This window comes from Apostichopus japonicus, chromosome 17 (assembly GCF_037975245.1).
Source record: "Apostichopus japonicus isolate 1M-3 chromosome 17, ASM3797524v1, whole genome shotgun sequence".
NCBI classification, from domain to species: Eukaryota; Metazoa; Echinodermata; class Holothuroidea; order Aspidochirotida; family Stichopodidae; genus Apostichopus; species Apostichopus japonicus.
Window position 1 is genome coordinate 25288929 of NC_092577.1, and position 71820 is coordinate 25360748.

Sequence of the window (71820 nt, forward strand, 5' to 3'; positions counted from 1 at the left end):
TGCCTAACACCACACTAAGTCAATGGGGGTAATGTACCCTAGCCATCTGTTTATTAGCTGAAATTGTGACGCAATTATAAGATATCCATGGAAAGCTTTCGTTATTGCTGATATCTTCGACCACATGGTAGCTTAACAACACAGTAAGTCAATGGCAAATCTGCCTAACCATCGGTTTGCATTTTTTTATTTAAAAGCAATCACACTTTGCGTAGGACTCGAGGACTGCAAGGGTAATAAATTAGGAACCGGGAAGTATCGCGTCGGGCCGACGGTACCTTCGTTATTGCTGTTATCTTCGACCACATTGTAGCCTAACACCACACTAAGTCAATGGGAAATCTGCCTAACCGTCGGTTTGCCATTTTTTTTTTAAATAACACTTTGCGTATGATTCAGGTAATAAATTAGGAACCGGGTCGTATCGCGTCGGGCGGGTACCCGGATAACCCGTGCAAACACTACTATATAGTATATCTTTGCGTTATTAAGATATGTATAAGATTAGCCTAAAACCTCGGCTAATCCCTAATTTCTACTCTTAAGTACACTACCCACTACTACTAGATCTAGCCTTGTAGGTTAAACTGGTGCAGGGGCTTGTTTCATCAGTTCATGATTGAAAGGGTCTTATCTGCCCGAGGGCTGAGCTGTGCCCTGCCCCAAGACCCGAAATGCCGACTGAAAAATATATTAATAATACTAATAGACTACTGATAGATCTTGATCGAGCCTAGCGCTAGCCTAGACCTAGTAGGAGTAATACCACTATGCCTAGTAAAGTAGTAATAGCACTACTTGTAGCCCTAGTAGGAGCGCTTGTTCAGAATCATATTCCTACTTTGACCCCCGTCTTATGACTTATAACTCCCGTGTATAGAGAGCTAGGCCTACTAAAAGTAAAACAGTAAAACATACCAAAAGTCAACTAAATATTCATCAATTGTTAAAATGAACTGAAAGTCTAATTTACAACTTGAGAAAATGTAGAGATACCAACTTTGAAGATAAACTATGATTAATTTAGAACAAAACACAATGGAGATCTATACTATTAACTATAGTCTATAGCCTAGCCAACGTACCTATATCCTCTGTAGCTCAAAACTCTCCCACCTCGCCTGTCGGCATTCGTGACAAACGGGATGTTGTTGTTCAGTGCCCGGACGAGATTCGAATCCATCATGATGTCATGAAACGCTCAAAGACAAAGTACTAGACTATATGCCTAAAATAAAAGTTAGGTTTGCACAGGTGGTTTTGCTTCTAAAAGTAAAATGCTAGAAAGAACAGAGCTTCTCCTATCACACTATCACTTTCAGTACGTTTCACACCACGTGCATGAGCCATGCGCGTATAGTACGCAGGGCCTGGGGGGGGGGTTAAAAGCCCCTCAATGTTTCTGTCCCCTTCTAAAAAAAAACCAAGTATGAAGGGAAATGAGAGGGCATAAATAACATTGATTGATTGATTTTTATTCGCCAAGCTTCCAACATACAACAAAAAGAAATATAAAAGAATAACACTTCAAAATTAAGTCTGCTTGAACAGGTCTGGATAAGCCACGAACAGGGGCGGCTATCCCGGGGGGATGGGGGGATCGTCCCCGGCCCCCCGGAAAATTTGAAAACGTGTAACAACAAAAATGTGTAGCAATTAATACTGACTAAATTAAGACTGCAACACCCTTTTAGGCTCCTGGAGGGTTAAGAGCTAGTGCAGCGTTTAGACTAATATATCTTCTCGGTCGCTATAACCTCCCTCGCAGCGCGGATCCAGGGGGGAGGCAGAGCGGGCCTTGCCCCCCCCCCCGCCAAAAGAGAGAGAGAGCGAAAAGGAAAAGAAGGGAAGGAGGAAAGGGAAAGAAGAGGATGAAGAAAGAAGAGGATGAAGAAAAGAAAAGGGGAAAAAGCAGGAGATCCGGGGGACAAAAGGGCCTTGCCTCCTAAGCTGTTGCCCCCCCCCCCTCTCATCAAAAAGTAAGAGAGAAGGAAAAGAAGGGAAAGAAAAAAGGAAAAGAGGAGACGAAGAGGAGTAAAAAAACAAGAAGAAGAAAAGGGGGAAAAGGAGATGGGGGGCAAAAGGGCCTTGCCTCTCCCCCCGCCCCCGCCAAAGAAAAAAAAGAGAGGGAAAGGGAAAGAAGAGAGCTAAAAGGGAACACAAAAGAGGAAGAACAAAAGAAAAGGGTGAAAAGAAGGGGAGATCAGTTGCGATTAATCCGGCCAACAGCGTGTGGATCGGGGGGCGAAAGGCCCTTCCCTCCCCCACCCCAGCAAAGGGAAAGAGGAGAGAAAGGGACCCCCCAAAAAAGAAAGAAAGGTAGAAGATATCAGTTGCTTTTTTCCCGCCAAGAAGCGTGTAGATCGGGGGCACTGGCGTACTGATGGAGGGGTGGCTTTTGGGCAGTTGCCCCCCCCCAAATCAAACGTGGTTTATTTCTAACTCGATACCCGGTGATTTACAAAATGTTGCTGAATTGACATAATTATCCGACATTTTTCATAACTTTTGAGTAAATTCGACTTTGTTATGCGTATGTTGGAAAATGACAATTTCATAAATTTACAGTCAGGCAAGAAATATGCTAATTTAGAGGCCTACATGTCAGGGCCAGCGGAATGGCGGGGCTCGGGGCCTCGAGCTCCCCCTACTTTTTTGGAAAAAGTATATTAAAGAAAAATATAAAAAAAAGAAAGACAGAAAGAAAGAAAGAAAGAATAGTGACCTGCCAGTGTCACAGATTAATGACATATCAAAATACGCTCATGTGACCTTGATTAAATGTGTAAAACCCCAGAACTTTCGGGGGCTCTGCCCCCTTGATCCCACCAAGGGCTATAAGGCGGGCCCCTGGATGCTCAGGTGACGGTAATTTAATGCCTAAAACCCTAACCCCCCCCCTTGTATTTTCATTTTGGTTTGGCTATTTAAAGTAATTGCTTCTTTTTATTTCGTGTGTGAACCTTTACGCATGTATACATATACTTGACTAACTATTATATGTATTTTCTGTCTTTTCTTTAACTTTTCCTGTCTCGAATTAATCAATGTTTAACCTTTTCTGAACCTGCATGCATATTTATGTTTACATTCCGTATTTTTCCTGTGTGTCTTCTGTATTTATCATTATATCATGCCTCCTTGTTGCTCCCATCCCAAAATAGCTCCCATCCCAAAATAAAGTCTCCCGGCATTTTTTGGTTTTATTTTGTTGCACTATACAAACCTTATCAGACCTCCTTACCTATCACTCACTCACTCACTCACTCACCCAACAACGAAAAGGACAAGAAATGTTTGGATTATATTCGAATTGCATTTATCTATTTGTGCGCTACGTGATGCAAAACTTTCAGGCCCCCTACCCCCAAACAAAACACAATTCTAAGGTGCCCCCCCTCTCACCCGTCTCTTGGCAGTAACTAGGCTCATGGTTTAGTCCAACCCCGCTATATAATGTGTAAGTAATATACTAACAGATACTTTCTACAAAAACATTATTGTCGTATCTAAAATAGCAAACTCAGTCCTTAAATAACTTTGATAATGGGCCTGCTTGGTTTACTTAATGTCTCAGTGGCGTAGCCTGGATAAGATCAGTCGGGGGCAGGGTGGTGGGGCAAGATTTCCAACAAGGAGGACAGATTACGATATTATGTGTGTAATGTTTTACTTCGTTTTTCCGTCACCACATGAGCGGGGGATGTCTTTCAGTAATTATCAAAGATAAAAGGTAAAATATAACTACTTTAAAAATAGACAAATATTATGGGCCATGTGTCGCCCCTCCCACAGCTATGCCATGGCCATGAGGGTGTCCTTCACGAAATATTTCCCTTTGTTATTATTACGAATAGCGACCCTAACTCTATATTATGAATAGCACCCTCTTCTCGTTTGATGTATAGCAACCCTCATTTCGTTTTATAAATAGCACTCATTCCGTATTATGAATAACGACCAACAACCTGTAAAATGAAAACCAGAAAGCCAAAAGGCTAGATGTGATTCCTTGACTAACTTGTCGTGTTTACAAGGATATTCCAACTATGTTGTGTAGTCCTGAAATGCCCCCTACATGCTGTAACTTAATCCAGAAAAACAGTCACAATCATCCAATCTATTCTGTAGGTTCAATAAATGACCTTTGACCTAGGGCTGTGCCGGATTGAAGATTAATCGTTACACAAAAGATTAATTGATTAGGAATATCAAGTTCTGATTAATCGAAACCATGAATGGAACAAGTTTCTCGTCTATTTTTCCCATCCCGACCACTGTCAAGACATCACACTGAATTGTGATAGGTGAAACTGAGGCAGTCAGCTTTATATATTACGGCAGTAAAACATGTAATGTGCATGTGAAATTAGTTATGACCAATTTGGCCGTCCATGTGATACAGTATGTACAATTGCCTAACGGAGCAAACACAAGCAAATTAGATTTAAGCGATTATTATTCGTTTTTCAAATCGATTAATGGATTCATCGCGAATGCACATCCCTACTATTGTCACCTCAAATTCCTGAACACCCCGTATGTAGCATTGGTGCCCAATGATACTGACCTACTGTACTTTCCTAGCAACCTGTTCATCACTAATGAAGGAGGTGGTAGCAGCCTGTTCATGACTAATGAAGGGGGTGGTAGCAACCTGTTCATTAGTAATGAAGGAGATGGTAGCAGCCTGTTCATTAGTAATGAAGGAGGTGGTAGCAGCCTCTCCAAAACTAATGAAGGAATGATAACAACCTGTCCATTACTAATGACCTCTTGTGACCTTAGATAACCTTTGACCTGACCCAAAAACAATTATAGAAAACTGACATACCAAGTTGGCATGATGGGTTATAAGGCCAGATTTTACATAGGTACCACCTAATGCTTACCGAAAACAATACTGCAAATCTGGACAAGTTGCTTTATCCGCAGAAAGGCGAAGGTAGTCCTCATCATTGTTCTCCATCTGAAGGTCGTACTTCAGCGTATCTATGGCAGATGATGGCGAATGTCCAGCGCTGAACAGCTCAAGTAGCTTCTCTCTAGTTGCGTCACTAACATCTCGCTTTCGGAAGGTGTCAGCACTTGTTATCTCATGGTTATGATTCCATTTCAAGTTAACAACAGTGGGATGACTTGTAATGTGCACATCTTTCGACCTACAATGAACAGGGTGAGAAAATGAGGGATTACTCCAAACAAGCCAGTGCACAAGTTATATACAGTTAATAATAATAAAGTCTTGGTCAGAGGTCACATCAGTACACATGCTGACATGCACTGCACAGACAGTGTATGGTACAGTCTTTGTAAACCATCATCTACTAGCATCGTAAAACAACTCAAATTCTTCGCCACACAGTCCACGCAACAATAAAGTAGTGAAGAATAGGATGTAATTGAACTGTATGCCAAACAGATAGCATTGTGATGTGATCACCTGAGGGGCGTGGTCTGCAAACTGCTTCGCTGTGAGAATGTGCACTTACAACCATGAACTCATTGAACTGGCTTTTTGGATGAGGTTACCTTTATCATCCTATAGGGGAAATAAATGGTCCAATCAAAGTATTCTTTGCTTTATCAAAAGTGCATACATGTGTATAGCAAGAAGTAACCATGCTAAACACAATTACCAACATCGAGTTCATTTCATGTTTCCCTGTTGAATCAATCATACAATCTGAATACTTATCAACCTCTGTTGACTTTAGGTAGGGCTTTCACTTGGTCACTCAAACAAAGTGACGTCTAACAACTTGAACCAAGTGCTATTCAAGGTGTTTCACATTTAACCAGCAAGTAGGAGAACAATCCATCATATAATTGTACAGAAATGTGGGCAATGCATTCTGTCCTGATGTAGACATGGATGCTGACATGGATGGACAGAGCTGCACAACAGTATGTTATATAGCATACTGTATATGCACAGGAACCTGTACCCACTCAGACAGCCTGCAGAGAAATGACAGCAGCTAATTCAGGGCCAGTTTTACTGGAGTTCCTCACAGGTCCCCAATTAGCACGTGGGTGGAGAGGGACATAGAGATGAAGCACCTTACCTAAGGACACAACAGAAAAGCTGATTCGTCTTTTACAGGATTCGAACTCATAAACTTCCAATCAACAGTCCACACCTCTACCTACTGAGCTAATCTGATGTTCAAAGTTCTCAAGTTCTGATTTATGACAGAAATTTGCAACTGATCACCAGCATCGGCAAAATGTGAGTGGTCCAACATGTCGGCCAGATCGTAAGACTCATCTAAATCCCACCTTTGACGGCCTCGGACATCAGCACAGGGCCTCTTCTTCACCACTATGTAAAACTTGCTAGGACACTTGGTGTTTTTGGAGCCTTTCCTCTGATCAGCTGTTAGGGATCGTGGACATGTGTTATGCTGACAATGCAGATCCACCTGTAAAATAAAATTGAAAAGAGTAAGATCAGGCTTCCGAATGAGTTCCGATATGGTGCACGCTTAATTAATTGCCTTATTAACATTGCCAATGCCAATTTCAATAGAAAGTAAAAGAAAAAAATCCTGGTCAAAGCATTGAAAAGATCATTGGACAATCTCACAAAACAAGATATGGTACACTAGAGAAGCAGTATACTGTAGATGTATTCAGGTAGGTGTCATTACAACTTTGAATTTTGTGCATACATTTTAATATAGACAAGATTCAGTTCAAATCCTTTTGAACTTTCCTACAGAGGGCTTCTGTAGAATTACCCAGCTGGCACTGATTTTCTATTTTCAGTTGTACACTGTTACTAACAAAACTATTGTAGATATATGCAACTGCTATGTTGTACAATTTATTGTAAGGGTCAAAAGGTTTACCCACAGTGTGGCCTATAGATACAGCTATTTCATTCCAAGGTGCCAGCTTTCCAATATGACACATACCCAATTTAAGAGCGCCACGGCCCGCCCAATAACCTTCTTGCAGTTATAACTAGATTCTACGAACCCGGTAGGTATTCTTCTTTCCACAGTGTGGATAGTTGTTGCTGACTCGCCATGTTGAAAATGAGGCATCCTGGAAATTTTTCAACCAGACATCAGTATCATCCTTGGTGTCTAGTGGTAATCGAATGGTGCACTCGATGCTGTGACCATGCTCTTCATAGCTACAAACCATGTACTTGTGGGCCCTCTACCAGTGCCGGGAGAATAGACTAGAATTTAGGGAGAAAGAAAACACATTTTTAAAGAAATGAGTGATTATTTTAATGTGGAGACCAGTGTTCGCGCTAACGTGCGGGATTCACGCACACATGATCAGAACCCCGTTAAGAAATAAATACACTGAACCTGTATGCGCGCGTTTCAGATGGACCGTTAATACGTGCGTATCTGTTTCTCCCGTTACGTGATCAGTGTATCTGTTGCGTTGAATGTGGAATTGCGTGTGGAATTGCTCCAGTGGGACCCGGCTTAAGGGTTTGAACTTACACTTGGCAGCATGGGGGTCTGAGGTTCTCATCTGTGTCAGGTCAAGTGAATGACTGCAAAATCAGAATAAACTCACACTATCCAGGGATTTTAGATAATTGGTTATCCAATTATATGGTCCATACCAGAAGCAATCCTTCACGAACTAATGTTTGCTTATAGGATCAGGGAGCTTTGTTGGCGTGAAAAGGGGGAGGGGTAGGCTGGGTGGGGGCACGGTGTTTTTGTGGGGCACCCACAAGAAGAAAATGCATTGCACAGTCACTGTGTCGATGTACAACAAGCATACAGAAATGCAAAGTAAAGGGTTTGTTCTACAAAGAGGATTATTAATTGCCTTTACAAATATACTTCCTTCGTAGAATACACAACTTTCTATTACACCATCCTACAAAATGCTCATGCCAAGATGTCCAACATCAATTTTTGAGTGATAGGAGTATCATAGTAGGGTAGTGTGATTGACTTTGTGGATTGTCTTAACCAACCAAATCTGGTCATCGTTAAAAATTAGTCCTAAGGGTCACAAGGTCAAATGAGGTCAAAAGGTCAAAGGCGGTCACTAGATGCAGTTCACACAGACGAACACATCAGCTTTTTATTAGGCCATCCCCCGGAGTGTTTCGTTGCCAAGATATATAAGGGTTGTCCTCTATTGACCTTGACCTGACAACAAAAGTAAAAGGGTTCATGCTCAACATATGTGCAACCCACATTCCTGGCATGTACTTTATACATGCTTGCATTCTTTAGATATCGTGCTAACAAGCTTTTGTCTTCCCATGACCTTGAACGACCTTGACCTCACGCCAAAGACAATAGGGTTAATTTTCACCTTATGTGCAACCCACCTACCTAATTTGAAACTTTATACATGCTTGCATTCTTTAGATATCGTGCAGACAAGCTTTTCGGGTTTTTGTCCTTTCTTGACCTTGACCTCACACTAAAAGCAATAGTTTGTCCTCACCATATGTGCAACCCTCTGTTTTGCCCTCTCATGACCTTGACCTCAAACCAAAAACAATAGGGTTTATTCTCAGCATATGTGCAACCAACCTAGGCCTACCTAATTTGAACTTCATACCTGCTTGCGTTCATTATATATTGTGCTGACAAGGAGTGTGACACATACGCACACCAGCGTGACTGCATGTGGGTTCTTTTTGCCTTCGGCAAGAAATCAGAAAGGGGGATATAATCAAATAATTTACTGTTTTTGTCGCATCTGGTGGAATGCACTTGGTCTTCGTAACAAACGACAGCGCGCCTCCTGCCATTGAAGTAGTACGCACTGATTGACTCTCGATCGGGCACAATAAATATTCCAGGCCAACCCTTGGTTAGATGCAATGACCTAGTCTACGGTATAACCTAGGCCTAGGCTAGTCCTTGCCCATTCCGTATTTCGGTACGTTACACCAACCATTAGGCTAAGCGTAGGGGTCACGAAATTTGGTACCACCTATATACTACAGTATTACTACTGGCCTATTACTAGTTTGTAACTTTTACGAGGGTGAGTAAGTGAGTTCATTCTTCATAGTCAAGTTTCGTTTACCTGTAGCCTTGGGAATGCATCCAGGTTTTCATATGGAAAGGTACATGTTAGTTTGCTCTCCGTCATGGCGAACTAGGACTAGGAAGTAACAAAAACTAACAAAAGTTGTGTGATGTGCGAAGCATGGTACAGTATTTGTAACAATAGCAGACGACGACAGTGCATAGGTCATACCAAACTTTCCTGAAGTAGGCCCACTGCACATGTGCACTGATTGAGACACGCCTCCTTTATGGTAATTACCCACAACCATCCTGGGAAAAAATCACGCGTCCTGGAGGCGGTGAAGTCTGACATTCGCCTTCAAATTGAAGGCGAATATCGCCGTTTATCTGGGGCTGCCTTTTTTGGACGCTTGTGTGCTGGAGAGAGGTTTTTCGTTTCGCTGCGTGCGGGTCGTCCTTTTGTAGTTTTTGGAATGTTTGAGTGGGGGGTTGTCTCTGCAGGTCGGCGGGCGTATGTTTTTTGGCTCGCTTGACCTGAGTTTCGTTTGTCAGAATGGGATGGTTCGGTAGTGCCGTTTGGCCGTGACGTTTTGTATCCCGCTTGGCGGGTCACATAAAAAGCACACAATAGGCGCTCCACGGGTCACTTACCGCTTGGTAATCCCTTCAATCGTACCCGCCGATCTTAAAAATTTTTGGTTTGCGGTCTATTTCGGTAACACAGTGATGTGAAGACGCTCTTTGGCGACTGTGTAATTGGCATTACAAAAACAGTTAAACTTATACGACGTACGGCGGTCGGTTTGTTAACCGGTTATATATTCACAAAGAACAATCCATCTTTAATATTCTTAGCTTTAGTTGTTATTTGGCCACAAGTCCTTATCGGTTCTTAAATATGCAAAACAATTTCGACAGTGTTTATCATACACTATATCGTCTTTTCCAAGGTCAAAGATGCACTCCTTTCGAAGGCGATAACTGCTCAATGGCACAACTTGTGTCAGATAATTGCGAAAAGCATATGCCATTATCAGCAAAGTACTCTGACCTTTAGACAAAGGAGCCCCTTCATACAGCAGTTCATCGTTTGGATTTGGCTCATCAGGCAGTTCAGCATCGTAAAATATTTCAACGTCATCAACATCATCCTGAAGGACAGCAAATAATATAAAAAAAAGTGAAATCAACTGATAGCCATAACAGGGAATTCTAAGGTGACATGACTGTAAAAGTAAGAGGGTTTCAAGTAACAGAAACTAGAAGGGACAAAATACAAGCACAAAATACAAAATACATACAAAGTATCACGATTAGTTGACAAAGGATGGAGAGAAGAAAGAAACCAACAGGGTGAAGAGGAGAGGTAGGAGGGAGAAAGGGAATATAAATGAAATGGGTGGGGAATAAACTGCAGAAGGACGAAGACAGTTGAAAATTATGCCTGTGCGACTAGCCATAACGCACCAACGAAGCTCATTTGCGAATAAATATTCCAGACAATGGAATGAGATACCAATACGCATGGACATTAGTGAGCAGGCATCATTTGATGAAAGAATAGCATTTCTTGACTGCGCCATCATTTCTACAACCCAAAGTTCCATAATAGGCCTATGTACTAAGTTTAATTTAAATCAAACAATGCTTAGTCATGACCTCCAAATGACCATAAAATTGTTCAACACCCGATGTTTAATATGTACCAAATTTCATATGTACGAAACAATGTTTTTTTGTATATATTTTTTTTATCATGTGCTTTTTACGTGCAAAGAAACGGACACGGACCAAAGGTCAACAAAACCAAAAACAATCCCAGTCTGTTTAACAACCACCAAAAACCCAACTGAAAACCCGCAAACAGAAATCTCTCACTAACCCACAAATGTATAAAATGTAGCGTTTAACGTGACGTGAAAAGGACACGGACCCAAAGGCTAACAGAACCAAAACAATAAAGCTCCACAAACCAGCCCCAAAAAGTCAACTCCAAACCACAAACAGAAACCCCCCCCAACCGATATTATGTAACGACCACACAAACCCCCCACCCCACACATAACAACTAACTCACTCCAAAATTCATCCGGGGTACGCCGTTCCAATAGCAGACGACAGGCTTGCGCATTACCTGCGAAGTTTTCCCAATACGGGTCTTTTCAAGCCCCTAGCAGTATTCCCCCTTTTCTTACGAGGAAGCAGAGTTCTTAACTCCCCGTCAACCTTCATCGAGTGGCCCTCCCTGTCTGGAACAGGAGGTCCACTAGCGACCATCGTGTCCAGTATAGCGGAAGCGGCTGCGGGTAGGGTGGAAGGGCCACTCGAGTCAATGAGATCAGTGGCCTGTTTCGTCTCATCGAACCAATCGGAGGACTCCTTAGCCACAACTAATAAGGCTGTAGTGCAGTCCTCCATTGAGTCAGAATCTGGGCCACTTAATGTCTCTTGGGCCGGTTGACTCGGAGCCCAACTAGTATCACCGATAGCGGGCGTAGCTACCGGTGAACCAGTACAAGCGGCATCCTGCGCCGCGTGCCACTCCGCTAGTACCATCTCCGCCGTTTTGTCCTGCTCTGCCTCAGTGGGCAGGCTGGCAGTCTCGGCAAGTTCGATCAGGGGAGAGGTCGGACACGAAAGGGGAACAGAGCCTTCACCGGGGCGCTAGTGTCGGACACTGGGGCGATGACAGGAGCATCATGTGATACGGTGTCAGAGGCTGGGACAGGGACCGCTTCAACCACGCCCGTAGCCACTCTCGCGGCGTATGAGCGGTTTGGGCATAAACGGACGAGATGGCCCGTTTTCCAACACGAGTTGCAAACGATATCCCCTTACAGTCGGCCAGGGTATGCCCCAACCTGTAAACAGCGGCTACACCGCTTGTTCGGGCACAACCTGGCCCTGTGCCCATTAGCCCACAAGGTAGAGGGGATATCGGACTTGAGTTCAACTCTAACTCGTCTAGTCCCGGTCTTGACACCCATACATTCAAGGAATTCCGGCTCCTCGTAGCCGGTCACTTTCCCAAAACGCCCCAGTGTCCGTACAACAACCTGTTCAGACATGTCCAGAGGGAGATGCAGGACTGTCACCCACACCGAAGTGTCATACGGTGTGACCTTCAGTCCCTCAACTCCCAACACATGGACGCCTCAGACGCGGGCAGCCTCCGAGGTGACTCGAACATCAAAAACATTCATACCCGGAGAGGTTTACGCTGAAGCGCGTCAACCTCTCCAGGGACCTTTAAACCAACTGAACGCAAAACTGAAAAAAAATTGTCCGGGGACGACCTTAACTCCGAAAAACTCAACAATACGATTTTGCTGTCACGGCGAGCCGCCGTGGCAGCTAGGGTTGTGGCAAACCACGCACCTACAAAAAACAAAAACCACGCAACAAAGCCAAACTACACTAAACAAACTATTGAAAGGCCAACGTAAAAAACACAAAGTGTGTGGTCACGAAAAAGTGGAGAGCAGCCGAAAACACGTCCGCACTCCACGAAAGCAAACTACCAATGTTTGCTGGTTGACCTCAAACCAACCCTGATGACCTCCAAATGACCATGAGTTTTCAGTATCTGATGTTTCATATAATGTACTAAGTTTCTAAATTTCTGCCACCAAATATTGAACACATCCCCCAGCGTCATACCTATCATGGATTTTAAAATGATGCATATGGCTCATTCCATGAAACACAAAGTGTGACATGAAGTTCAAAATTTGAAATTACTTTTAAGGAGTATTCATTGCAATGATTGGACACTGTAGAGTATCTACTTTAATAATAACTGCATGTCACTGCCGTATTGGCACCAAAAGATACGTAATGAGCATAAAGTAACGGTTTATGCTTGAAAATGCGGATGTGACAGAGACACCTTACATAAATTACATTCATCAAGATATGCATCAAGATAAATAACTTCCATTAAATCATACCTGTAATATTTACTACACCTCAAAGTACATTAAGGGAAACTAAATTAAACTTATCAAGATTATGGATAAAAATTTTATGCCAATTTTATTTTTACACTTTTGGTTAATTATCTGTTACAAATTTATGATATGTTAATATATAATGCACACTGTTAAAACAGAGACAAATACCTATATAACTGTTCCTATGCACAACTTTCCAAATGGTCTTGGTATTGTTTCAGTGATAATAGCATTGGCTACCAACTGTATTTGCTAGAAATGACGTGAAGTGAACCCTTCATTTTTAATAAAAGGACACGGTGTCCTGTTACATCTGCATTTAATAATTTAAAATGATCGTAGAAGAGGATATAATCATGCATGTAACAAACAGTTAACTATTGAGGAAGCCTACAATACATGTATATCAAATCACATTATAGGATGGTACATTTTATTTCTAACAAAATTGGCTGTTGCCAACCAGTATATTTATATAGGTAAATTACCCTGTCGTATTGCACAGTAGCAGATGTCCAGCAAGCACGAATGCTACGTCTTCTACATATGGTGAGTATATCCTGCCACAAAGGAAGCTTTATAAATGTTAGTATCTTGATATTAACATATCGCTGTAGTTACACATTTTCCTTTCCAGGTCCCCAGCCCTGATTAGCTGCCTCGAGACCAGACTACGAGCTACATATTAAACCATGACCAGACAACTCCCCAGGGACTATTCCCGGGTAAGGGTGGAAGGGGACAGGGGTTATGTAATAAAGGAATTGTCCAGGAGTAATTGTCTTTCAGGAATGAAGTATGATTAGATTTTATATGGTTACCCAAGTGAACACTCCTTAAAGCAGCATTTTGCGTTTGTCCAGAATTTTTCCCTGTCTATCGAATTTTTATCATAATACCATCACAAAAGACATAAGTCAAAAGACACAAAAGAACTAAGACTTTCTCCTACTTTTTTCCCCACATCGAACGTTAATTAGCAAGTAATTAAGGATATTATATGATTCTGAGAATTGTGTCTCCCAGACACAATCGACATTAGTATTTATCACATGCAGCTCTACAAACCGCCTATTCAAATTCAACCAATCAGTGAAGAGATGTTTATGTATGACTTGGAGCTTAAAATAGACTCAATCATTGGCATGGTAATCCCTCAGCGTCTCTACCGTGAGTAAAGTGTACACGCACGTAAGCCTACTGTACGTAGTACTTAGCAAAGTATTTAGTGTCGTATAATTCGTACATGCACACAATACTATAACCTGGTGACGAAGTGACAAAAGAATAAAACAATGGAGAAAGGCTCAAATGGGAAATATCAATTTTTGAAGAACCTAACTTCACCTGAAAAGAGAAAATGGCGGAAAGCCCAGAAGAAAAAGTGTCACGACACCGTGTCCCTTTCGGAAATCAATGGGAAAGATGGAGGGAAGTGAAGAGGAATTTACATCTCAAGAGTGATTCAGAAGTCACTCGACTTCTACTCGACAGGTAAGCAAAGGATAGAATTGTTCGTTACAATTTTTGTTTACATGATTTAACGGTACTTCTCATTATCGGTGAGAGAAACTGAGACCGAACCTCTGCCTCCACTACAGTATCTGCCTCCACTACAGTATCTAGCTTAGCCTAGGCCAGTATAGGGGCCTATACTAAGTCTATAGTACTACTAGTACAGTGTACTTAGCCTATTATTTACCAGCACAACCAAGGCCAGTTACGCTAAACGATCTTACTTTTCTTACGCCGACGCATAGATACTTTACACTAGACTTTACAAGGCATGGGCTATGATGGCAGTGATTGCATATGCAGTAGCCGAAATCACGAGGTCTACGTTCTGGCGGTTCCCGTTAGTTTCATGCCCTAAATAATGTTTCTTTCTTCCCCTAAAAACGTTTCTTACCTCTGTACCTCCTCAATCATGGGGAGGAAATTATCGTTTTTCCAGGGAGGAAGCTGATGAAAGCATATTGGCTAGGCTATGTGGAAAGAATAAATTTAGTAGGCCTAGAGCCTAAGTGGAATAACTGTACGAATTTCTTTTCATTTGTACCTTTTCTACAAATATCTCTTCCCATATAGCCTAGCCAATTTGCCTTCCTTGAAAAATGTTTCTTTGTTATTTTCTCTCCTAAATCAAAAATTACAGTTACTTCAGTAACTAACTCTTTCTAAGTAGCCTAGCCAAATGTCTTCTTGCTTGAATTCCTCCCCTGAGAAACAGTACTTTCCTCCCTGAGTGATACTTTATTTTTGTGATTCTACTTTCAGGTATTAATTATTATTATTGTTATTATTGTCCATATTTCAGAATAAATTAGCACATTAAATCGGAAGATTTTTCAGACTGAAGTAAGAACAGCAGTGAAAGAAACTGTGTTTATTGAAAGCCCTGAATGGTAAAGTTAAGGAACACATAAAAATTGAGAAAAACCATGATCATGTCTTTCACAAAAAGAAAATATAATACTAATAACATGTGTATAATCTTAGATGATAGTGAAAACAAGTCTATATTTGGCAAGGAATACAACTGATCAAGAAATAAACTCAATACAAGTGAATGATTAAGTCAAGGAAATAGAGAATATCTGACCCAAGATCACTTTGACCTATGGAAAACAATAGCAATCAATTACTCTCCAGGGGCTACATATGTAACAGTTAACCAACTTCTCTTCTTGAGATATGGCATTAGCACTAATGGCCATAAGCATAACAATGGGATTATCTACCCACCGAATGTTTTCAACATTTGCCATGAAACCAACTTTCACTTCTTGGGATATGAACTATTGTCCTCAAAATGACCTTCATGGTTAACAAAATGTTTTACCTTCTCACCAAGGGCCACCTATATAGCTAGTTTGAAGTTCAACCAACTTTCACTTGTTGATATTGTTTATAAGTTTTCAAGAGTTGAACATCTCTTGACCTAAAATGACCTTTAACCTCTATGAAAAATAATAGGGTTCATCTACTTACCAAGTGCTATCTACATAGCAAGTTGGATGTCAAACCAACTAGCACTTCTTGAGATACTGTTTTTACACAAATTTCAAATGTTGACCTCAAATGACGTTTAAACTTGATGCAAAACAATATGAATCATCTACTCTTCAAAGACTACCTATATACCAAGTTTGAATTCAAGCAACTTTTACTTCTTGAGATGTTGTGTGTACATATATCCCAAAAGAGTGCCGGATGGGTTTCAAGCAGTTGCATTACCAGTTGTCGAGGCTGTTGAACATCTACATTACCAACCATTGCCTTAAGTAATAATATCATTGCTTTTGATGATAGACAGCACTTATTGATTGTGTTGCTTTGGGTGTTTAATATACATGTGATATAAGAAGATAGACATAAAATATATTGTTTGAACACTACACCAAGTACTACGAAGTGCTGTTTTTCAAAATGTCGAGTAGAGGATCGATGTTAGTTTAATCCCGACAAAGCTGCAAAGTTTCATGTGGAAGCGTGGAATTCCAAAGATAAGAATAGAGAATATTTATAATGTTCTGTGACTTTTATTCCTTCACTACTCCAGTCCCAAACTCCTTCACTCAATCTCTCAGGTCTCTATCAGTTTGCAGTCACTTCACTCAGCCACACCCTTCATTTTCCCAACAGCCAGCACAACAACACAAGGCCAATATTCCAAGTCAAAGTCAAAGTGAACAGTGAACTCTCTTCCTCTCACACAATATCATAAGTAGTCTGTACATATAGCATACTGTAGAAACACACACACATCTCTAACCCCTCTTGACCCCCATCTCCCCTTATCTCTCCTTCATCCTGCCTGACCTACATAAGCACCAACTTTCGGACTTTCACTGGCTCATGCCCAAGAATTCCATCTCCATAGCAATAATATTTACAAAGTATAGTTAAAGAGGTATATTATAGAAATAGAAAGTTGTGATATATAGATTGTTCATGGTTATAGAAATAGATAGTTGAGATATGTAGATTGTTCATGGTTATAGATATAGTCTTTAAGTTTGTTCTCGACACAAAACTTGCTTTCAGGCAAACAGTATTTTGCTTCCAAAAAGGGTTAGCAAATATAACCCTTTGAAAATTGATGTCACTTAAAAATAACTATTTTCAGTGTGACAATCTAGCCAGCTACTTATGTTGCTAGTATTCTTTAATTGAGCAAGCCATTCTGTTATTACACTGAGTTTAACTGTTTAAAGAATTACCAGCTGATACTTTGCAGATCCCACAATTTTGCATATTGAAACGTACCCTTATATTTCCCATTCACTCCTGTTGGCGTTTTTCTACCTGCCTCCTAGCTGCAGCTGCTGTTAGCCGGGTTGTCCCGTTGTCTGGTGTTACCCAGGAGCTAACCTCTCCGTCCTCAACTTCTGCCAGCCCTCCTTGGTGTTTCATCACCAGATGGTTGCTAAGAAGGTAGCAAAAGGTTTCAAATTATAAACATGTCTTTGGATCCGCTGCTAAAATGTATTGCTCTCATTTACTGGTGACATATGACTAGATGCTATTTATCACTTTCATGGAATGGTTGTACACTTGACTATAAAATTTATAGAACAGCAGACATTGCATGTTGCCCTAGGTTTCAGTTTCCCGACCCGTTAGTTCCTCCCCTGAAAATTATAGTTTCCTCTACTAAATACGTTACATTACTCCCCTACATCAAGGTAGTAAAGTATCGCATTCAGGTTATGAAACTAATATGCTTGTTCAATGAAACTTACAAAAAAAGGTTACTTACTACACTGACACATAATCATAAAAATCGCCCAAATCATCAATTGCAATTACTACAGTTTTGCAAAGCACTACTTAAATCTCCACATGTCCTAGCCAGTATGCCTTATTGCGTTCCCTTATGAGAAACGTTACTTTCATCTCTTGAAAAACGTTATTTTCTCCCATTTTCAAGAGATCCGGAAAAAAGGCCCCCATTGCGATACACTCGTAGCTACATTGCTTTTAGTGCAAAATTCACAGCGTGTACATAACGTTATTCAGGCCTAACCAGTGTAAGTCACACACTTATAGGTCTAATTGTACTACAGTAACTAGCCTATGTAACACCGCGTAGAGTGATACAATATCGTTGTAGAGAATGTTACGTACCGATCGAGTTCTTGCTGGTTCAATGACTTTCTCTCTTATGTATCCTTGCTACATAGGTGGTTTTATTTTCGTGGAGCGACGAATTTTCTTGGGTTTTTAGGGCATCGTATGCAATGAGATATGCCGTAAGTGTCCCTTCGCGCGATACGTACATCTCCTCAGCTGATTTTTGTTTACTGTTTACCTTGCTATTCAAAGTACCTTTTCCGTTATACATATTCATAAGGTTCCTTTATGTGGGAAGAGTCTATCGAAGTCAAAGATTCAAAATACGAGAACCAGAAAACGTCATATTTTTGCACTTTTCGGGAATAGTTTGAGTTCAAACTTTACAGTATATAGTATATAGGGTAATTGAGGGGGTTTTCGGCACTTTAAGACAAAATCAGTGAAATCACAGGTAAAACTACAAACCCTTTCTTGTTGATGGGTGGTATTTGTCAGCAGAGATATATGCTACGGAATGATACTAGCTATTGTCAGTAATGTAACCGACGACGGGAGCTGGTTGGTCATGTGATCAAACCAATAATCATGTGAGGGTATTTTCAGCACTGTTGCAGGTATTTCCGGCACATGTACAGACATTTTCGGCACTCTGGCTTGAAGCATGCTACAACATGGTAATATATGAAATGTCACAAGCTTAGAAAGCTCCTCTCATTCGATTAAGTTGTCTTTTGACTTAGGCCCTAGCCTACATGCAGAATTTTCCCCCATAACATATAAAGGCTAGGCTATATGAACTTTGTGATACCTTGTCCTTGCCCTAATTTCTACATGTATTACTTAGGCATAGCCTATTTGAAAAGGCAACATACCATATTCAAAATAGCAAATCGAGTCTAAGTAAGATCATGTGGAGGTATAATATAGCCGGCAAATTTGATCCTTCAGGATATTGGTAATGTTATATTGCTAGGACCTATGCTAATTATGATTATAATTAAAAAAGTGACATCGATATTTTTCTATGATGATGTATGATACAGTTGCCTCGTTTTATAGGAAGATGTAACAGCTAATACAGATGTTAGCAATTTCATTTATTTTACTTAACAAGTTTAATTGTGTAATGAATCTATCATAACATTTCTTTCATTTAATTTAATTGGAACTGAATATTGTTGGTACAATCCATACCTGGAAGTACGTAAATTAACTCCATGACAAGCTAATCCATACCCTAAGCAATTTACCTCATACCCTAACCAAAACTTCTGGGTACGAATTCTATATAAGACCCCAAACTTCTGAATAAAGGGGTATGAAACTTTTACCAATGATAAAATGACATTATTTGCAGCAGCAGTAGCTGCGTAAACATTGCATGAGTTGATTGATTACATTAATTGCTCTAATGAATTTCATTAAAATAAATTTAATTGAAGTGAGAAATTTAATTAATTGCACTAATGAATTTAATTAAAATGAATGTAATTGAAGTGGGAAATTTGGATTATGCAATTATTGATTTACTGAAATGTCAACATTAAACAAATTATTACAAACACAACTGCTAATAAAGTTGTCAGAGTGGAAACCAAATTTTGGCCTACAGCTTATTCTTCAGTGCATTTTCTGCATTGCCAATCCAGATGCTCAATGTCATCATCAGATTTTAAGATGATGTCATCAATTCCACTACATGTCTTATGTAGCCATCTCCCACAATGTTCACAACCCATCCATAGGTTTGGATCACTTTCCTCTTCAAACTGTTCACCACATTCCAAACATTGATTTTCATTGATTTCCTCTTCGTTTTCACTATATTCATCAGACTCGGCTTGAGCTGGTACTGGTCTTGGTGTGGTTTTCTTACGTTTTTTTGCTGCCACCTGCAGTTCCCGTTCTACCTTCTTCTGTTCTCTGTCATGTTTTCGTTTCTGTTTTTCCTCCTGTACTTTTTTCAGTGTTCCTTCCTTTTCTTTTTGGGCCTCGATGTATGCCTTGCCTGATATGGCAAACCAGTTGGTGTTCAAGGTGTTTGTACTTGTAGTAGTCTGGGCATTTTTGGCATTCTTTTGAGAAATGTGTGGATATTTAATATGGGCTTTGATTACTGGGGAGACATAGGTTTGGTCAAGAACATTTTTGCTCCTTCTGTTGTTTGCTCCTTCTTTGCAGGTTGGTATTTCTGAGGCATGAACCAAAGGGCGGTGCATATGTGCTGTCGTTGTGGACTGAGGTGATATGGCCGGGAGCACTGAACTTGGGGTCGGCTGTGTTGCGACAGGAACGAATGGACGATGGATCTGTGCTGTTGTTGTTATCAAGGACCGAGCTGATGTGGACGGGAGCGATGCACTTGGGGTCAGATGTGTGGAGACAGGAATTAATGGACGATGGATCTGTGCTCTTGTTGAGGATTGGGCTGATGTGGATGGAAGCGCTAAACTTGGAGTTGGCTGGGCCTGTGCAAACACTTCAGAGGGGGCCAACTTTTCTCTGTCAAAAGCATTAGGATCCCATGGGAACAACCCACTTGCTTTGAACCCACCGATACTTGCCTTAGGTTTGGTTGCAGTTTTCCATGCATTAGAAAAAACTGCAGCAAAGGTTTTCTTTGTGACATTTTCCCCAATGTTTTGTTTTTGGAAGTCAATGATGGCATGGTTCCAGTGTTCTTTTAGTGTCCGGAACAGTCCCAAATCACATGGCTGAAGAATGTGGGATGTATGCGGTGGGAGGCAGTACAAGATTATTCCATTCTCTGCACAAAAGGTTGCAGCTGGAAGGCTCACATGGGACTTATGTCCATCAACAAAGAGGATGACAGGTTTGGTGAGACCCTTGTCCTGAATAAATGGATGGAAGTGGTTTGCTAACCATTCGTAGAACACCTCTGTATTCATCCACCCTGATTTGCTCCGTCCAATACAAAAGTCTGTTGGTGCACCTTGCAATGGATCGAACCGGAACCTTGTCCCTGGGTACACAATCAGGGGTGGGACATATGTGCCATTTGCTGCACAACATACCAATACTGTTATCTCTTTTCTGTTGGATGTTGACAGTTGATAAACATTCCTGGAACCTTTTTGTGCTAACACCTTCTCAGTTTTGGGGCACATGGCAAAACCGCTTTCATCCGCATTGAAGATTCTGCTGTCGTCTCTCAAGATACCCAAAGAAGAGTCGACTTCTTCTAAGAAGAACTCACATTGCTGAAACCATGTGTCTATCTTTTCTGCACTTACCATTGCTCTCTCCTTCCCCAGGTTTTCACTTACTCTCTCACTTAATATAGGGTGACGCTTTAAAAATCGCATATACCAATCCCTACCAGGACGGTCATCTTTGAATGGGTTCGGTCTCCCATCTTCTTTTATGATACTCTCAACTTCATCAAATAACTGTGACTTTGTCAGACCATAGCCAATCTTGGACATTTTCATGATGTACTCAACAAGAGCATTCTCTTCAGCTTGAGTTAACGTAGCGCTGGGTCCGGATTTCGCGACCACTGGTGATCGTCCTTTCACCTTATCTTGCAGCGTGGACCTAGGTATGCTGTATAGTTTGCTGGCACCCTTGAATGAGATTTCTCCCTTTTGAATTTGAGCTACAGCCCTGTTTACAGCTTCTTGGGTGTACCTTCCTATAACTCTTAACTCTAATTTGAGCCATGTCTGTGAAACACACATGCGTGCATTATTTTATTAATTTTTCATTTATCTCATTTTTTTTAAATATTATTTTAATACAATTTGTTAAAATCACTTAAAAACCTATGTAAATGTTACCAGTTTTGCAACTTTTGTTATTGTTTCAAATAGTGTTGATATTGCCTATTCTAAAGTTTATTTTTGTTCTGTAAAAATAAAACAATTTTAACATCAAGCACGTTTTTAATTACCTGTTTTAAATGGACACTTCCAATACGCCTTAATCAAATATGTTTTTAATTACCTCTTCTAAATGAACTCTTCCAATACTACCATCTTATTATTTGCTGAGAAGACGCTCTGTTCAATGGAATACTCCACAAATAGGTTTAAAAAACATAACTAGTCTTCACACTGAATATTCATAACACGCCGAATTTAGCCTAATAGGTGGTGCCGAAAATAGCAAAATTGCCGCTGTTTGTACGTCGGTTTTCGGCACCCACGCTTACATGACCATATGGCCAGTAGTAACCGAAATGGAAGAACGAACGTTACAGACAAGATCCAAGTTACCATTTACATCAAAATTAACGATTTATTCCAATGCCAACCTTTAAAAATGAGATATTTATGGGCACGCTGTGCTTATCGATTGCATAGAAAATAGAAGGTTGAACTTACCGTCATCCGAGTGGGAGATTTTGTTGGCTTTTTATCAGGTAACTGTGTAGGCTTGCAACTTGTTAGGATACTCGTATAAACAGTGTATATGTAGAGCAGATCTGCGAAAGTCAAGTTCAGTATAGTCTCGCATGTACATGCAGCGTGACCATGTCAAAGGTTAAGGTGCCGCATTCTCCCGCAGTGCCGGTTACCCCCTCAACTACCCTAGTATTGGAAAATCTCGAGAATCAACGCAAAATGCTGCTTTGTCCTTAAAATAGTAAACAAGCTTCCTATTCTCCATTACAGCTTGCGGGTTTTGAAAAAGCCAGTATTAATTAAGCTGTTGGATGGACATGAACATCTTTATCTGGCCAGTAGTGTGCTCCTGTGTTATGTCTCCGCATAAACTTCACAACAGTCTGAGATGGATCCGAACACTTATCCAAAATCTGAACATAAAATACAGGAAACAGTTACGCAAACACCACTAGCATCAACTCAACTCAACTATCCTCTTCGTGCCTTGTGGCACATAAGGCCATCACGCTTTGTTTCCACTTGTCCCTGGCTCGTGCACTTTCCCTTGCCTCATTCCAAGTCTTCCACCCGCCTTGCTTTCTTTCTCTTTCCACTGTCCTCCACGTTGTTTTTGGTCTGCCAACTTTCCGCTTCCCTTCTGGCCGCCATGTCAGGGCAATCGTACAATGGTGATTATTTGGTTTCCTTAAAACATGACCAATCCAATTCCATCTTTTTTTGACTTCTTGACTTATTCTTGCAGTTTGGGTGTATTTATTGAGCTCATCCAGAATATTTGTAATCCAGTCTATTTTCATCACTTTTGTTCATTTTCCACGTTTCGCAACCATAAAGAAGTACTGGTCTTACCAGTTTTGTATAGCTTGATTTTGGTTTTTCTTCCGTACTGTTTGGATCTCCATATCTTGTTCAATTTCGTGAATGCAACTCCTGCCGTTGTTTATTCTGCTATTCATTTCCCTCTCTCCACCTCCTTCTTTGCTTACCATTGCACCTAAGTATGCAAATTCATTCACATCATCTATGTCATCCTCTTCTATTTTAACTGCATCCCTCTTCTTGTTATTCAGTACTTTCTAAGCTGTCTACAGCCGGTCCTCGGGCACAGTCCATCACCCAATCGCCAGTGATACCTTTTCAGATTGGTCACCAAGGCACCGTTTGCAATTCTCCATGCAAGATCACGGAGCCTGCAACCATTCAGCCTTGAATGCACCGAACGCCATACTTCGACAGGATGACGTCCCTGCACAAAAATTGCATTCAAGGCCCTATCCCGCAAGGAACTGAGAACGAGGGCCGGCCGTGACAGGTCAACAGGGGGCAACTCAATAAGAGCGGAGCAAATAACACGCACCACTCTGCTTGGTGTGCTACTATGCGGTTCGCTGTTGCTAAACAGCGCCAGAACCCATCGACGCAAGTGCAACCCGCCCCAAAAACGTACAAAATATGAAGAAGGCAACCCTGGGTCAGTTACCTGGGTCAATTGCTTAAATAACAAACAAGTTAACTTACTTCCCAGATGAACCACCCCAGTCCCCCCTTTTCCACTTTTTGGTACAATACCGCCCTCTTTACCAGCTCTGTACCACCAGACCATATGAATGAAAAAATCGCCCTCTCCAACCGCACCAGGACGCGACGCGGAATTGGGTACACCGCGCCCGGGTACCACAAGATGGGCGAAACGAAGCGATTAATAACAGTGACTTTCCCCAAGATCGAAAGCCAGCGGGTGCCAAAGGTTTCGAGTCTGCTCTGAAATACCTCGGCCATCTCGTTCCAGGTGACATCACAAGGTGCATCGTAGCCGAACCATATACCATTTATTTGGATATTCCGATCCGACCACGACGCACCGAATGGTAAGTCTCTGTATCTCCAGCTACCAAGACGAAGGCCCTTTGTCTTTTCTGTATTCAACTTCGCCCCGGTAGCTTTCTCAAAAATAGATAGATCCTGCGAGAGTGCGCGAAAGGAGCCCAGACTCGAAACAACACATGTCACGTCATCTGTTATGGGGATCCAAGGGGTCCCCAGACTTTGGCAGCAAAGTAATCATGCCCAGACGTTGACTTTGGTTTAACAGTCCGTTTTGGAAGGCGTCCTCGAAGACGGCTCTGATGTCGGGTTCTATTATTGCCCAGAAGGTTCGGTAGAACTCCCTCGGAAGCCCGTCCGAACCCGGGGACCTGCCATTCTTCATCTTCGAAAGCGCCTTCCAAAGCTCAACAGTGGTTATTCCGCCCGCCAAAATATCATTGACATCGTGGGGAACGGTTTTTGAGATTCCCCTCAATAAAACATTGCCACGCGTAAAGAAACTCGAATAATACTCTTTATATACGCGGACAATGCCGTGAGGGTCACTGACCACGGTCCCGCTTCGACACGGGCCCTGAAGTCTGCAAAGCGATGACTGCCGAAGGGTCGCCAAACTCCACCTCCGCGCACAGCTTCGAGAATTTGTCTTTGACGCCGTGCGCGGGTCATGCAATACTGTATTGCGAAGCGTTTGATGCGCAACTTGACATCATCCCACCATTGGGATGTAACAGGCAAAGGCCGGCTTTAATGTTTGCCATCCTTTGTACCTGGTCTCGAAACCTTGGCGGAACTCTGCCACGCCAAGAATCCGATAGTTAAAGCTTCCATAGGCCCCGCCCGATCGGGAAAATGGAAGGCAAAACAAAACGTGCTACTACAGTGTCATGGTCAGAGAGCGGACAGCTGAGCGTCTCGCAACCCGAAAATTTGAAACTTACGGGCGCATACACTCGATCTATCCTGGAGGCATCTTCTCTGTCAGGGCTCACCCACGTATACGCCGTACTACACGGGTGCACATGCCTCCAGACATCGGCTAAAAGGTGTGCCGAAGTGAATCTGTCCAGCTCTGTGATCTCAGCGTCAGGACTAGCAGACACAGAAGCCCCGAGTCTGTCAAGACCCGAGTCTGGGACACAGTTAAAGTCTCCGACCATGACACATGGTGCACTACCAGGAACAAAGGCAGTGTGTTAAAAAATTTGTCTAGCAGAAGGCCGATTGGGAGCATACACATTGCAAAGGGAGATGTTACCCTGTGGATACTTGAATAGAATGCAAACCAATCGGCCCTCGTGATCCGTCTTCACTCTAGTGGCACAACCCGCCTGACGAGGTGACAGAAGGATGACAGTGCCACAGGATGAAGACGAACCAAACGAAGCATGCAGCCCACCACACCACTCGTAAGCCCATAGAGGGACATCTTCCAAAATATGTGTTTCTTGCAGGCAAACGCAGTCGACCTCTATTGAAATACAATATTGGAAACTGCGCTTGCGATGATCCCTCATGCCATTGACGTTGAAAGTGGCAACTGAAAATGTATGGGCCATGAGAGGGCAATGGGGCAAAACTACGCCGACGACGATTCTGTAAGCTTCAAGCGCGCTCTAGACGACATATCGTCGTCGGAGTCGTTACTTGAGGCCAACCTTTTCAGAGAGGGTTCCCCCATCTCGTCGTACCAGCTCGTCCCAGTGGCACGTTTCGGCTCGACGATCACCGAGCCTCCGGAGTCGCTGTCAGACATAGCCTCCGGAGACCCGACGACCAAAGAGTCTCCGGATCTGGCGATACCGGCGGCGGACTGGGGATGGAACTGGACGGGTTGTTGGGGGAAGCTGGTGGAGACTTTCTCGGTGCGTGAACGGGGTTGGGGTCTGCAACTACGGGGGAAGGTGAACCAGGTGCGGAATGTGAACCCTCACCCGGTTTCCCCTCCTTGCGTGGAGCTTCCTCCTTCCCAGAGAGTGAGCACACAACTTCGCTTGGGCAAGCAGAGGTATCATGCCCAAGACGAAGGCAGCGCCCACACTTTTTATTTGGGCAGCCCTTGGCTTCGTGCCCGGTCTCCCCACACCTGAAGCAGGTACGGGGCTGACCGGGGTAACGCACGTGAGCTTTATGTCCGGCAATAAAAAGGAAGGAGGGAATGTCTTGCTTGAGGTCGATCCGAACCTGTCGGTGCCCGTTCAACACCCCAGGGGCCTGTGCATGGGCCATGGGCCTGGGCCAGGGGCCTGTACATTTAAATGGCCTTGACAGCCCCAAACCGACCTAAAACAGTTGCGAAAAGTTCCTGACGCACCTCTAGTCCTACGTGGATGACAGTTACCCATATGGAACGTTCGTATGGGGTAACTGTCAAACCTTCAACCCCACTCAGCAACGTGACACCCTTCTGCCGGGTCACGTGACTGGTAAAACGTAGATCATACGTATTACGACCCTGGAGAGCTTGTAAAGCATCAACCTCTCCAGGCACAACGACACCCTTACCCTTTAAAATACTAAAGACTTCCACCGGTGGAACAGCTTGTTCACCGGTGAAGGTCCACTTAACAATTTTGGAATCACGGCGCGATGCCATGATACCGAAGGTGGCTAGGCCACAGAGGAGTAAAAAAAAAAAAAATAAGGACAGGTTTAAACTTAAAACGATACACGATAACTATATACAATATACGCACACACCCGCCTAGCGGTAAGTATAGCACAGTACAGTAAAGTGAAAAATTCGGTGTTATCAGATGTAGAGCGAGAGCGAAAAACACGTCTGCACTCCACGAAAAAACTACCAGATCTGTTCAGTTGTGCTCTTTCCTTCACGAAATCCTGCTTCTTCTGGTCTAAGTTTCTTGTCAATGCCTATTTTAATCCTGTCAATAACAATTCTTCCCAGTATCTTGCTTGCAATAGGCAGCAATGTTATCCGTCGCCAGTTCCCGCACTCAGTTAAGTCTCCTTTCTTCGGTAATTTCACGATTAGACCTTTCTTCCAGTCTTTTTTCTTGATCCCAGATATCACATATAATGCTGTGTAACTTGTTGGCTGTGTTGTATCTATGTCTGCTTTTAACAATTCAGGTGTTAACATCCAATCCTCCTGCCTTTCCATTTTTCAACTTTTTAATTGCATTCTTTACTTCTGCTTTAGTCACTGGTGTGGTGTCAATGGTTTCTAATTCTGGTATATCATCACTTATCTTTTCCACGGGGTTCGTCGGGAGATCTCTTCAGAATTTCCTCAAAATGTGCTTTCCACCTTGTCCTTTTTCCCTCCTCGTCTGTAATGATATTGCCTTGCTTATCTTTTACTCCTGTTGCATGACGCGGTTTCTCATTGCAAATAGTTTTTGTTAATTCATATAGAGTTTTCATTTCACCATTTTGAAATGCTCGTTGTGCATCACCTCCCAAACTATCCACCCACTTTCTCTTATCTGATCTCATGCTTCATTTGACTTCTTTATCTTTAGCCTTGTATTCTGCTTGGAGTTGCTGTTCAATTCTGATGGATTTCGCATTTCTTCTACTTTCTTCCATGATTCGACACCTATCCATGGCTTCTGTTTCCTCTTTCTGGTTCCTGGAACTTCTTTAGCTGACTGGTTAAATGCATTATTGAAATTGTCCGATTTTGCTTCAATGTCTACATCGTCTGATACTGCTTCAAGCACAGCAAATTTGTTCTTGAGTTCCAGTGAAAATTGTTTCTTAATTGCTGGGTTCTGCAATTTCCTCACATCGTATTTCATTCTTGGATTGGCTTTCTTGTCTTGTTTCTTGAGTTTAAGCTTTATTTGAGTTCTTACAAGCTGGTAGTCACTTGCAACATCAGCACCTCTCACTACCATTGTTTCTCTGACTGAAGGACCTGTACTTCTTGTAGATCAGAACAAGGTCAATTTGTTTGTTTGTCCTTTTATCAGGAGAACAATGTGCCAGTTATTACAAAGTTATTCAATTCGCAAAAGTCAACTAGTCTTTCTCCATTATTGTTGATGACTCCAGTCCAATGTTTCCCCATAACTGTTTCCTTGTCTTTATTGTCGGCTCCAACGCATTCATGTCTTCTACAACTGTTTGAAGTTGTTCATAAAAACTGTCCTCTGTTCTCTGTCCTCTGTTCAACTTCATCTGTTGCATCCAGAGTTGGTGCATACACATGGATTATTGTGACTTTTATGTACTTGGAATAAAATCTTGCTGTGATGATTCTGCCATTCACCGGTATCCATTCTATGAGTGCCCTTTCAGCAAGCTTTGACAACATGATTGCCAGTCCACTCCGATGTACACCATCTTCTCTATCGGAGTAAACTACTGTTTCCCCTGTACTTAATTTCATTTTACCAAATCCTGTCCACCTGCATTCACTGACACCTAGTATATCCATCCTATACTCATTCATTACGTTCGCCACTTGTGCTGTTTTTCCAATTGCGTACATGGTTCATCCAGCTCCGATCATCAAAGAATCTGATGTTACCATCCTCTGGTATCTGGCATGTCACTACATCAAGGCCTGGTTTTGTATTTTGATTTAGAGCGTTTCTGGTTTCCGTAATAAGCGATTGTTTACAGGAATGGGATATTAGCCCATTGCCTAACCCCCAACCTGGAGGACCAGAAGACTACTTTTCGTCCGGCTTCTACCTGTCGACCTTTCCGCCATGGGTGGCCCTAACAGGAGTTGTAGACTCCCGACGGCATAGCTCTTCAGGTCATAGAAGCACGCAAACACCCCCACCAGCGATAAGGTGGTAGCCTCTGCGGAGGTGACACCACTAGCATACCTGTGAATAAATATGTTTTGTGGATATTTCTTACATGGCTAGTGTATTATTTTGGTACAACACAATACATTTCAATCCACTCACCAAGGCCACATAGATTGTTGGTGTGGATTTCTTGGCTCCTACAAAGTCAACCTTGGCAGCCACATACTTTCCAACTTCTTGGACAGCAGGAACTGCCCAAAAAAATAATGTATCATACAATTTACTGTGAATATAAAACAGATAGTACAATGTAAGTTTTCATCATGTTAAATACATAGATCGGTAATAACCCAAAAATGTATTGGTGTATATTTTCTAAGCAATTTCAAGTGCCATTTGTCAATGTAGACAGCATTTTCACAATTTTCTTCTACAAGGAGGACAGTAGCAAGAGAAATTTCGTGTGGCAATTTTCCCTCTACCAACAAATTGCAACAGAAGGTTTTTCTTCAGATTTGGTATTGGATATGTGTCTAAAATGACATATTTAAAGTCTAGAAAAATTTACGCAGGCGAAAGGCAAAATTTCAAGATGGCCGCCAAAAATCCAAAATGGCCGATCACAGACTCTCATTTTAAGATATCTACCCGTCTGGTAAGTGCTCTTTGCCGGTTTTGGACAGTATTTCATTGTTTTCAACAGCGCCAAAGCCAATGGAACACATTTCGAAGCGATTGGATGGTACATTCATGTGCAAACATCCAAAATGGCCGCGAAAAATCCAAAATGGCCGAATTTGGCCAGTTTTTCTAGTGCCTTCGTATCTATACAGATGTTAAGAATGGCTGCCAACATTTGAGATGACTAATGCCGAATCTCCATTTTGTGGATATCGTTGTTTGAAATGTTGATTTTCATCAGGTTGAGATTTGGGATGACCGCCAAATGACTCATTTCCCATGACCCATTATGTCCATGGAAAATTCCATTGCCATAACTACTTGGGAACATTCGGCACATCAGCCACACTTACGGCATTTAGTTGGTATCCTAACTGTCATTGATCTTTGAATTACATATCATCCATTCGATCTGTGTTCTCCTCAGACATGCTTGTGCAGATATCACGGCACTCTCCACAGTCTGTTGAACAGTTCAGTCCAGCTTGTCGACAGGAGCATCGCATACTGTGGATCCATTTTGCAGTAACATCACACTATTCGTAGAAGTGTTTTGGATGCAATCTCCATGTTGCATTGCACAGGCAACAATTTACCTTCCACTGCTTTCCATTCGAAGATCTGAGGATCGAGAGTGACTCCTTTCCACACTTGGACTTGGCGATATACACGGAGGCTGTGGAACTTCGCAGCAGATGACGTAGGAGGCAAGTTCTCTGGTCGAACGCAAGCACTTGTAGCACACATATGATATATATGATATGCCTATACCGCAAACTTTATCTCTACACAGGGGAAAGTAACGTTGCAAGTAATTGTTATTAAACAACATACTCCGTGTTCATTGAGCACTACAGACAATTAACCAATCAAACCACAGGAATTTTGGGAAAGCGTCATTGTCTATTTTTAGCATGAAAATCTCCGTAATGGAGGTTGCTAATTAATCCTGTACCTTGCGGTTGATTGTTATGATATATTTATTTTCAAACAAATTCAATGATCTGTGTAGGAGTAGGAGAACTTTTGGTTCTTGTCAGAAGAAGTTGTGGTTTTTTGAAAAGAAATAATGAAAGATGTTCATTGAAAAATGTGTTTTGTATGTTTTCCGTTGACCTAGTTGTGAGTGTGTACTTCGGGTTTGTTTCTCAAACAAAAAGTTTGCGTCCGCCGGACGCAAGGAATTTGAAGATTTGGCGTCCCTGGCAAAAACATTGCGTCCCGCCGGCGCGCGTATTTTTTTTCCCAGGACGAACGTGGGCATCGGCCAAACAAATCCCTGGATTCCAAACATGTGACGCTTTTTCCAAAAACATGTTCTGAATCTTTTTTCCTAGTTTTGACCCCAGATTATGAACGAAAATCCTTCATTTTCGTAGAAACTTGATCCCTAACCCACTCTCTATACCCTAACTCTGATTTCAAACGAATTTGTAAATTCATGAAAAACCTGAAACCCACGTTCGTCCTGGGGAAAAAAAATGCGCCGCCGGCGCAGAATCTTGCGGTCGTAACAATGCTAATTATAGAGCCTTGCAACCAAAAGCTTGTCTGCATAATGAAAACCACAAACAAGTTATTTCTTGCCTTCTGGCAGATTGTTTTCGCCGGAGAAAAAACAATACCAGGCCTTTCAATGGTAGTTCTCCCGCAATTTCAACTAAAGTAAATTGTTTTACACAGAAAATTAGAGTGATTTATGCAGCAAAAACGAAAGGCTAATTTTTTTATTTCTTGTTTCGTGTAAACGGTTAGCAAATTACTAAACGGTTAACGTTTAACCGTTTAACAGTTACACGCTTACAATTAACTAGTTAGTCGTATATCAAGGACCCAGTGTGGGACTGTAAGCCAGTGTATTAACGTGGTCCTCAAAATCACTGAAATCGCTTAAGTTTTTCCATAAATCAATCACGTTTTCAGGAGTGCTATGTTATTGAAACCATTTTTATTTTCAGAAGTAAGCACAAAACAATGCATACACTAGTAGGAGTGGACAGCGCTGGCAGAGTCATTGTGAATGTTTAGACGGGGGCTCCCTGCAACTGTTATGACGAAGATCATATTAGGGCGGCGATGTACGTCTGGCCCTTTGAAGTGTTATGAGTGCTTTTTACGTGACCCGTCATACGGGATACAAAACGTCACGGCCAAACGGCACTACCAAACCATCCCATTCTTACAAACGAACCTCGGGTCAAGCGAGCCAAAAAAAAAATACATACGCTCACCGACCTGCAGAGACAAAACGCCCAACCCCCCCCCCCCCTGAAATATTAAAAAACTACAAAAGGACGACCAGCACGCAGCGAAACAAAACACCCTTCCCCAGCACACCACCGTCCAAAAAAGGCAGCCCTAGATAAACGGCGAAAATCGCCTTCGACCTGAAGGCGAATGTCACACTTCACCGCCTCCAGGACTGCCTGCCAACTGGCAAATTTCCCCCTAAAAACAACATCACATCTATTCCTCCAAATAAGTTTTTTTACAACAGAACAAACATAAATAATACGCTGCAACACAGCAACGGAACAAACTGGAGGATCTAATCCATACAAAACAAAACCCTGTCCTACCGACCAGGAACGGTCTCCCGTTAAACGATCGGTCAAGGACTGAAATGTTATGAGTTATGTATCCTTCTGTGTCGCTTTCTCGGAAAAGCGGAACTGTTTAAATCAAAGTATAACCATGTGTCTTGCTTTCTTTTCGTCTTTTCAAGTCCAAAGTAACCCCCGGAAATACTTAGATATATTTCACAAATACAGAATATTTTTAGCAAACAAGTTTGGCCACCAACATTGGCAGCTTTTCGATGAGACTTTTTGTGGTCGTAAGAAACTGTGAGAAAAGAGTTGATTTGTAATTGCTGCCGGTGATAAGACAATGTTTGGCAAGGCAAATGTGGATCCAAATGTTTTCGTGTCTAATTTTGTAATTTGTTTTGGTAAGAATGCCAACGCTTCTTTTGGCACAAATGGATACAGGGATGCAACCTCATCATGGGGTCAACTGATAGTATCTCTGGGACTTAAGAACAATCTTAAAAATCGCAGGTGTGCCTACTTTTCCATGAAGAAAAACTATTTTGGTGTTAAAGACACATTCGATGTGTTTTTTTACAAAGGATTATTCGAGTAAATTTCTATTTGTAATGTTTTATTCTGCAATTTCTATCTATTTGTAATAGTCCCGACTCACAAAGAGGAAACGGGGCACTTGCCTTCATGCCCCTCAAATATCCAGTAGAAATAATTTCCCTCAGAAAGAAGCCCTTCACTAAGGAAATCCTTTCACCTCTTTATTATCAGTCCCAGGCCCGCTAGCAAAAAAACAAGATGAACCATGGGGGTGGGGGTGGGGGGAATCACAAAAGTGTAATGAGCTGGACCAGTGGACGTTGTGTTAGTTTTCTGCCCTCTGTACATGGAAGTTCAACCAAACATTACTTCCATATACAGTTACGCCAGCCAATGCGAAAGTACATGCTATTACCAACTATATAAAAAGCAGCTCTTTGCGTACTTTTCATATGATTTTCTCAACCTCACTAACTCCACGATGCCATAACGACCTACATAGCTAGCTTATGTATTCAAATCATAATTCAAATATGGCAAAAAAGTCCACAAAATTACAACTTTCAACGTTGTTTTTTTCGAAGATATTTTCCGCTAGGATCGCAATAAACCCCGCCCTATGTGATTAAACTCTGAACGTGATTGACCAGTACGTAATAGAACAACATGGTATATTTGTATACATTGTCTATGACAGTGAATCATATGCATGGAACCAACGCAACTTTTTGAATCTGTTTTTAGCAACGGCTCATAACTAAACATGTTAGCTATGTACTGGTTGATTAAATTCAAATAAGTGGATTGGGGGAACTGTAGGAAGTTGTCGGCAGACACAAATGCAGGGATGAGACTGAGCCGGGGAAAAAAATCTGAAATTTATTGATCGCCGTCCTGGGGGAGGGGGTGTCCCCCTCCCCATTAGAATTTTTTTGTCAGGTAAGGAGGGCTTAAATGCAAAATGGTGGACTCTAGATGGAATCTATCACATCACGTAACTCGCCAAAAAATTGTGGAATTTCTGCTTGTATAATTTATCCATTAGCTTTTTTGAACCAAAAAAAGGCTTTTTTGCTTGCTTTGTGCTGCTTGATTCCACCACTGGTCAAATTCGGTGTTCCTTCCCTTCACAGTCCAGCATGTTCGGGGCCAAAAAAAAATAAATAAAAATAATACCAGAAAATAAAAAAATAATAAAAAACGCGAATTACGAGAAAAAACGCGAAAATGACCCAGAAAATAATCTGAAATCCGCGTTTCCGCGGAAGAGTCTCATGCCTGCAAATGCAGATAGCTGCTTTAAATATGATAAGGATTTCTTCACGTTGTGTTTAAAAAGGCAACTGGCAAGCACGTTTTATTAATTCTTTAGGGGTAACCAAGGGGTGAACCAAACTTCCTAAAAGATCATAGCAATCCATTCTAAATTCTAATTTATCAAAACGTGTGACAGTTTCTTGAAAGATGATACAATGTTTTCTGTTTCCTGAGTTATTCCCCAACCCTTTCTTTCCCCACTCCGAGAGTCACAAACCCTAAACAAATTAAAGCCACAACTGATCTTCAAAGAAGATTTCTCAAAAACTTTCTCTGAACTAGACTCCTCTAACCGTAATCTCTATCACTTGATTGGCTGATGCTCACTCTGAGTTAACCAGCAGGGGTGACGCAATCTGTCCTCGAAATGCCACTACTTCAAGAAGGCAGACTCGCTGGTCGCTAGATTTATGTGTCAAAAAGAAATTTCTGGGGAAACATTACAGCAAGAAGTTTCGATGGTCATACACTAGTTTAATCGGATGAGTAATGACTGTAAAGAAATGCATAACGTGCTTCTCAAACTTGTCAAAAAGAATTAATGCGATGATATGGATAGCCACCTGTTTGTTACTGGGCTACTCATTTAACTGTACCATTTGTGCGATACAATGAACTCATATGACACTAAACTAGATCACATAAAAGGGGGCTAAAGTAGATCATATAAAAAGAGGCTTGGTCGAGTTGACATTAAAATGTGACTGTGATATTATAACATAACAGTTTAGCCTCCCACTTTGCTTTACTTTGGCTAGGTACTTTATTTATTGCTTGCTATCAAAGGGGATAAATAATTACTCATCATTACCGATTCCCCACCTACCCACTTCATACACGCCAAGGTTTTGTGTAATTTGTTTATGGTCATTATACACTGGAAGTTACTCTTTAAATTAGTTCGTAGATAACATCTTAGCTGCTTGTGGTTTATTATGTTACTTCTTTTTTTTTATATATGCATATGATTATTTTTGTTCATATTATTTGATGATGGCAATCTGTATCTGGTTATGTGGTTGAGTCACAGCTAACGTACTCTCCCACACATTCAGAATGTAACTTTTATTTGTACATAGTAAAAATAAACAAGACTTGTTGATTTGTCAATTGAACCTTTGTCAACATGTTGATAAAAGTTCATTTAAGTTAATTTGTGTAGGTACGTTACACACTTATTTAATATTGAATTACGATAGTGATGAAATTGCATGCAAACGTTGCAAGGTTTGCTACAGTTATCCGTACAGTAAATTAGGATATAGGCCTACTGTTCTCTTAAAGCTCTCCTGAGCATGTACGGACTCCTTTGTTTTACAGACACAATGACACAAGCGGTGATTCTGAAGTAATAAGTGAAGCCCAAAATGGAAGTTTCAATTCCACTTTGAGGTACAATTTTAAATTTCAATTACAATTTAAAATTGTAAGTTATTATTTTCTTATTTAAAAAAAAAAAAGGGAAAAATCATATGAATTTTTGTATGGCTCAAACTGCTCCTATATATTTTAATCATTTTTTCCCCCTAAATGTTGTGTGCGTTGTGAGATTGTAACAAAATGTAATACCTTTGCATGCGCACACCACAGACTTTGTGTACGAGCGACGCAAAACGTCAATGCTCACGAGGTATTTAAAGGTTTATGGACAGGTAGCTACAACTTTACTCTATTCAATAGCAAATTACATCTACTTTTCACATATGCCATCAAATCCTTGAAATTCGATTTCAAAAAGTGAAAAAATCGGGAAATTGAGCTTCACAAACGTAAGAATCGATAAACACCTCATAACGTATTAATTTTTTGTGACGTAGAATCGAGATGCGCAGACCGTATGTTAAATGTAAAGTTCTGCGCACTATCTTTTAACGTTGATTTCGCTTGGTAACCTCGAAAATGGAAGCTTCAAAACAACCCCAAATTTCCAGTCCAGAGGTTTCGGACGACGAAACGGGGACAGCAAGTGAGGAAGAAGGCTCTTTGGAATACGAAATTCCGAACCAAGAGGAAATTAGGCCCTATCAATTTGAGCCAGAAGCCGATGAAAGTGACAGCACCACAGACTCGGAAGGTGAACCTGACAGCCATGAAAATCCACGGCGTCTGTTGAATACTGACTGGTGAGAATATACTTCAATTTCTATTCTTCTTTGACGTCCTCGAACTTTTTGTCTCCAAAATGAACTAAAATATACTTCCCCATACTTAAATATTTCTCTTATTAATGGTAAAAAACTTCCTGATGACGAATTTTTGGCATTGAAAATTGTATCTGAGATTAACCGCAACTTAATCGTACACTACTTGGGCCTGTTAGTGAATCCGCGAAAAATCAGTGTTTGCGTCAGTGTAGGGGCAAGGCTAAAAGGCCTATTACGAGTTGTCATACAGAAATAAGAGTTATGTTTATTTCGGTATAAGCGGATTGTAATACTTGTCAAAATACAAATCAAAACAATGTTCAACACGGGTTCAGGTGAAAAATTGCCTACCATTACCAATAGTTGGGAAACCAGAAATTTTAGCCCAACATGAAAACAACCTTGATAAGGCCAGAAAATTTGCACAGTGGGAGTAGTACTAGATTCAAGTGTCCATTCAAGTCTTATCATACTCTCTGGGGCAAGAAAGTTTGGTTCAAAAGTCAAGTTTCACTATTTTTAAGCATGCATATTTAATACGCACATCAATAATATAGTTTTTTATGTGTGTATACCCAAAAAACACAGGATGCCATTGAGAACGCCAAGGGACTTTAAAAATGATGTTCCAATTCCAGTTGTTTGCAAGTATGAAAGTCAAATTTAATAAAAAATTTCATGTAATGGTTTGAAACAACATATCCATCATTTTTCAAACTTTTTTAAGCCATTCATTCAATTATAATATTGATAATGATAGATTTAAGTTAATGCTTTTTACCCTTGCATGAGACAAATGCAGTTGTACTCATGCAGAGGTCTTATATAAGCCAATCAGAGAAGATTGACTATGAAATAGCAACAAATATCGTGCCAGTGACAGCAAAATATTCACTGACATTTGATAATCAAAATGGGCAAATAATCTCCATTCTTTATTGGTTCTATACTGAAACCTTGAATGAATTAGAAACCATACCTAGACCTATTTACTATATTATATCATTGTCTTTCTTTCAAGGTGTAAGTGTGGCAACTGCGCTGTGATGCCATCAGCAAGGGAATGTCGCTGCTGCCATGAAGCTTCAGCAGTTATGGAAAAGAATGCAGAAGGAGAAGGCAACAGTGTTTGCATTACAGAGCACCAAGGGTTTCAACCCGTCTGTTTGGATCCGTGGGTGCTGCAGACAGCCTCATACCAATACAGTCAGCATTACGGGGGAAATGCTCGGGAAGGAGGCGTAAATGAGTAAGTACATAACTAAGGCTTATTGTGTATGCAGCTTCTTCTGTGAATGGAATGCTAAATTTATTCAAATTTCCTCCAAGTTCCCCTTAAATGCATTTGTTAAGAAAGTTCCACAGTGAGGAGTTTGACCTACTTTATAAATTACAAACTAATTATTATGCAAACATGTAGTGCTTTATTGGTTCTCAGTGCCAAATAAATCATTTAAACAATTTTAAGTTTGACATTTGTACAAGTGTACACAATTAAAATTACCAGCCTCTGAATTGAATTTGTTCTTACTCTGTCATACCAAGGATTTACTGTACAGTTAGCAGTTGTTCTTACCTGCTGCTCTAACACTTCATTTAATCTAATTTGTTTGATATTATTTTTATCCATTTGTGGAAAAAAAATACAATTAAACATTTTTGTTATTTTCAACCACCTGTAAGTAGTTTCACAAGTACTGTAAAAAATAACTATTTGCTACGTTAAGTCCTTTTCCCCGATTCAGTTTTAAAAAAAAGGTTATTTTGTTTCAGCCTTTGTTTTCTGATTGAATAAGTTTAAGTATTTCCATGTATACCCCATGTGAGTTATTGTATTTGGTAAGTACTGTAATGTAGGTTTAAGTTCCTTTGCAATCCTTTGTTGCTGATAAGGTGAGGAAATAGTTGTTATAAATATTAAAAAAGTTGTCAATATCTGTTAGTTACTTATTAAAATGAATTTGTTTTTTTGTTCACAGGAAGTTCAGACACCTGGCCTATCGGCAATTTGTGCGCTGGTGCTACAAGTATCTTGGCAGAGATGTTCGGGTGGTCATCCCATCTTGCGTGGTGACCAAGATCAGAGAGACGTATCCCTCAGAAGTGTATACAGGGTTTCTACTTCCACAATTATGACATGCTCAGAAACAGACTCTTTAGTAGAATCACATTCCTTTTTTATAAAGCGACTTTTTGCTTAGAATCAGACATCTGTCAAACATTCCTTCAAACAAAATTGCCTACTGAAAATATTAAAAGACAACAATTTGAAGATTGCAAGTCTTTTTTTGTTGTTTCATATTCAATGCTGATGCATAATGATTCTGAGCATTGTAAATGGTGTATATATGTTGTCTATGCGTTTCATGAAATTTTGTTGTTTATTTAATCGTGTACAAAAAAGCTCTGATAGATTAACATGGAAGTTCAAAATCAAGTAATGTAAGGCCAGAAAAAAATGGTCTCGGGTAAGACCAAAGTACCAGAATTGACAGGCCATGTGGCGGTGCAGCAATAGAGAGTTGTTGTAGCTTCCACGGAAAATTTGAAGCAAAAAGGATTGACATGCATGATATAAATTGACGCTGGTGCTAACCAGAGACACACAAGTTTGTTTGGCCTAATTCTTATTATTTAACATTTCATCTATAAATTTGTTCCTTTTATTTGGTTCTTGATTTTATTTCAGACAAGGCATATATTTGTATTCATACAGTACAGACATTTGCTGATAATCACCAAATGCTGAGATACTTGAAAATTTAGATTTATTTTTTATATAACCTTCCATTTTCAAGTTTGCTTTGCTTAAGCCATGTATGTACCATAGAGTCCATAAATTTTTAATTATTATTTATTAGGCCAAAAAAAAATAATATTCGGACTCTGGTCAGACCACAGGTCTAAAATCGACGCAGCTTTTTTATTATTTTTTTGGATTCATGCCAAAATTTGAGGCGCTGTAGTTGTTACAACAAAACAATTAAAGATAAAAAGCATTGACACGCAAAAATGCATCGACCAAAATGGACACGAGTGCTAACCAGAGATGGACTATTTTTTTTTTTGGGGGGGGGGGGAGAGGGGGCTTTATTTGTTCTCTTTATTTTTATGTACCATCTATTTTAATATACACCTCCTTACAGAAAGTTTTAAATCTTTGTTATACTTGTTATATCTTTGTTATATCTTTAAATCTTTGTTTTTGTTAAATCTTTAAATCTTTGTTATATCTTTAAATCTTTGTTATACTTATCCTCTTTTTATGTATGAATATTTATCAGAAATACAAGTCATTATCTGACAAAGAAAACCTACTCTGCTCTCAGCATCTATCTTATATTACTTTTGCAATTACTTTTTGTAATTTCTTGGAAATGTGGAAGGTCTATGGACATGTAGCGTTTTTTTGCATTGGTGAAAGGAGTTTAAAATATAAGCAGATAGATTTTTGAAATTTGAAAATAACAATTATAGTTTAGTTTTGGAGTAAGGGCTTATAAGTTTTAATTTGTAATGTATAAATAGGACAGAATCTCAAATGTCTTTGTAATTTTTCAGGTTTTTCCCTAATATTTGCTGAAAATAATGAAGTTCTATTCCACATAGAAGGAAGACTCATTACACCCTTTGTAGATTCATAAAGAATGGTGGTACGTGTTAATTCCAAATACTATCAAATGGTTGCTTTTCAATTGGTTTTATATAATTTCTTGTTTTTTGTGTGGATTTTAATTAGATTTCAAAACAAATTAAGAGAAATTGTATCTTCTTGTCAATATACCTTTCATCTTCTCGAATTGCAGTGTTCAACAAAATTAGTTATTAGGTTTCAAGCAGGGAAAGGATAAAAATTTTCATTACTATTTCAAAAAGTTGGCAAGTTGTCAATTTTGTAATGGTTAACTAATTAAATTGGCAACTGTTAAATATAAGGGGGGGGGGGGTGATAAATCAACCTACAAAAAAAGGAAATTACTACTTTGGAACATTCAAGTTTATGGGAATACAGTGTAACAGAAAGTCCTGGGTTCAATTCTCTTGCTAATCCACTGTGTTGTGTCCTTATGTAAAGTTGCAATGCACTTAATATTGCTCGTCCTCAGCTCCACTCTGTCTGTGAAATTTAGTACTATCATTGCTGGGGATGTATTCATGTCCCGTCTAGAGGAGTGTCTTCTAGCCATATAGACCTATAATGGTTTGGATGGATTCCACTTGCAATAGTGGTCTTGTTAACTTAAATTTGTCTTAAAAATGTTCAAACCAGTGAGAAGACATAAAATGGTATTTTTGTCAGTTTCCTAAACAAACATTGTCCCTTGTGACCCAGCAACTCCCTGACCTGGTACGAAACAAAGATGCCACTAGGCTTTTCAGACCTGTGTTAGCATTTAAGGGGTATATCACAGAGGTGGTTGGTAAAAACTTCCCCTACCCCTCCACTTAGCAAAGTAGATATGTGTGGTGCACTAAAAGAACTACAGTGGTTCGAGTCTAAATATTCAAGATGAACTGGGTTCAATTCATTGCAAAAATCTTGGGGTTGCTTTCTTGAAAAAGAAATTTATTCCACTTGGTTCAGTCTACTCTGTTGCAAGTGATTATCCAGAAAATCTGGCAAATTAACCTGGGATAAATTTGTGCCCCATTCAAGGAAAGTCAGTGTGACTTGCCTGCACAAAAGAAACCAGGGTCCTGGGGACGAAAGGCAATTTTCTGAGAGTTACTTGATTACAGGACTCCAAATATGGTTTAGTGTACTAGCTCTTGGACAAATTGTTTTCTGCATGCTTCCTCAAGCCCTTGTTATGTTTTCCTAGAGGTGATACATAGGGGAGTTACATTTCATTGCAAACATCCAGACTTTTCAACGAAAATAAGATTCAATGATGGTAGGTCTCCAGCTAGAGTTTTACAACTTAATGCCAGTCTATTATGATGTTGAACTTCAAAAACTGAAAAGAAATACTTGTACATTTTAACACAATTACTTTATTGTGTGCTTAACTACTTCAACTGCAAAAAATAAAAGCTTCAGATACTTGCCATTTTGGTTTTGTGATGTATCTTTGAGTAAGGTATTAAAATATATCTCAGACTGCTACCAAAATGAAAAATATGAATGTTATCCAAGTCAACCATATATTGTACTCCCTCTTCAAAATATTATGAAATACTGTACTTATTTACATCATACAGATAGTTTAAAAGAACACCGACATAAATCATTGGCAAAGGCATAACACCCACCTTTCAACATTTGCTCAGAATTAAACTAATCAGATACTAAAAAATGTACTTCCAATTTCAATAAAATTTCTGTTACATATATATTATTATTGCTGTCTGGCTGTTTTACATTCAAGAGATAAACAACCTGGGAATACATTAAAAATTTATTACTCACATCAATTAAAAAATGTCTTACTTTTTTTGGATCTTCACAGTTAATTATTTACTGTGATATTACCATATGATACACAGAAAGAAAACGTTTTCTGAGTTTGCTCAAATCTGTTGTCCATTTGTTAATACTATGAAACTGCTGCAAAGAAATAAGCATAGTTTATTTACTGTCTTCAAAGTTACAATCCAGAAAAAAATAAATGACATATAGCTCAAAATTGTTTCTACTCCACCCATTCCATCTTATTGTGTGATTCGTTTCATGAAAGGTTATGAGTGCAATAAAATTTCCAAAAATGAAAGGGCAATACTCTGTAGAGGATTACGTTTTCGTAAATCCCTTGTGATGTGGGTTGGGGCCACATAACATCCCCCCACAGTGGTTAAGCCTCTGCACAGACGGCTTTAACCCTAAGGCATAGTACTAGCCTAACTTGGTGTGTGATCTACAGGCACTAGTGGGGTCCAGGGGCTAAGCTCTGTGTTTTTAGGTATTTTTGCCTAGGGTGCTGGCGTCCTCTAAAATCAATACAAACGCACATAAATTTTTCAACAACTTTTTCATTTCCGATGTTTTTGCTATATCTCACGGGAAGATTGGTAAAATTTCCCGACAGTATTTTCAAATTTCCCGACAAAATCGTAATTGGGACGGGGTCACCCCCCCCCCCGGTTGGTACGCCCTGCTCATTACACCCACTCTCACTCAGCTACATTGCAGTTAAAAAATATAATGTAAGGTGTACAACTTTACATCCTTCATGTTTTCTAATGGAAATTCCTTTGTTTCAAATTACATGATGTAAGACTTTGCAGAGGCACACTTTAAGAAGCAGTTTGAGTCTTCAACATACAACCACAATCAATTAATAAACTTCTGTCTTTACATCTGCAACTATGTGCATACCCTAACATTAATCCCAAGTAAACCTGTAATATCAAATGCATGTTCGATTTTACATGCGGTTACCCAGTTGCAATCAAAAATACAGTTCCAAAAGTTTCAATAAAAGTTTCCAAAAAAGGCAGAAAAGTCTGTGACATTGAAGATAGGTCTCATGGAAGATTAAACCGGCTTTTGTGCTTTTTCACAACATCAGCTTTGCTTGGCCTGGAATATGATTTGGATAATGGCGCTGGAACTTCGACATCATGACCCTGCGAAGAATCTTGACCAGACTGCCAGATATTCAGCAAAGTGACAAAAAGTTCATTGACATAGTCTAAATACAAAGAAGAGAAAAACATTTCATCAGTATATAACCCTAAAACCATTTTTAAATTCATCAACCATCACATTATATCCCTTAAAGCAATATTCCCATGGACTTTTGAAAAATTAAAAAAAAAAAAACAGATTGTTGCCGAGGATTGAAACAATAAGTTAACATAAAGAAATTGAAGGTTTTCTTGATGTGATGTCGCAAAATTTCAATAAAATCTGCATCATTTATTATAATAAGGCCAAACATTTTCAAAATGCTGTAAAGTGGTCAATCTTTAACCAATTTTGATGAAATGTTGTGCTATTTTCATTATTTATAGCACATTTTCTTTCAAGCAAGCTCAAGTTGCCGTGCTGACATTTTGGGAAAAGTTCAGAGTCATGGGTATGTACATTCTGAATATGGTTTGTCACAGATTGCCACTTCGCAAGCATCACTTCTCCATCTCCATCAGATGTTGAAGCTGCAACCCAGTAAAGATGGTTTGAGATGCTTTTTGACCATTCCCCAACAGCGGTACAAGTCTTCTTCTTTGCCAGTTGGTCAATTTTCTTGGAGAGACCTTTGTATGAAAAAAAGTAAACATATTTATTCTAACAGAATGATGCAGATAATGATCCTACTTCAGGTATAATACCAATGCATGAGACTGGGTTCAAGTTAGACCTGCAAGCATATCAGTTAACTGCTGTCCATAAATAATTTCTTATAAATTTTCAAAGCAAGTATATAAATAAACAAACAAATAGACTTACCTTTAGCAACATGCCAAACATCATAGAAATGATCAATGTCAGGCTGTTGTTCTCGCATGTATTTGGCAATGGACCGATGCCTATCTGAAATTAATGTTTCAACATTTATCCCACGCTCTTGTAAGTACTTCAGTCCTCTCTTTAGGCCCTCAAGTTCCATAGCATTGCTGCTTGTTACCTCGTTGCTCTGAAAAAAATATGTAACATCACATTTAATTTATGACAATATCATACTAGTTCACCAGTTTCTTACCACTTCATATCTGGTACCACAGATGGCCTTATAAAAGAGATTTTGAGAGGAGTACAGATTAATATTATCACTAACTTGTAGCAGATACAGTAAGTTGAATCTAAAAGAAATATATTTGCAACACACATACAATGGAGATGTTTTTTGTTTATAGATTCATCATTAAGACTAGTACACACATATCAACCTGGCTACAGCAAATGGTATATTATGCTAGGAAGAAAATTCTCAAAACTATAATTTCTTATCGAACTGTCTTCTTATTTGAGAACCATTCATTCAAAATCAGTTCCACGTATTTCAAAATTATCATTCCCTAAAAATGTCTAAAATACATTGCAGTTCAGAAATAAAATTTACAATATTAAAAAAATATGTAATGTACCTGTACTAATTCCAAATGGACAATCATGTTCCACTCAAAATCCATAAAACTGTAGGAACCATACTTGGCTGAGTGTCCTGCACTGTCATGGCGTCCATCCCCTCCTAATATCATAGGCATGCCAATCTCAACCAGCCTTTGCAACATCTCCTTCTGTGTCGTATTCCACACCTGTCTAATCGTGGGCTGTAGTAGATGCCGTTGGTGCCTCATAAATGTTCGAATACCAATGGTTGGGCAGTTCAAATTGCATAAAACTCTCAACACTTTAGTCGGTGTTGCCCCTGCAAAAAGGATTGAGGCACTCAACATTACATCACAATACACTTTCCCACCTATGAATGTTTGGCTGTCCCAATGTCCAGTTGCTCCACAATTATGACATCTGTAGGCCACCCGAAGCAAGGTGCCAACAACTTTCTCAACTGAGGCAGTAATTGGCCCTTTACATGAAAGGCACAGACGGAATAAAGTGAGCAAGCAGCTTTCCATCACTAGAAAGACCCTTTCTCTGTCCTCTCCTGCTTCTGATTGAGAAGTTCTGTAAATGTAGAAAGTAAATATAATTGAATATAAAAAACAAATAGATATCAGGATGATCTAAATAAAGTACTCTACATTTAAAGAAGGAATATTGTACAGATTTAATCTTGTTTGTATTTTCAACACAGGATTTGGATTGCAATTGCAGCAAATGAAATAGAAACTTTGAATTTTTTTGTAACTCTTACCACCCTCAGCAATTGTGTTCGGTTATTCTTTAAAGGAGATGTCCCGTGGATTTTTAAAATTGTTATATGAAAGAGACAAATTTATAACACAAACTGGTGAAAAAATCATACTGATACCATATTCCTACAAGAAATTATTCAAGTTTGAAACTTCAAGAAATTGTCTGCAAATGACTGGTCAAAGGCCAAAAGTGACATCACACAGACAAATTCATTCAAAGTTTTAATGTATTTTATTAAAATTTGATGTCCATATTTTCATAACAAAAACTATTTTTATGGGTGGATAGCCGAGCAACACATATTCCTATAAACTGTACGCTATACCCCGCCTATTACATTTTTGAAATAAATGCTGAAATGATTTAATAGAAGGTGATTAATTTTCAAAGAAATACATAAAGAATTGTCATTGAATTGTCCGTATCTATTCACAGGATTGAATAGAAACTACTGTACCAGTGTTTTTTAAATGCAAGTTTTTAATCTTTAAAAATTCATATCTCTTAAACGAAACATGCTATGAAAGTGATTTTTGCACAATTTTGTTGCTAAAATTGTCCTCTATCATATCATTTTTTTCAAAAATCCACGGGACTATTCCTTTAAAAGAACATTCAACAACAATGTAATATACAGTATAAAGTGAATTGAGGTCAAGTAGCAAGCAATTCACATATTATTTTATATTGTAGATATCATAAAACATAAAACTGTACCTCTTTGGAATGGTGGGCGCATCTTCCTCATAAGAGGATTCTTCCTCATAGGATGAATCCTCTTCCGCTGAGGTTGAAGATGGTCTGTAATCCGAGGATGATTGCTCCATCTTCTGAGGTGAATCTTTACATGGAGATTCCTGCTTAAAAGATGCAGATGGTCCTTTACTTGGTGAAGGGACAGGAGCTTCTTCGGATGACTCCAACAGGGTGCACTGACAATAAGCCTCTAGCAAACAATGCATCCATATATTTATTATACAAAGCTAAAAAAATATCCTATACTGTAGTTTTTTTTATCTGTGCTGACAAAATATTCCCATGAAATCTGGAGGTGTAAGCATCATTATTTTATATGTTCTTATTATCATCTCTGCTCTGTGAACCTTATAAGCTCAACCTTTTAAGAGAACATTTTCACACGGTTCAAACTGCAGCAATCTTGGTTTTTCTCGAGAATCACAAATTTGCACTTTCCTAATATGAACTGCATTAATCATTTAATTTAATGTTTCCAGTAAGGAAAAGGATTACAACATCAAGAATTACCCAACTTTAAGGAGACTAGCACTGCTATGACAGTCAATTTTTCAATGGATCTTCAATAAAGGGATTAGTAGTACATAAGACTCAATAATCCCTGATGCAAACAAAGTATGGCAGATTGCTAGACCAAAATACTTCACAAGTTTAAAATAAATATGGACAAGGATATAGTGCCTAACTTTTTAACTCTAGTTTAAACCTATATCTATTTACCTGTGTGCTCACACTGCAAGGATCATCTTCATCAGTTGGAATGGGTGCAGGCTCTGGTAACCACAGTAGTGAGGCTACAACAAAAGTAAACAGTGACGTATCAAAGCCATGAATTTACTGTACTTTTCAATGGTTTGTTGCAGTTCTTTGTTGAAATAAAAATCAAGGTGCTTCACAAAATAGCCATTTCTGTAGAGCCAGCCGAGGCTTAGAAATATCAATGTTTCAGCTTACATTCTTAAACAGTCAAAGAACATTAACCGAGGTTGGGATTTCTGCAACTGTTCCCCTAGAAGCCTACAGTAGCATAGACCTGATTTTGCAAAGTTGAAGTCTGAAGTCAACTTACTCTTTTTCTTTCTCTTTTGAGAAAGGCTCCTCCAACTTTACGGCTTGGGGTTTCACCTGGAATATTACTACTAGTACTAGGTCCTGGAGCTTCATCATGTTTTTCAGTTGCTGTAACACTAGTACTAGTAGCAGAAGTTGTCCTAGGCCCCACAGTAACTTTTCCACCGAAGAGTTGGCACTGCATCTGGCTTGAGACGCCTGTGGGTTAGTGGCGTAAATCCAAGCTGACTATAATACTGTCCAACTAATAAGTCAAAGCATTCCTCGCGAAAATGGGCACTGCAAACAAGACTCTTTCGATGGTCCGGACCAATCTTTTCGGGTGTTTTTACACTTTGTATCCAGGCCGAACGCGTAGGTTCTTTCTTTGGAAATACGTGTAGGCTTATATTTCCACTTTTAGTGTTACTGCAACCTCCTACTATGCAACGCCGCGGCATTCTTACTCAAAACTCTCTCCAAACTTAAGACTTAGAACAGTATTTCCAAAAATAAAATTGAATACGATGTAATCATACAAAATTAGAATGTAAACAAATTAATTCTCTTTTAAACAGCGTTTTGAATAAACGAATATGGATGTAGGCCTACGAAAACAAATTTGTCAACGAACGGAATGGTAACGATTACGTGCTTCGGGTATAGATTGATACACAATATATACCCAGTTCGATGACTCAATGTAAACATCCGGAGTTTTCACATATACGCATGCTCTTATCCCTTCTCGATTCTACGTCACATCGTGTCAGAAGTCAAATTTTAGAAACGTGCTTTCAGGCGTTTGTTTTTCGTTGATCTGAGTAATTAATCCTTAATATCTCAAAAACTAGAGCAAATTTTTAAAGAGTTTATATTGAGAATATGCTCGGACATACATAAGCAATACATTCATAGGAAAATTGCTACCTGTCCATAAACCTTTAAGCAGGATTATAATTGGCGATCATCTTCTTACATCCTTAATGCGGTTACAAGGTTGAGCAGTTTGTATTTACGGTGAATTGAGACTCGTTTCGCTGAAACCGCGATTTCACACAAAATGATGAACAATTCTGCTAAAACGGCAATAAATATCCTGAAAAGAAAAGTATGGGTTTTTCTTTATTCAAAATTCACTATTTTATTTCAGTGTGATGTCAGTTATGTTGTCTTATACTCTTAAAAGAAGTCAAAGCGTTGCTCTTCTTTTCAGTTCTGTGCAGAAACTGACACCGACTCGCAGCTTTTTTTAATGGCAATTCCCACAGGGGAAACATCAATAACTGCGTGGACGCTAGAAAAGGAGCGAAAACAAATTGATAGTTATCAGAGGCGAAACTAGACACGTGATTGCCAAAAACGAATCAAAATAAATTGGGACTTTGTACTTTATAATGGGAAACCCCCTTTTTGCCACAAGCGAGAGGCATACATTTAGCTAAGGACTAAACGTTATATTTATGTATTTTCTCAAACAACTTTAATTACTTTACGGGTTATGTTCGGGAAATGTTTCGAAGACAAAAAACAATCAAATCCCATAGTTTTTTGTTCGATCTCATTATGAGCAAAAGAGGGGGGGGGGGTGGGATTCTGAGCACGCCAAATCCCGAAGTTACGCCAAGTTAAGGAGAGGGTTGAGTAATGCATATAAAGATATACATTTTTGAAGTACATCATATGGCGTACGTGTACACAATGAACACTGGGAAATAGGAGAGAAATGTATTTGTAAACTCACTTGCTCTTTCGCAGCTGGTTTTACTTATTTTGGTTGTACCGAATCCTCCCGCTTCACTTATTAAAGAGTTACAAAGTGTTATATATTATTTCATTTGGTACGTTAAGCCCGATAAAGGAAAGCGTCCTATTTTGACAAATAACGTTAACAAAGTTAAATAGTTAAAAATGTACGTGGATTCTGCGCTATTGTGATAATTCAAAAGGGTTGTGGAAGACATTCTTTGACTTTGATCTTGCCGAGCATGGTCACGAGTGTTTGCTTCATTGTAATAGCGCCGCCATTGATGTTCCTATAACTAATCTATTTGTTAGGTAAGCTGTTCGTTTATGGTATCATGCAAACATGTAGTATACCAGTAATAGCCCTGATAATTTTAAGAGTAAATTGACTTGGAATAACATTTTCATAAATGTTAATAAGGAGATTGTTTTTGATAAACATTTAACCGATAGAGGTATTTTATATGTTCATGATCTTTTGACGAATAGGGTGTGACGTATACGTTTCACATGTTCAAAACCAAATTACCAATCATAACATTATGAACTTTCTCTTCACTCGTTATTGGGGATTGATTAACACTATTCCAAGATCTTGATGGATACACGGTGGCCTTAGAGGAAGCCGTGACACCTATTTAAACAACACGGACTTAGACTAATATCTTTTACCAGCAAATGGGTATATATGTTTACACACTTTCTTATAATAGTAGGCCTATATACTATGACTGGAATGAAAATGACTTGTTTTCTTTGTCCCATCTTTTAACAGGAGAGAGGATGGAATTGATTCTGAAGTAAAACATTATGCAAAAGAAAAAGAAACCGATGGCACAAATTTAGGAAATGATAACCAATCCTCAGAAATGAGTAAGGACGATGTGTCCGATCGGGTAACTCCTATACAGAACAGCAGCCATCCACTGAGTGTAAGTAAGGCTCTTCATCTGCTTAAAAGCGTCGAAGATAAAAACTTGTCTTGTACTCCCCCAGTCAACCCAAAACCTGGTGAAATATATCTGTTTGAAGCACGCGACATGCAAAAGAAAGACGACTGGAAGTGTGATCGCATCAAATGGCTATGCAATGGCGTACATCATCTACCTAGAAGCAGACCAAGTGTCATTAAGACCTACTTTTCCACCAACAACGGAAAATTTAGAAAATATGCATTTCGCCCTGTCAGAGCAATACAGCCTTACCGAATACTGGTGCACTACCTGGGAGACAAATCTGGATTGTTAAACAGTCCGCATGGCAATAGAAGAAAGAAACGAGGTAGACCACATATGAGAACATGCCCATCCACACTAAGAACAATTGAAGAGCAATCGAAAAATAACAAGCCACACACAATCTACAGAAAGTTCATTGTAGAACCATGTCAGAATACACAAATTCCTGTCACTCACCCGAGAAACACAGAGCAATGCAGGAACACAGTACAGAACTTCAAAGCTAAAAATAAAATTCACAATGATGAGTTGTACGCAGTTTACGAAATAACATCTGCTCTTGAGTCGTTTACTTGGGGTTTTTCGCTAGCCCCCAAGGTTCGTATTGTCTTCGGACTCAAGCTACTTGGGGATGAGTTGTGCGGTGTGATAGAAGAAGTGAAAGACGGTTCCTTGTATCTGAGTTATGACACAACTTTCAACATTGGGGACTTCTACATGTCTGTTCTGCTCTTCAAGCACACAGCTTTTAAGGACCCTTGTCCAATAATACCACTCGGATTCCTAGTCTACCAAACAAAAAACGGAGTCAGAACATGAGGAATTCTTCCGTCTCTTTTGTCACCAATATCCATCTTTAGCGGCGAAGTGTCTACCCATTGTCACCGATAGGGAGAAGGCGAATGAGAAGGCAATTCACACCCAACTGCCAAAATGGACTCATCTCCATTGTTGGAAGCATATTTTGTCAGATGTAAAATTTTGGGTTGCAAAGCATACAGGAACACAAGACGACAGAAGAGTTTACATAAATAACATTCTCCATATTCTCGATAGCACATCACAGCATGAAGCATTACGGGGGTTGCAAAAGTTCGAACTGAAATGGAGTGAACCTTTCATGCATTACTTTTACGACAATTTTAATGACTCTGTCTTTCACAAAGCGGGTAGGTGGATTCTAGAGAGTCACGGTGTTTACTGCTCCACATCAGGAATCACCACGAACACATCAGAAAGTTTTAATGCTGTATTGAAGCGGCTACTCTCGCATGGTGAGGTTCGTGTGGATGAGATAATAATAGCTTGGTACTTCCTTCAAAACTTCTACTACCGAGAAGTACTTCGAGGACGGTGCCTCCTGGGCAACTACAACTTAATTGAAGACATCAAACCCCTTGACATTGACGACGTTAACTTTCCAAGCGATGTTATTGACCCGGACAAACTTGTAAAAGTAATCAAAAACGGGATCTACTCTCAAGCAAGCACACAGAAACACGACGATTGTGATGCCAGACATTCAAGATCCCAAGAGGGCATTGCAAGATGGCTAATTGCGGAGGATAGAGTGAGCCTAAATACCTCAATGAAATGTTTCAGTGTCAAGGGTTTAAACGGCCATCTGCAAGCTGTACAGCTATTTCCTCATGAAGAGTGTTCTTGCCCAGCACGGCGTACCTGTATTCACATAAGTGCTTGCAAACTGGCAATAGGAAGCCTTACTAAGAGAAAACGAAAGCTCAACCTGATTGAACTGAAACGTAACAAAAGAGGAAGGACAAGAGCTGGCCGTAAAAAGCCCAGAACAAGGGACGATTTGGATGTTGAACCTGCACCAGATTCAATCCTAACCAAGTCATTTTCAGCACAGGATCAACTGCATCATGAGAGTGTCACCTTGATGACAGACGATGTGACGATGTGTTTCCTTGGACGGCTTTCAACCGCTTCTGACATCAACACCGACAAAGAAAAAACCACTTCCTTCCCCTCCTGAAAAAGTAGTCGACACTCCTTCTTGTCAAGAGTCAGCAAGTGCGTACACAACAATCAGTGAAAAGAACACATCAGAGGTGATCCCACAAGCTGAGGCTGAAGGTTGCCCATTATGGCGTGGACAACTGTTTCCTATCCTTCCCAAGACACCTAAAAACAAAAAACAAAGAGCAATTGTATCATTTAAAGGAAGGCAGTGGCTGGACGACTTTGCAATTGATGAATTTCTCACAATCTGTTCACATCATCCTCACATTGTCAGGAACTGGGCAACTGTTGCAGCATTCCCTGTTCACTTCGCAGAGTGGTTGAGAAATGGCATGAAGACAGACAGTTTTCTCCGATGGGCTGAACAGCATAATGCCATGACAAGTGACATGTGGCTTATACCCACAAACGTCAATTCTTCGCACTGGGTGCTTATCATTGTGGTGCATCGGACAAAACTTCTCCTCTACCTGGATTCATTGCATGGGTGCGACGAGGCTATCATCTCCTTGGTTTTTCAATTTCTTTCATCTCGATCAATGATGGCATTTAAGAGACCAGTCATGATTAGCGAATGGACTATTCGAGCACCTACTGATATTCCTCGCCAACCGAATGGATGGGACTGTGGAGTACATGTGTTGTTGTGGTCATACATTGTATGCAGTGGCCAACCAATGCCATACTCCAAAGAGTTAAACATGACTGAAATCCGCAACTGGATGGCAAACCCGATCTTGAAAGAACAACACTTTGAGCAAGACAATGAACATCTGGAATCTACTGTCATCCAAAGACTAAAAGAAGTGAAGAGACATTCCCAAGCCCTCACAGTCAAAAGGATTACAATATCCAGGGATGTACCAGTAAACTTTGCATCAACACTTGAGTTTCTTACAAATATCACAAGAAGTCTGTTCAACACCAACTTTTCAGTGTGCCACCTTGGGAAACAATGTACACATCCTCAGAGGAACAGAAAGATGGCATTTTGCGAAGGTGATTGCCAGGATTGGTTTGATGTTGCATGTGTGAATGAAGGAGGAAAGCTTCCAAAGCACTTCCTATGTGAGAGTTGCCGCTCTAAATAATCCGTTACATCAGCAAAATTTGGTAAGCAGTTTCCATACAGTTGTCATGAACATTAATGGTGGTGCAAATCTAGACAGAGTCGATATAGCCACATTCAATGACAATATTTATCTTGGTGCATGTGTATAAATGTGTACTGTACACATGCTAAGGGAGCCAACACATGGTAGGCACAATAACATTAATGGCAACATTTAAAATTGTACGGAAAAACTTTTTGTTTGCTTGTTGAAAGGATGGTTCTGGGGCCTCCAACGCTTCTCAGACACAACGTGAGTCAGAATCAGTTTTAAGAAATGTTTGAAGATTTATAGAAAATGACATCCTTAATCTGCACACTTGACTGGATACCTTAACCACTTTACCAAAATGCTCTCAACACTTCATGCATTGTGAAACACCAAGAGTATATTATTACCTTACGAAAGCCTCTGATTTCACAACCGACACCAACATATATCATTATTCCTACCATACTTACAATGTTAATGTTAATTGTTGTCAAAAGGTCACAATGAAATCTGACTTGGCTCAAAATATTTAATCCTGGCAGTAAACTATAATCAGTTGTAATATCAATCCATTGATTCGTTCAGCTTGAGCTTGCAGGATACATTATATATATGTATTCAATTTTAAAGAACACTTTTGTGACATGATGAAAATGTTGAGGATCCGTTTATACCTTTCAAAAAGGAAACGCATGAGAATTTGCAATTCGGCGTAGTATATATAAAAATATTTTAACATAATATATTAGAACAGCTAAAGCATTATATTTTAACTCAAAGTTTGATCAATATAAGGGAAACATAAAAGGGACATGGAGAGTAATAAACCAATGAGAACAATGTCAAGGTAACAGACACAACTGGTATGCTAACACATTTAATAATTGTTTTGTAAACATGGGTAATAACTTAGTATCTAAGATTAATGATACAGGTATAGGTATTGAAAGTTTTTTAAAGGGATCTTTTGAAAATTCTTTTTTTCTTTTTCCTACAAGCTTAGGTGAGATCATCAAAATTGTAAATAATCAAGGATAATAATAAGGCAGCCTCAAGGCAGCCAGTTTGATAATATTAAGGGTAGTATTATAAATTTAAAAAAGGTGTATGGACGTGGTTGGTGAACCCCTTGTCCATATCTTCAACCTTTCGCTTAGTTCAGGAGTAGTACCTCAAAATTTAAAAATAGTTGAAGTCCTGCTACTATATAAATCAGGTGATGTTACAGATGATAAAAATTCTACACCTATTTCTTCAATCACTACCGTGATCTACAGTGTCATTCTTGGTCCTATAACAAACATGGTCTACACAACGACGGTTTTCTGATTAAAGCTACAATTCTCATTACTTAATCCACAACGTTCACTTATCGGTTATGGTTGGCCAAGTTTGGCCCAAAGTCCCCCAAACTTATGGATGGAGATGACATCAAGCTGCATTTCGTTCAATAATAAAATCGGAGTGCTAAATAAATAATGGGTCAATATACCTATCAATCATGAGTGGTTAATCAATGAGGTCATTAGACCCGACTGACGAATTGCTCTTTGGATAACTAGCATGAAAGAAGAGACGTTAGTGCATGTGGAAATGGTGGAGAAGGCGTCCTTGATAGTAGTGTTGCTTGTCCATGCAAGTATATACCCATTGATTTTGTTTCATTTCATGCAATATATTACGCATAATCAATATGGAAATGAAGACGCTCAACAAAACCACGTTATCCGACCACATTGACGGTTTGCTCCACTGTTCTGGGTAGCACATAGGGTATAAGGGTCCTTAAACATCAATCGAGTGTATAGGAATTAAGGGGGGGGGGGGAACCCGTCCTTGATAGTTTCTTGGTTTGTCCGCCTACCCCTCGATTTTGTTTCATTTGGAGCATTTTGGTTATAAATGTTGAATATCGACACTCAACAAAACCCGGTTTTCCGACCACATTGACGGGTTGCTCCACTATTCTGGGTAGCATATAGGGTAGAAGAGTCCTTAAACATTAATTGAGTGTATTGGAATTGAGGGGGGGGGGGAGGCGACCCGTCCTTGATAGTTTCTTGGTTTGTCCGCCTACCCCTCGATTTTGTTTCATCTGAGCATTTTGCTTATAAATGTTGAATATAGACACTCAACAAAACCCGGTTTTCCGCCCACATTGACGGGTTGCTCCATAAATCTGGATAGCCGGTAGATGGAGGAGTCCTCAAATAACAATTTGGTATATTGGAATAGGTGGAGCAACCCGTCCTTAATAGTTTTTTGGCTTGTTCATATACCCCATTCATTTTGTTTTATTACGCGCTATGCATTGTGATTATTCAATGTTGAATAAGCGCTTAGCATCAACAGTTTTTCCGAACCCCTCTGACGGCTTGCTCCACTATTTTGTATGGCTAGTAAGACAGAAGAGTCCCTAAGGAACTATTTGGAATATTAGAATTAGTGGAGCAACCCGTCCTTGATAGTAGTTTGCTTGTCCATGTACCACCTCAATTGTGTGTCATTTCGCGCAATAGGTATGCATATATAGTAGCTTAAATATGAAGGGGAAAAAACCATGTTAAACACGTTTTTCGAACCCATTCACAGATTATTCCACAATTTTGCAAAAGTAGTATGATAAAAGAGTCTCTAAGGAACAATTTCATATATTGGAAGTGGTGGAGCAATCCGTCCTTGATAGTGGTTTTGCTTGTCCATGTAGGCCTACCCCTTTGATTGGTTTCATTTTGCACATTATTGCGCTTGTTAAATGTCGAAAAAAAGACAATCAGCGAAAACAGTTTTGTCTGACCCAATAAACGGATTGCTGCTCCATTTTGGTTCCTTTACGAACAATTTGGTATAGGCCTATTGAAATTGTTGGAGCAACCCGGCCGTCCTTGAAATTTTTCCTTTCCCATACTTTTGTTTTAAGCGTTTTTATTTCATTTCGCACATTAACACTTTAGTATTAAATGACGAGTTTTCATATATATACCCACCGTACATCTGTCATAACCTTTCATGAAATGTCACGTAACATGAACAGTGAGTATGGTATGTACACGAAAGCGCGTAAGTAGCTTTGCACGTACAGATAAATCGTACAACTTTCAGTACAGCGCTACTCACTATTAATATGCTGTAACTTTTCGTTGGACGTTCACTAACAAAACAGAAGGCACGTTCTTCAAGCAATCAAGGGTACGGAGAGTTCACTTCAGTTCTCGTGGAGTGCGGACGTGTTGTCGGCTGCTCTCCAGCTTTCGTTGACCACACCTTTATTGTGTTTTTACGTTGGTTCTTCATTAGTTTACAGTTTGTTTTAGTGTAGTTTGTGTATAGGTGCGTGGCTTTGCCACACCCCTAGCTGTCATGGCGGCTCGCCGTGACAGCAAAATCGTATTGTTGAGTTTTTCGGGGGAGGCTAAGGTCGTCCCCGTACAAGTTTTTTTCAGTTTTGCGTTCTGTTGGTTTAAAGGTCACTGGAGAGGTTGACGCGCTTCAGCGTAAACCTCTCCGGGGTATGAATTGTTTTGATGTACGGTTTACCTCGGAGGCTGCCCGCGTCCGAGGCGTCCATGTGTTGGAGGGAGTTGAGGGACTGAAGGTCACACCGTATGACAGTTCGGTGTGGGTGACAGTCCTCCATCTCCCTCTGGACATGTCTGAACAGGTTGTTGTGCGGACACTGGGGCGTTTTGGGAAAGTGACCGGCTACGAGGAGCCGGAATTCCTTGAATGTAAAGGTGTCAAGACCGGGACTAGACGAGTTAGAATCGAACTCAAGTCCGATATCCCCTCTACCTTGTGGGCTAATGGGCACAGGGCCCACATTGCATACCCGGGCCAGCCTCGCACTTGTTGGAGGTGTGGGCTGGAAGGGCATGAGGCCAGGTTGTGCCCGAACAAGCGGTGTAGCCGCTGTTTACAGGTCGGGCATACCCTGGCCGAGTGTAAAGGGGATATCGTTTGCAACTCGTGTGGGAAAACGGGCCATCTCGCCCGTTTATGCCCAGACCGCTCATACGCCGCGAGAGTGGCTACGGACGTGGTTCAAGCGGTCCCTGTCCCGGCCTCTGACACCGTACCACATGATGCTCCTGTCATCGCCCCAGTGTCCGACACTAGCGCCCCGATGGAGGCTTTGTTCCCCCTTTCGTGTCCGACCTCTCCCCTGATCGAACTTGCCGAGACTGCCAGCCTGCCCACTGAGGCAGAGCAGGACAAAACGGCGGAGATGGTACTAGCGGAGTGGCACGCGGCGCAGGATGCCGCTTGTACTGGTTCACCGGTAGCTACGCCCGCTATCGGTGATACTAGTCGGGCCCCGATTCAACCGGCCCAAGAGACATTAAGTGGCCCAGATTCTGACTCGCCAATGGAGGACTGCACTACAGCCTTATTAGTTGTGGCTAAGGAGTCCTCCGATTGGTTTGATGAGACAAAACAGGCCACTGATCTCATTGACTCGAGTGGCCCTTCCACCCTACCCGCAGCCGCTTCCGCTAGACCGGACACGATGGTCGCTAGTGGACCTCCTGTTCCTGACAGGGAGGTCCACTCGATCAAGGTTGACGAGGAGTTAAGAACTCTGCTCCCTCGTAAGAAAAGGGGGAATACTGTTAGGGGCTTGAAAAGACCCGTATTGGGAAAATTTCGCAGGTAATGCGCAGGCCTGTCGTCTGCTGTCGGGACGGCGTGCCCCGGATGAATTTTGGAGTTAGTTGGTTCTTATGTGTGGGGTGGGGGGGGTTGTGTGGTCCTTACATAATATGGGTTGGGGGTTTTCTGTTTGTGGTTTGGTGTTGGCTTTTTGGGGCTGGTTTGTGGAGCTTTATTGTTTTGGTTCTGTTAGCCTTTGAGTCCGTGTCCTTTTCACGTCACGTTAAACGCTATATTTTATTCATTTGTGGGTTAGTGAGAGATTTCTGTTTGTGGGTTTTCAGTTGGGTTTTTGGTGTTTATTAAACAGACTGGGATTGTTTTTGGTTTTGTTGACCTTTGGTCCGTGTCCGTTTCTTTGCACGTAAAAAGCACAGGGTACGGAGAAGTAAAAAGGATCCCCTTCAATACACACAAACTAGTGGAGCGAATCCGTCAGTCGTTACAATTCTTCACGGTGTCTATTTCGTGGCACGGTAATGAGACACTCTGTGAAGTGTCATTTGTTAATTCTATGCTTACGCGTTCCGTCGTTCCGTTCCGTTAGTGTTCCGCGTTTTACCAACGTCCTTCCACAAGACCTCTTCCAATTGCCCTAGATTCTGATTTGGTCTCTTTAGTAGTTCAGTTGATAGTCCAAACTAGCAGTCCATTATATATATTTTTCTGTTTGTGGGTTTCAGTTGGGTTTTTGGTGGTTGTTATACAGACTGGGATTGTTTTTGGTTATGTTGACCTTTGGTCCGTGTCCGTTTTCTTGATGAAATGCCCAACCAACATGGAAACCATAGTGGGTCTGTCTTTCTTCGTGAGAAACTTATTGGCAAGCACGGCTTTGATGACATCTTTTCCAGCCTGTGTTTCACTTAGAATTTTCATGGCAGCCTGTGGAGCATAAGAGGTTAAAGGTAAATTTTGCCACAGGAGAGTACAAAATCAAAATATGTAGCTAAAAACCTATTTTTGTAGTCACAAAACTCATTTTCAAAACTTACATGGCCAGTTACATGGATTACAATCCCATGACCTATGGCTTCACACATCAGTCATATACATATATAACAAATGTTTCAAACAAAAGTTGATTAGAAATGAATTTGGGTGAATTATTATTGTGCAGTAGTTAAGTGCAATGAATGCTGAATTTAATGTGACAAGAATGAGAGTAACAGAGGTGGGTGGGGGAGTGGGGGAAGTGTTTAAATGACAGGGCTCAAGGTAATTTTCAAAAGGGGCAAAAGGCATGACGGCGCGATTTCAAAGACACACGATGGCACAACAATCCCTAAATAAGTTCATTCAAAATAGTGTTACATTAAAGCAATAGGTACCTTGCTAATTGTAATAAATTTGACAATTTTCTTTTTCCCAAAAAGAGCACGAGTGGCACATGCAAGAGGACATTGACACATTTTGTGCCATCAGTGAGGTCCCATTATGAGGGGCATAGTGACATGTTTCAGGGAAAATGAAGGGCACGACGGCAAGGCCATCGGTGCTGTCGTACTTTTCAAGCCCTGAAATTAGGTTCCATGCTTCATATCGTTCAAATCTCTGTGCAATTTGTTTTCTTGATCTTGAAATATACTTGTTCTCCACAACATAACACATCTGCAGTGATTAGTCCATTGAATCCACCAATTGTTTACAGATTGAAATCGTTTCCCCAGTAAGCACCCAGTGATGCCAAAGGTATTGTTGAAGTAAGATCCACAAATGAGAACAGTAACTTTACAAACATGACTGCGTTTCGCCGTTTCAATGTTGGGACCCAAAATGAGGTGGTTAAAGGTTTTGGTCCTCATGGCAGACATCCGTGCTGTTTAGTTTCATCTTCAGAAATGGATTCTGTGCTTCCAGTATCATCAGCGAGGAAGACTGTTGGGATGCAAGTTTGGCGACATCCCAGGATTGTGCATTTGTTACTCACTGAGAGGAGACAGTACTGAGGCTGCCTTGAACTGCAAAAGAGCATGACAAAAAAAAAAAACCCCATTAATCAGTAATTGGTGTGCATTTTAGTGGTTAATTAACAGTGTTATTGTTAATAAACAGTCTGGAATTTAGTTGAATAAGAAACTCAGCTTTGCGTTGTCCATCATTCAGCTAAATTTAGAGTCTCGACTGTTTATTTCCCAGTAAGTCTTGTAGATGCTGTTTATTCCCGAAATATTCAAATTTATGAACACTGCTATACGTTCCTTTTTAGACAAGATTGAAGGTGGGTATGATGTACCAGGCTTGGTCTTCTTCACTGTGACACTTTAGAAGATGCAGTGGACGCCAAGACAGTAGCTCGCATAATTGTTTCACAACTAGTGGCTAGTGGCTAACTTCGTGGCTTTCGTGGAGTGCGGACGGGTTTTTCTGTCTCGCTCTCCACCTATGCCATGGGCCCCCCACATTTCGGTGAGTGGGGAAAACAATATCAAATGTCCCCCCTATTTGGTTAGGGCTTACACATCTCAATATTCATATCATCGAATATTAGAAGCTAAATTCTATGAAAAGTGACCGAGATTTTTCACGTCAGTAGACCTGCCACTTTGTCTGTTTGTTGCGACGAGCGAAACTTGAAATCGAAACCACAAGCTGTGTGCGGATAACGGTGCGGCCAGAGCGTACAACTAGTCCAAGAAGTATGCCCTCTATTCGAAGAAGCGCGAAATTGAAACTTCCGAATGTTGCAACCTGTGTATGACCGTGTGACCACGTTGACACGACCACAGAATAGGATATTCGAAAGGTAGGTAGTTTCTAACTATTATCTGCTGTTATCTCTAATATTCTTGTTCATAGGCCTTGAATTATTAGGCGCTATTGTGGGTCCTGAATAGGTATTGTGTTATTCGACGCGACTGTTACAACAAACGTGGTATAGCATGAAACAGTGAGCTATGTCTGATCGGTCTGCTTTCCGCGAACATTCAGTCCGTCATAACCGTAGGTCATATTGAACTTAGGCCCGGACCGTCAGAGAGTTAGCTCTTTCAAAGCCTAACTTTTGGGAAGAGGAGGTGACTGACAGGTTAAGTGACATCTAGACATTGCACGCAGTTACCAATTTTTAGGACCTTCATAGATATCATTATCCGGCCTAGTCATAAACTAGTAGCCTACCGGACATTGCTCATTATGGAGTAGGCTAGGCCCATTGTGCAGCTGGGTAGCAACTTTAATGTAACTGGTATAGCCTACATTTGGTTCACCATAAATCGATCCACTGTCCAAGAGTGTCACAAGGTCCTAAAATGAAACTGCTCCAGTGCCTTAGTCAGTGAGAAATGCAGGGGGGGGGGGCAGCGAACACATTGCATTTTCAGTAATTCAAGAAAGGTCTTCGAGAAAGGTTTTAATAATGTTATTTATGCAGTCCTCACAAGAGCGGGACAATATTTTTATGCCCTTACGATAGCCTACATCTACCCGTTAGCAACCACCTCTAAAACTACTTAAGCTCGGATCCTAGGAATACGTCAGGACCAGAATTGTAAATGTGGCGGCCCTGGGCATGGATCTGTGTGGGACCCTCAAACAGGCATTGACTCCTCGTGGCAAATGGTATGATTGACCTGACACACATGCACCTACTAGCCTACTGTCAGTTGGCACAGATCTACACAGCTTTAAGCTAGACAGCCCTTTCAGTCGCCCTGGAACGAATGTATATATCCTAGACTGTGGGCCCATTGGTATGGGGCCCCTGGACACGTGCCCCGCTAAAACCGGTCTGTCCATACAATGGCGGTGTTACTGTCGGGGTGGGAACATAAATGTTTGATAGATATACCCCCTCCCTCTTCTGACCTGAGGAGGAGCGTGCATAAAAGCGATGTGTACGGTATTGATGTGTCGTTTCTTAAACAGATGGCCTCTCCAAGGAGCAAATCACGAAAACGTCGGAGGTCATCGATGGCAGTAGGCACGACAGTGACAACCAAAGGTATTTGAATGAATATTGCAGTGCATATATCATGGGAATGATGAACATGTATGGCCGTGATTTAAAGCACCCAAAAGATTAAATGAGTGTGAGTTGTTGCTATGGACCATATTTTCACCTAACGCCGTAGCTTGTGACAGTTATGATCAGCTACTTGGGCACAATTATTGCAATGAAAAGCCTGGAGGCAGTGATGTGCCTTTATTTGCTCCATGGGGCTTAAGCCAACGTGCTACAAGAGGCGAGTACAACATCAATTAACGTATTGGCGCTGGCACATATTGTTAAGTCTGAAAACAGATTAACAAGGGTCGGATTGGTTCTGTCGGTAAAGCTGTGGACATTGGATCGGGCATTATTGTGAGTTTGGACCTGACAAGGACAGCTCAGCTTTTGCTTGTTTGCCTGTGTGGCCTTGGAAACTCGACTGCCCCTCCCTACCATGGTATCAAGAGGGTACCAGTGGAGTGATTTAAAAAAAACAAAAAACAGAAAAACATGGACCAGGACGGTTGGCTCAATCTCTGTTTCTCGTATGAAGACGGTTTCAACATAGTTGTCTTGGCTAATACGGGAGCAATTAATTTCTAACAGGAGCACTTAAACAGAAGCATTCAAAATATTTACCTTCTATTCGAGAACGGCTGTCGTTCTGTGTAGAAGAGAACGCCTAAAATAGAACGTTCTGAAATAGAACGTTACATAGGGGAACGTTTAGTACGAAAATAATATTTAACCTCTTCGTGTGATGGTCTCTATAATTAATTATTTTTAGGTATGAGTCTAATGAATGACGTACAAATAACAGATAACAATATTTCGTCAATCACGTATAGATTCTCATCGTGCCCGCCTGCTCTCGAATGCTGAGAGATGTGGACTGAAGCTGAGGTCCAACGTACAGGGTGACGGTAAGTGTTATTTCCGGGCACTTGCGGATCAGCTGGCAAGAATCGGTCTCCTTGAAAGTGTGAAAACCACAAGTCATGAAGCGCTCCGAGCAGAGATATGTGATTATATGCAATACAACGTGAGTACTTCGTTTAATCATTTCGGTATGCATGACGGTAACCTCCGTCAGCTAGCCGCACTGTCCTGACCAGGCGTTGGCACTCATTGGATTGGAGCGCCAGCTTCGTTGCAGTTGGGTCGGGTCAGTGACAGGCGTATACTAGCACGGGACGACAGAACGAATGCGCGCCGGACTTAGTTTCTGTGACGAATATGAAACATGTTTAGTACTATCGATTCCCTTAAAACGGGACAAAATTGTTGCCAGTGAGTGGGGGTTGCAAACAAACATTTGCCGCACACCGCCCTTTCGCGACCAAAACACGAAGCCGCAGCGAATCAGCGGTAGCCTTCAAATTAAAATGAGAATAAAAAGGAAACCATTAGCTTACAATGTCTGTTTGAAAGGTGCACACGATTTATCCTGATTACTCATTTTACTAACGGTATCGAATGCATTCTGGGTATGGTAAGGCTATACTGGTTTGCACACCTGTGTAAAGGTTCTAGGTTGGCATCCAGCCATCTGAAATACTGTCAAATAGTGCAAACCACCATATAATTTCAAGTTTATGCAGGAAATAGTAACTCGAGAAAGATGAACAACTTATCTGAGGATGTGATTTGTACTTCGTTCCCCTCAGGCAATTCCAGAGATGGAACATCATGTCTCTGCGGAGTATATATTCAACATGCGACAAAACCACCAGTGGGCTGGAGAACCGGAAATAGTCGCCACCATGAAAAAATATGGAGTGAATATGAAAGTAGTCACAAGTGCAGCAGGGAGTACAACGAACGGATTTTACATGCATCACTTACAAGAGAAGTACGCTACCGAGACGTTGTACTTGGGACATATCCATGAGAACCACTATGTCAGCCTCGGTAGGTAGAACATAGTTTGTCACCAAATCAAGATGTTTTTCACTATTAGGGAGGAGGCGCTCGGACATTTCATACCAGAAAGACTCGCTCATCTCTTTTGATTTTTCTGAAATAAGCCTGGCCTCTCTTGTGCACATTCAGCATTACAAGGTTATAATAAATCAGCACTATCTATCCCTGAAACGAATAGGTATAGGCTCATAACCCTTATCATAATACCGATAACTGTTCCACTTTTCAGAACCACATGACAATCAAGAACAATACCCCACCAAAGACATTGGAGCTCCCTCACCAGCAATGTCTTCGGCAGGTGAGAATTAATAGTTGATTGTATGTATAGTATAGTAACAATCATGCAGACGAGGGTTACTGTTGTACACTCGAGACTCAGAAATCCTCCCCCTATAGGTTGTACGTTTGAACCAAAATATGGTGGATAGTCTTGAGTGGTTATAGAGGATAAATCGCAAAAAAATTGTGATATTTCAATTCAACTGTGATGGACAAACTGTTCACAGTGCGTGCACAGGTTTGCAACTCGATTATAGAAAAAATGCAGACGATAATCTGGAAAGTGTATGTAGTCAATTTGTCTCTCCAAATATACGGCGCGGAGCCAGTATGAACAGGCCTGAGAAGAAAACAGACATCTAAGCATGCCCATCAATTACTGTTTATGCCTCTACTGAGTCCATTCGGAAATATCATATTGATGTGAAAATAGCTCCCAGTCTATACTCCACTGAAATGACTTACATCCTTTTGATATATGTATGCGAAAAATAACCAATATTTTTCATGATTACGATCCTAAATCTGAGAAGCACGTGTCAGAAAAATTACCCATCCAAACGCTCTGTTCCATAGGCAAAATGGGAGCCTATACCGAAGAATTCCTGACGTTCCAGGACAAAACGGCTAGTGGAGAACACTGGCTAAGGGTTGTCCCCTCCCCTGTGAGAAAATTTTGGAATAATTCAGTGTCCTTACATGCTATCTGGTGCTAAAGTTGTCATCTTTGGAAGTAAATTTGTGTTTGATCATTTATATTTTCTAAAAATGGCTAACTGCCGAAGGGGGGGGGGGGGGTAGTCACAAATACTACCCTTTAGATGCCTCTTGTGACAGGGTATTACCTCGGTCCTTTAACAATCTTAGAGGAGTTTAGTAAATACTGACTATTGTCTAGAAGGATATAATTTACAGCGACTACGAGGGTAGTACATTATATCCAAGGAATAATTATATCACATTCATTCGTTAAAACCCCGTTATTAATGAATTATGACCAGGGCAATAGAACATGTTGCAAAAAGAGCGATTTTGGAAGACACTACATGTTTTATAAAAGTTTTCAGTTCTTTCCTGCAATTTGTTATTCAAAAATAGATTGATCTTATTATATTTTTCGTATCATCCAATACGGCAGATTCACGAGAAACTTTAGCTAGACCTACGAAGAGGATAGAGAAGCAAAGTACAATACATTCGTTCTTCGGTCGGTCTACCCCAAAAAGGTGAGACTGCCATTGAGGTATTTTCCAAGATTCCTATAGGATATTGGTGAATTGTTGTGTTGCCTCTTAAAGCGCAACAAGGTGATTATCCAAGCACATGCATAAGGGTTTAAAACCTAGACGATTGCAGGTAGGTACGCAAAAATGTGCACACCCCGACTAGGGCCGGTTGCCCGACAGTTCATCTATTTGCAACCTTTAACAAGCGTAAATTTCTATACTAAGGCTAAGAAATGGCCTTGTCTCTTTATTTCAATATGTTTTAATGCCTAATTAAGTGTATGGTGAAGTCAGTCTAGACTAATGAATATGTTGATCCGCTTTACTTTCAGACCGGCATCACAGGAACCCAAGACATTGGCATCAAAATCTACATTGGCTGATACACCACCTAGACCCTTTAACAGTGACACCAAGTACGTCGCCTACTCCCGCGACCGCGCCCAAAAGTGCACACAGTAGTCCTAATACGGAATCTACAGAATCGAATCGCTTGCCTCCCTCAACACCAAGCTCACCAGTTCCTCCATCAACTTCTGTAGACGAACAGGACAAAAGTCAATGTAGCTTTCCGACGTCTCCGTCTCAGCACCTGGGGGTGAAGCAACTTGCTCGTCAGTTGGCTTTGGCTTTCGTGGTTGGCTTTCGTCAGTTGGCTTTCGTGGAGTGCAGACGTGTTTTTTTGCTCTCGCTCTCCATATACTACAGCTTGTAGTAGATCTCTACTATATTATACTGTATTGCACTGTACCGTGCTTCCCGCCAGGCGGGCGTGGTATTTTCTGTTAGTACGTACGTGCGTGGGTGCGTGCTACAGGCGTTGTTTTGTTTTCAACATATCGTTCTTACTTTACTGTCATTACTTTTCTTTTGCTTCGTTTCTTGCTCCTCCGTGGCCTAGCCACCTTGCGGTATCATGGCGTCGTGCCGTGATAGCCGTATTGTTAAGTTAACTTTTACCGGTTAACAAGCGGTTCCACCGGTGCAAGTGTTCACTATTTTGAAAAGTAAGGGTGTTGCGGTTCCTGGAGAGGTTGACGCTTTGCAGGCTCTCCAGGGTCGTAACACGTATGACTTACGGTTCACCAGTGACGTGACCCGGCAGAAGGGTGTCACGTTGCTGAGTAATGTCGATGGTTTGACAGTTACGCAATACGAACGATCCGTATGGGTAACTGTTATCCACGTAGGACTAGAGGTGCGTCAGGAACTTGTCGCAACTGTTTTAGGTCGGTTTGGGGCTGTCAAGGCTACCAAAATGTGCTCCTACGCACAGGCCCCTGGGGTTTTGAACGGGCACCGACAGGTTCGGATCGACCTAAAGCAGGACATTCCCTCCTTCCTGTTTATTGCCGGGCATAAAGCTCACGTGCGTTATCCCGGTCAGCCCCGTACCTGCTTCAGGTGTGGGGAGACCGGGCACGAAGCCAAGAGCTGGCCAAACAAAAAGTGTGGGCGCTGCCTTCGTCTTGGGCATGATACCTCTGCTTGCCCAAGCGAAGTTGTGTGCTCACTCTGTGGGAAGGAGGGACATGTTTTTCGCGTGTATTTGTATTTATGACAAAGAGCAGGGGTCAATCAAAGTCGCAGAGTTCTGACGCACCTACTGCCTCGGAGGAAGCTCCACGCAAGGAAGGGGAACCGGGTGAGGATTCGCCTTCCGCACCTGGTTCACCCTCCCCCGTAGTTGCAGACCCTAACCCCGTGCCCGCACCGAGAAAGTCTCCACCAGCTTCCCCCATCAACTCGTCCAGTTCCGTCCCCAGTCCGTCGCCGGTATCGCCAGATCCGGAGACTCTGTCCGACGGCGACTCCGGGGACTCGGTAGTCATCGGGTCTCCGGAGGCTCTGTCTGACAGCGACTCCGGAGACTCGGTGATCGTAGAGCCTAAACGTGCCACCGGGACGAGCTGGTACGACGAGATGGGGGAACCCTCTCTAAAAAGGTCGGCCTCAAGCGACGACTCAGACGACGATATGTCGTCTAGAGCTCGCTTGAAGCTTACAGAATCGTCATCGGCGTAGTTTTGCCTCATTGCCCTCTCATGGCCCATACATTTTCAGTTGCCACTTTCAACGTCAATGGCATGAGGGATCATCGCAAGCGCAGTCGCATTTTCCAATATTGTATTTCAATGGAGGTCGACTGCGTTTGCCTGCAAGAAACACATATTTTGGAAGAAGATGTCCCTCTATGGGCTTACGAGTGGGGTGGTGGGCTGCATGCTTCGTTTGGTTCGTCTTCATCCTGTGGCACTGTCATCCTTCTGTCACCTCGTCAGGCGGGTTGTGCCACTAGGGTGGAGACGGATCACGAGGGCCGATTGGTTTGCATTCTGTTCAAGTATCCACAGGGTAACATCTCCCTTTGCAATGTGTATGCTCCCAATCGGCCTTCTGCTAGACGAGAATTTTTTAACACGCTACCTTCCTCTGTTCCTGGTAGTGCACCATGTGTCATGGTCGGAGACTAACTGTGTCCCAGACTCGGGTCTTGTGTGTCTGCTAGTCCTGACGCTGGGATCACAGAGCTGGACAGATTCACTTCGGCACACCTTTTAGCCGATGTCTGGAGGCATGTGCACCCGTGTAGTACGGCGTATACGTGGGTGAGGCCGAACGGAGAAGATGCCTCCAGGATAGATCGAGTGTATGCGCCCTGTAAGTTTGACATTTTCGGGTTGCGAGACGCTCAGCTGTCCGCTCTGTGACCATGACACTGTAGTAACACGTTTTGTTTTGCCTTCCATTTTCCCGATCGGGCGGGGCCTATGGAAGCTTAACTGTCGGATTCTTGGCGAGGCAGAGTTCCGCCAAGGTTTCGAGACCAGGTACAAAGGATGGCAAACATTGAAGCCGGCCTTTGCCTGTACATCCCAATGGTGGGATGATGTCAAGTTGCGCATGAAACGCTTCGCAATTCAGTATTGCGTGACCCGCACACGGCGTCGAAGAGAAATTTTCCAAGCTGTGCGCGGAGGTGAAGTTTGGCGACCCTTCGGCTGTCATCGCTTTGCAGACATATCTCGATGAAAAGTACCACGGTGCCCGCGTCAGGGCCCGTGCCGAAGCGGTCGAAGCCGAGGAGCGCCCATCACTGAGGTTTTACCAGTTCGTAAGCTCATCGGCGGGTGACAGACGCGTTCCATCTGTGCGCGCTACTGATGGGACCGTGGTTAGTGACTCTCACGGCATTGTCCGCGTATACAAGGATTATTATTTGAGTTTGTTTACGCGTGGCAATGTCGACTTGTCGGCACAGGCCGATTTATTGAGGGGAATCTCAAAAACCGTTCCCCACGATGTCAATGATATTTTTTGGGGGGGGGGGGCGGAATAACCACTGTTGAGCTTTGGAGGGCGCTTTCGAAGATGAACAATGGCAAGTCTCCGGGTTCGGACGGGCTTCCGAGGAAGTTCTACCGAACCTTCTGGGCAATAATAGGACCCGACATCAGAGCCGTCTTCGAGGACGCCTTCCAAAACGGACTGTTAAACCAAAGTCAACGTCTGGGCATGATTACTTTGCTGCCAAAGTCTGGGGACCCCATAACAAGCGTCCGATCACCTTGTTAAATGTGGACTACAAGTTGCTGGCTTAGGCTTTGTGCAACCGCCTTGCACTGGCTATGTCGCATCTTGTTGGTTATCTCCAGACTTGTGCAGTGAAGGGTCATTGCATCCAGCAGAACTTGTCGTTGATGCGCGACTTGACCGACTTTGTTATTGAGCGTGATCTGTGCATTGGTGTCTCTGGACCAGCAGAAGGCTTTTTGACATGGTGGATCGCGGTTTTTTAATGAATGTATTGGAGACGTTTCAGGTGCACCCGGTTTTTCGTAAATGGATTTCTGTTTTGTATCAGGAAAGTTTCAGTTCTGTTATCGTAAATGGGTTTTGTTCGGAGGTTTTTAACGTAGAGAGGGGGGTGCGTCAGGGGTGCCCTCTGTCTCCATTACTTTATGTTTTGTTTAGCGAGTCCCTCTCTCGTCTTTTGGAAAGGGACTCCAAACTTGTTCCATTCGTTGTGCCAGGGGGTGCCAAAGTGAAATGCGTTCAATATGCAGATGACGTAACGTGTGTTGTTTCGAGTCTGGGCTCCTTTCGTGCCCTTTCGCAGGATTTATCTATCTTTGAGAGAGCTACCGGGGCGAAGTTGAATCCGGAAAAGACAATGGGCCTTCGCCTTGGTAGCATAATGAAAACTTTCAGTTGTAATTTCGCATAAGATACAGCATCCGGAAGAAACCAAAATGCTGTCACATAATCGGCTAGTTTTGGACTATTTAGTTGGGCTAATCCATTTTTATACATAGGAGATAATGAAAAACCATAGGCAAATTTTGAACTTCAATCTGTAATTTTTAATTCAATTCTCGAATCAAACAATGTAATAATACAGAAACATTAACGTTATATCACAAATCATTGTAAATATAGGCAAAAAATAATTGTTGTAGGCCCTACTTCGTAATATCAGCGTCAGTAGACAGTAGCCGTATGTTAGGCTAGTACTAGTATACTAACGTTAGGCTACAGCATCGCCACATGAAAACCTCACCATACATACTATATAACGTTAGGCTTGAGCTGTATACAACGTACATCATTATACCAACGTTACTGTATGACTATGAGTTACGCGATTATATGATCAATTTGTGTGAGCAGAAGAACCTCTTACTTAATCCAAAGAAATCTAAAGAAATAATTTTTGAAAACATCAACATTAAACATCAAGGTCTCATTCAGACCAGGGATCAGAACACTTATGTTCAAGGCTCCATTGTTGAGCGGGTATCTCATACTATGTACTTAGGAGTTTGATATTGACGCCAAGTTACACCTTTACTAAATATAGCCTATATCTAAATCGATGTCTAAGGTGTATTACATTGTATCGACGTTGGCATACATTACTCCTTATTTTCATTTAATGTAAGAGATAAGGTTTTCAGCTCATCAATTCTGCCAGTGATTGTGTATGCAGTTCCTGTCTGGTATCACTTTCTACTTGAAAAGGACAACAAAAGAATAAGAAGTTTCTTGAAATACTGCTCAAAAATATTTAATCTCGACTATGAAAGCCTTGTTGGTAAAGTAAACACTGCTGCTAAAAATGAATTCATAAGACTAGCTAAGAATATACATAGTTCTAAAGATCACCAATACCGATTCGCCTTAAGCTCAAGTCGCCCACTGCCCAATTTGCCCCACCTATAGGGCCTACAACGATGAATGAATTATTAATAGACAAACGAGACATATAGGCACAGTGTAGCGTGTATTTTTTACAGATAGTAGTAGGCTAGTCCTATGGGTAACATTGGCGAATACAGAAGGGGAGGATATATAGGTGGTGAGTTATAGAGGTTGGGGCGAATTGACTCGCATTCGTAAATATGTACTACAACTAGTCCAAATTCTTTCCACAAGTTCTCTTGTTGTGACCCTTTCTTTTACAGATACTGCACTGAGTTGTCCAATTTTTCTTTCGTGTGCACCTATCAGCTAGCAAGTGTAATCTATACTGTTTGCTCATTATTTGTTGCATTGCCTTACATCCAAAATTTGTGGAACGATGGTACCATTTTGTAACAAGATCATTTAACTTTTCTAGACCCTGCTGACAGAAATGGGAAATATTTCCATGAAGTTTCATAACCTCTGGCACATGGTATGCTAATACATGCATGTAGGGTGTTACGTCAGTGCTACAATTTGCACGATAACACAAATCAACCCATTTCTTAGCAGATTTCTGAAAATTTGCAACTTGTAGTTCTGACAGGTGTTGGTCCATTTCAGCCAATAACAATGGGAAATCCCTCAAGTATTTTTAATTCTACAAGTTTTGGATGTGCAGGTATTAATGTATCCAAATCTATTTTCTCCATTAATTTCCTGTGCTCAGGACCACGGAACGCTCGGTATTCCAATTTCCCATCTTTTCCCAATGAAGAATTTCCAATCATAGATACCAACCACATCATGAATAAAAACCTGAAACCTATGGATGTGTTTGGCATTTGACAATTTCTTCATTGTCATGGAACATTTCTCAATATTATCCATCCTTCGCAAATATGAGATAATATGCCCAACAAGCTGATCACCGATGCGCAAGCATAGATGCAGTGTATCTGGAATGACTTTATGAATCGGTACAGATTGAAAAACTGGTTCTTCGATACAGTTGTATTTCATTTGATCATTTGCTCGTTTATGTGAGCATTGGATTATCCCTTCAATGGTTCTTGCACCTTCTTTGGTATCAGTCATTGACCATGACTTGCTCATATCAAATCTGTCATCCCTTCTACAATGACACCATAAGCATGAAAAGTTACTGGCAAAACCAGCAATACCAAGAATCTGATTTAAATACTTTAGATCACCACCCAAGTATTTATCAATCTTGATTTCTTTTCCATTAATAGTAACACATGATAATGTATCAAATTCCTGAATGAGGTCGTGAATAGCAGACTTTAAAGACACGTTATCTTCCTTGCACTTTGCTATTGCGAGAAGGTAGTTACCATGCTCTGACATACTTGTAGCTTCATCTACTAATGTATATGAAAGATTTACAAACTGTTGCTTACAAGTAATTCTTGTTCCATCACCGCTGAGCTTAATACGGACTACTCCGTCCTTTATCAAGTTTGCTCTTTTGGGCTCAGATAGCTTCAGAATCAGTGAGTTGGTCAAAGAGGTATACACACCTGGGCAGTCACCACTGATTTCTTTTATTTCAATGCCAGAGTTGAGGCTGTGGCGCCTCTTAATAACTTTACCAGCAGCGGGCATAATGGAGGACATGGATTGAGCAAGCTCGTGATATCCTCTATTAGGGATATTGTATTGATCAAGAATAAATACAATTCTATCAATATCATCATCTGCATCATTTTTAGGGATTTCATTACCTGAATCAAGGCATATGACGACTTCCTCGTCAAATTCATCCCTAAATTTGACAGAGATAGGTTTCCAACCTTCAGTTGGAGTATCCAACATTACTAACTGAACAACTTTGTGTTTGGCCCTGCCACGTTCACCAAGTTTCTTCTTAGTTGGATTAGTCAGCCTATCAATCTTTCTCTTAAGCTCATTATTTGAACCTTGGGCCTGATCTAGTTGTTGTTGCATGTGAGTAACAGTTGACTGTGTAGCAGACAACTCTTCCTGAATAATATTAACCTGTTGTTTTGTTGGTGACCCGGTGCAATGTGGTATACTTAAATTGTAATCAGTGTGTTTCCATTTCTTGAATAAAGCGTCT

At 40.9% G+C, this 71820-nt stretch overlaps 6 protein-coding genes across 8 annotated transcripts in view; 2 read left to right on the forward strand and 4 right to left on the reverse strand.

The window, feature by feature from the left end:
- The window catches only part of LOC139984230 (uncharacterized), an 8827-nt gene extending 1175 nt beyond the window's left edge, over positions 1 to 7652 (reverse strand). Inside the window, exons 1-3 of the mRNA XM_071998050.1 lie at positions 6985 to 7652; positions 6283 to 6425; positions 1 to 5162 (exon numbers count right to left, since the gene is read on the reverse strand). The exon at positions 1 to 5162 is cut by the window's left edge and continues 1175 nt beyond it. Coding sequence (XP_071854151.1) covers positions 4889 to 5162; positions 6283 to 6425; positions 6985 to 7155 — 588 coding nt within the window. The 5' untranslated portion in view covers positions 7156 to 7652 and the 3' untranslated portion in view covers positions 1 to 4888. The remainder of the gene's footprint in view (positions 5163 to 6282; positions 6426 to 6984) is intronic.
- Positions 7653 to 15382: 7730 nt separating this feature from the next.
- Positions 15383 to 23489, reverse strand: LOC139984226 (uncharacterized). 2 transcript variants are annotated; one of them, XM_071998045.1, is made up of 3 exons: positions 18059 to 23489; positions 17198 to 17357; positions 15383 to 16207 (listed from the first exon to the last, which is right to left on the reverse strand). In XM_071998045.1, the coding sequence occupies exon 1, from the start codon at positions 21706 to 21708 to the stop codon at positions 19621 to 19623; it is 2088 nt and encodes a 695-aa protein (XP_071854146.1). In that variant the 5' UTR covers positions 21709 to 23489; the 3' UTR covers positions 15383 to 16207; positions 17198 to 17357; positions 18059 to 19620. The 2 variants fall into 2 exon arrangements, with proteins under 2 accessions (XP_071854146.1, XP_071854144.1); XM_071998043.1 differs by lacking the exon at positions 15383 to 16207 and having other exon boundaries at positions 16966 to 17357.
- An 11851-nt stretch (positions 23490 to 35340) lies between these two features.
- On the forward strand, positions 35341 to 53177 carry LOC139984228 (uncharacterized). Its single transcript, XM_071998048.1, has 2 exons — positions 35341 to 35407; positions 49248 to 53177. The coding sequence occupies exon 2, from the start codon at positions 49342 to 49344 to the stop codon at positions 50248 to 50250; it is 909 nt and encodes a 302-aa protein (XP_071854149.1). The 5' UTR covers positions 35341 to 35407; positions 49248 to 49341; the 3' UTR covers positions 50251 to 53177.
- LOC139984229 (P2X purinoceptor 7-like) lies at positions 35470 to 39311 on the forward strand. Its single transcript, XM_071998049.1, has 3 exons — positions 35470 to 36138; positions 37181 to 37408; positions 38139 to 39311. Exons 1-3 carry the CDS (start codon positions 35915 to 35917, stop codon positions 38293 to 38295), a joined length of 609 nt encoding a protein of 202 aa, XP_071854150.1. The 5' UTR covers positions 35470 to 35914; the 3' UTR covers positions 38296 to 39311.
- On the reverse strand, positions 41210 to 46421 carry LOC139984227 (uncharacterized). Of its 2 annotated transcripts, XM_071998047.1 has the most exons (5): positions 46397 to 46421; positions 45638 to 45866; positions 44188 to 44728; positions 43550 to 43736; positions 41211 to 43356 (listed from the first exon to the last, which is right to left on the reverse strand). In XM_071998047.1, the coding sequence occupies exons 2-5, from the start codon at positions 45745 to 45747 to the stop codon at positions 43043 to 43045; spliced, it is 1152 nt and encodes a 383-aa protein (XP_071854148.1). In that variant the 5' UTR covers positions 45748 to 45866; positions 46397 to 46421; the 3' UTR covers positions 41211 to 43042. The 2 variants fall into 2 exon arrangements, with proteins under 2 accessions (XP_071854147.1, XP_071854148.1); XM_071998046.1 differs by lacking the exon at positions 46397 to 46421 and having other exon boundaries at positions 41210 to 43356; positions 45638 to 46377.
- Positions 53178 to 68685: 15508 nt separating the features above from the next.
- LOC139954793 (uncharacterized) overlaps positions 68686 to 71820 on the reverse strand; it is a 5772-nt gene continuing 2637 nt past the window's right edge. Inside the window, exon 2 of the mRNA XM_071954725.1 lies at positions 68686 to 71820. This exon is cut by the window's right edge and continues 1130 nt beyond it. Within this exon, the coding sequence (XP_071810826.1) occupies positions 70443 to 71820 (1378 nt within the window). The 3' untranslated portion in view covers positions 68686 to 70442.

Bases quoted from the DNA above. Each gene is read 5' to 3' on its own strand.
- LOC139984226 (XM_071998045.1), bottom strand. From the start codon at position 21,708: ATGTGTGTTTCACAGACATGGCTCAAATTAGAGTTAAGAGTTATAGGA.
- LOC139984229 (XM_071998049.1), top strand. From the start codon at position 35,915: ATGGAAGCTTCAAAACAACCCCAAATTTCCAGTCCAGAGGTTTCGGAC. The intron at 36,139-37,180 runs GTGAGAATATAC...CTTTCTTTCAAG, and splicing joins CGTCTGTTGAATACTGACTG to GTGTAAGTGTGGCAACTGCG. The intron at 37,409-38,138 runs GTAAGTACATAA...TTTTGTTCACAG, and splicing joins CGGGAAGGAGGCGTAAATGA to GAAGTTCAGACACCTGGCCT.
- LOC139984227 (XM_071998046.1), bottom strand. From the start codon at position 45,882: ATGCATTGTTTGCTAGAGGCTTATTGTCAGTGCACCCTGTTGGAGTCA. The intron at 44,729-45,637 runs GTACAGTTTTAT...CTACATTTACAG, and splicing joins GCGCCCACCATTCCAAAGAG to AACTTCTCAATCAGAAGCAG. The intron at 43,737-44,187 runs GTACATTACATA...TATTTTTTTCAG, and splicing joins TCCATTTGGAATTAGTACAG to AGCAACGAGGTAACAAGCAG.
- LOC139984228 (XM_071998048.1), top strand. From the start codon at position 49,342: ATGAGTAAGGACGATGTGTCCGATCGGGTAACTCCTATACAGAACAGC.